Here is a 72,089-nt window from a genome sequence, read left to right on the forward strand (position 1 = left end):
AACTTTTTTTTCCTTCTGGTTCACTTTTCGGCAAAGGCCGTCCAGCTTGTTTGGTGCTGAAAAAATAACTGAGATGCCAGCGCAGTTTCGACCGTTCTTTTGTCGATGCGATACGGAATGCACGTATGGAATTGTGACAGTCTTCTGTTTGTCATCCTGTGAATGGTCGCGCTTCAATTTTTCTTTCCAGAATTCAGCCAGGAGCCCCTCTGCCAGATTCAGGAGGAAGGTCATGGGAAAACCTGCCGATCCTAGCCTCTTTTTTTGGGATGCAAAGCTGACACCAACTTGATGAGGGCATGATTTTTTAGTGCATCCCACATTGCTGTGATAGCCATACTGCGTTTAAATACCTTTAAGTGCACAGACTCGAAAGAGAGAGGACATTCTTTAGAGCAGGGTGCGTATTTTCAGGATAGATGGTGTGGGTCAAAAGACAAAACTAGATCCAGGAGTCTCAACCTGTTAGCTGTGGGAAGTTTCCTTGTCAATGTCAAGCCAGAGATGGTTGCTTGAAAGCAGTCTGAGATGAGGTTCACATAGTTAGTGGTATGATCCCCTGGCTTACACTTGAACAGAATGAGGTAATCGTCAACATACCGGAAGATCGAGGTGGTCCTTAAAGTCCTACGCTTCCTTTCTAGGTTCCTGTCGTGGTATGCCAAAACGAGGTCGCTGAGCACGGGGGCTAAGCAGGAACCAATGCACACTCTTTTTTTCTGAGTGTAAATGTCACTTTCATAGGCGTCCAAGGACGACCGCAGGTAACATTTTAGAAGGTCCAGGAATGTTTCCCTATTAGTGCCACGAACGTTCTGAAAACGAACGGTGCCGTACTCATCGATGCATTCGTTGACTACTTTCAGAATGTCACCATGTGGCCGGGAATAGTATAAATCCTGGACATCTCCTGAAAAACCACTCACTCAGGACGGACATCGGTCACAGAGGTAATTCGAAACTTTGGAGGTCTTTCGCTCGAGGCAAGGGCCGTAGAACTGCAGTAAGGTCAAGAATCTTTGCAGAAAATGCCCCACTGACAATTGCCAAGTTCCGCGTTCTGAAATGATGGCACGGAATGGAATTCCGTTCTTGTGAATCTTCGCTGGGAATAACATTTCCAGGCAAGATCCACTTGCTTTTGTTATAGATGTGGCTAGCCCAGGAAGGGAGGCGTTCTGACACAGCCTGAGGGCTTCTTCCTTGATCTCGGCTGGTCTAAGAGCTGACTTCTGGAAGCTTTCACTGATGGCAGTTGTGGCCTTCTCATCGTAAATTCTTGTCAGAAGCATAACGAAACCACCCTCTTCGTCTGATAAGATCAGCTACACGTCAGCGTCCCGAAGGCATGCAACAATTTTTTTTTTCCGTGCTTATGTTTGGCGAGCGTTTCGTATCACGAGGCAGGGTTTCGGCGGCTTCTAAAACGGACCGGTCCGACACCGAGGCCTTTGTTTAAGTGGCTGTCTTCCTAGCAAGCGCCAAGAGATCCGTCTTGTCTGTCCTGGGATGCACGCGAAACTTGGGGTCGAGCTTCAGGACATCTTTGACGGTGCTTTTAACTAACGGATCCCCCTCAAAAGTCACAGGAACGCCTGAAGGTGACTCAAATTTTTTCTTCCACAGGTTCAAGATGATGCCGTGCCATAAGATTTCTGTGACCAGAGAAGAAGATCGGAGTTCTTGTTGAAAAAAATGTTGATGCCGACGGGGAGGAGCCACACGCGCACAGGAAAGGAGCAAGTGATCCTTTAAGAGACAAACTTGGCTCCAGGCTTCAGCACGAAGGACGCGGCATAAAAAAAATGTCCTATACCTTTCGAATCCGCGTACACAAAGGTAGTTTAACGCAGTATCGCCATTGCAGCAATGCAGTATGCTCGGGCCACAAGTTTGGCTTCCACCGAACGAGGCGGATTTAGGGTTGCTTGACGGCGGAACTAACCTTTGATCCGTCAAGGCAACTGTTTGGTCAAGGACCCTTTTCCCAAGCATCTCACACACTTGAAGAGCCGAGCACCAGGCCGGGGGAAATCTTGTACCCATTAAAAACCGGTGGGTAACCAGTGACACTGGGGATCGAACCCAGCACAACCAGAATGTGAGGCGGATGCTCTACCACAAGGCCACGCTGCCGTCATCAAGGTGGTCGCAGCTTTGCATCCCAAATCAAGAGGCTGGAATCGACAAGTTTTCCCATAACCTTCCTCATAGATATGACAGAGGTGCTCCTGGCAGAATTTTGGAAAGGAAAATTGAAGCGCGATCATTCGCAGGATGACAAAAAGAAGTCTGTCACAATTCCACACGTGCATTCCGTATCGTATCGGCTTAAGAAGGCTGGAAACCGCGCTGGCATCCGAGTTATGTTTTCAGCAGCAAACGAGCTGGGCGGCCTCTGCCGAAAAGTAAACCAGAAAGAAAAGAAAAAGATGTCTTGCGTCAAAAAAACATGAAACCACCTTTTTTACTGCAAGAATTGAGTCGTTTATGAGATCACGTTAAGCTGTGGCCGCACGTACGTCGGTCAGACAGGTCATTGCCTCAATGACCGGTTGCGTGAACACGGAAATTCAATAAGGACTGGAGCAGGTAGCAGTTTTTCATTACACTGCAAGGAATTCAAAAGCTGTAAACCAAAGCTGCACGAAACGCACGTTTTACGTAGGTACAAAGAGAATGCAGCGAGAGAAATCTTGGCGGCATTCGTCATCGGCAAAAGGAGAGACCTGCGTCAGCCCACAATCGATCGCCCTCCTCAAGAAGGAACTGTTATATCTGAAATCTTGAGTTCGCTTTCCCAGATTAGTGTCCAACATTTTTTGGTTTTCTTTTAGTTTTGTATCCTGCTAAATCTCTTGGTGTTTTATCTTTCGTTCCTTCCACGGTATGGCACATGCAAATAAAACAGTTTTCAGTTTGTAGTGTCAGCGCTTGTGTTTGTCTTTCTTCTGTCGTCCATGCGTTTTTTGCGCTGCGTATTTTGTTCTCCTGTGATGAACAAGCAGGCCAAAATTACCACCCTTCATCAAGATATTCTATCTGCCATAGAAACCCGCTCATTATGAACGGTTAGATAAGATCACGTAACAGCACTGAACATTTTAATGTTATACAGTGCTAATGGCTATAAAAAAAGCAATTTTCGCGTAACTTATCATTTATGTGAGATCGTACCCCTAATATATCGAGATGTTCAATGCAGCGGGGTACTTGCCCTAGCAAGTACTTTCTAAAAGGAGTCCATTTCTACGTTTCAACTAATGCACCTATGGGCCTAAATTTACGATTTGTACACGATGGTACCATCGTTAAACAAGGCGAGATTGTGTTTCATTTTTAGTTTGAACTTGGTGCTGAATCTTACCCGTAGTTTACGGCAAACAAAAGGCAAAAGCTTTCTTCGTTGTTTTTTTTTCGAACTTTTTAAAGGTGGAAATAAACTTAAATTCTCTAATATAGACTATGTTGAATACAACCTACGGAAATCTCGTTAGGAGATGCTGTGTGGGCTCAACATACATTGGGTTCATGTTGGTTTCAAGCCGATTCAACAAGAGCTTACCAGGGCGTTAACCGACGCTCAAAAGTAGTTTATCCTTTCTACTTCCTGTTTCTTTTTTAACTAAAGCCGCTGAGACTTCGGGCTTTCTACTCCAGAAAAAATGAGTCTGACCTACTCACGGCTGCATGTATGACGTGGGTACCATCAAATGTGACCATATCAGTTATTTCTCTCTAACGCGAATAAAGAATACCACACGAACATGCAAGTGTTCGTGCTAGGGTCTTCTTCTTGTTGTGCAAGATTAATGCCACTGCTGTTGTTGCGAGCGCTAAATGAAAACAGATAAAAACTGGAGGAGCTGAGCAACTGCGCATCCGGCTCTACAGTTCAAGTTTCCAAAATTTCCAAAGTGCCATAAATTAGCGCCAGCGGGTGAGCAACGGCGCTTGAAATAAATTAACCCAAACTCTGAAAAAGAAACAGGCTTCTTCTATGGCAGGCAGACCATAATCGGGCCACGAGGGCTTCACAGTACGTGTATTTCATATAATGGGTGTTGCTAACGTTATTTCCAGATATGTTCTGGAAACGAATAACATGCTCGTTTATCTTGTGTAATTGTGGGTGCAAACACGTGCGCTGTTTCGCTCCTTCTTCGCGTGTCGGCTGTGGGCTCTGCCTTCACATCATGACTTCACGGAGTGTGCAGGTCAGCCTTGAAAGCCGAGTCTGTGTTGGTCATTACAGGCATGAAGAGATGCGAAGGCGTGACGTCACTACTTCAGAGTTGACCGGCTGTGAGGTGTTCTCTCTCTCGCATTCGACGGGGTAGCCAGCGACAGCCAACACTGCTGCTGCGCAAGCGTGACGCACCCATATCATCTAGATATTACTCAGTTTCATGTTGCAATGCAGGAACTGCGGCGTGACATTTTTTTAAGACTTTTGTTTGCACGAAAAGCATCTTTCAACATGTGCAGATTCGCGCCCTCTTTTGGCACGCAAGCTTTCGGTAACTGTATGCCGATAGATTATACAAAAACTCTAGGATTAATTTCTATTCAGGAATTCGTGGGGCCTTGCTGAAGACCAAACTTTCTTCGCGCAACATAAAAAAAGCGTTCCGTGGTTCATTTTGTTACAAAAGTGTTTTCACACAATGGCACCATCGTTAAACAAGGCGTGTTTGTCTTTCAGTTTTTGTTTCAACCCGGTGCTGAATCTTACCCGTAGTTTTCGGTAAACAAAAAGAACAAAAATTATCGTTGTGTTTTTCCTTAATGCCCGAGTCTTCGGTGTCGTTACGATTACATGCTAAGGCACGTCGCGAAAGGAAACAAACTCTGACTTTTTTTCAGAATTGGATGCATATGAGAGAAAATTATATTACACGCGCACTTACACCGGTTCCTTTGCATTAAAGCTTGGTCAAAATAAAGCGTTTATTATATCGCCCTGTTTAGGAACGAACCACAAGTCCGTACGCAGCCTGAGGCAATAACTATAAGCAACACCCTTCCTACTACATTAATTGCTTCCTTCCTCGATTTTTTTTCCTATTTCTTAGTGCAGTTAGGTGCGATCATGACAACGGTGTACATTGAGCTTGAAAAACACCCAGGGTTGGGGATCAACGAGAATTTTCATGCATTCAGGCTTGCTGCCTCTTCACCCCTTTGAAGACGTTCAGATCGTCATTCACTGAACGAAAACGCGATCATCTCGCGTGTCTAATCTCGTGCCAAACAATGGTATCCACAGCCCCGTCGATAACGACCCTCACTGCACTGCCTGCCTGAAAAAATTAGTCTAAATCTTCCTTAAAACACTGAATAACTACCGTGTTATATATATATATATATATATATATATATATATATATATATATATATATATATATATATATATATATATATATATATATACATGGGTAAACTCTGCTCAAGGGCTGCGTCAGTGCGAAGGTAGGCGAGAAGCACTTAGCCGACCATGCAGAACTAGATCATGGCATACCTTCAGTGAAAAGTAAAAGCAGCTATGTGTAAAATCTGCAGAACGAAATAGTTTGCGAATCATGAATGGCTTCTCCGCAAACGAATGAACAAGAAAAAGAGATGCAGGAGCCGGCATGGCAAGACATAAAGAAATGTGGGTCATAATGTGCATCCATCTGGGCTTGATGCAAGAATGTGGAGGTCATCGATCAGGTGAGCAGTAGTGACGATACTAATGAGGAATAAGCCCATATAAGTGTTAGGAGTAAGAGTGAAAGTACAGTAGCTCAGGGGCTTTTTCGAGAATAGATAGTCCACCGTAACCGAATAATATCGCCTTGGCGCACAGGCACTCAAGATAACCCTTATCAATTCTGTGACATTCGTAAGCTTGCAGAAAGAAGGTAACGGAGTGGTTGTTCGGGCTAGACGCTACTTGCCCTAGCTGTTTGGCTGCGCTAGTCTCTTTCCCGGTAATGATTGACGGGTGATTTATTTCTAAAATCTGTGCGAGATACGTCGATGCGGTCGTCGAAAGTGGATTGTACATGTCTAATTAATGGAGCTTAATAATTAGGGCAGTAATTAAATAAATATTGTTTCATACATGAGGTGCAACGCTTTGAAATGTATGGAAGTAGTTCGCATGGGAAAATAGAGGCATGTTACTCCACGCTTGTTCTGTGCCCAAGTGGCCAATAGCACGAGGAAGCGACAGCGTGTTGTTACCAACAGTGAATTTATTCAAGATTATGACAAATGGGTCATGTGGTAAGTCTACAGGCAAAGCACTTACTATCTTTAACTCACCACAAGGAACGCACTACTTTTTGCTCCCGGATGCAGGCATCGCAAACAAGAGCGCTACCTGTGACAGCGTTGCACATGATGTTTGAAACGGGGTGTAGTGATGCTATTTTATAAATAGGCGGAGCGGGAAAGATGACTCAAGTAGCTTTAAGATGCATATTTTTACGTTCGATATTTCGAAACGCATTTCCGATTAAGAAAATTACAGACAGGGTTGGCCTTCAGTGTGACAGCTTTCTATTTCGCATTATAACCTTGGCCCCTAAAGCGCAAAATAAAACAGTTGATTAGTTAACTTTAGTCAATTATTCGTCTAATTATTGATCCATATCTGATACCACGCATGGGCAGCACTGAAAATGCACATGTTTCGATGCTACCTTTCAGTGCATTTTATGTTTCGGTGTTATGTATCTCTTGCTCCAGAAATCAAAGTATCGGAGTATCGCTATCGAAAATACATTTGTAGCACATTATGTATTTTAACGATGCTCGATACTCAAAAAAAAGAAGTGTGCATCTGATTTTGAGGCTGCTGTGATCCATAGTTGGGGCCCGCGGCGCTCGGTCGTGCGGTAGCGCCGAATAAATAAAAAAAAATTAGGAAAGTCGTCTTTCTTCTTGCGTTCATTGTGCGGCACATGGACGACGTATATGTTGTGCTTCTGCAAACTCATTTACAGAAGGATCGAGGAATTAGACTCACAGTTATGGTAGAAACAACATCACTTCACCCTTATTTCAAGCAGTGGTCATAACCAACAGAAATGGCAGACTTTCGCCTTCATGCGCAGGAGCTTAAGGACATTTTTTGTTTACTTTGTAAGAACGATAGAGGTCGCGCACTCTTTCACACGCGCGTCAATGGGGTCATCAGTGCCGCAAGCGTCAAAGGCTTCAGCTCACACATTCCTTTCTTTTACAGGAGTAACGCTAAAACAATTAGTTCTCAAGAGGCGCTAGTGAAACTTGAGTTCCTTAACTATACCTGGACAATCCTCGAGTCGACGTGGATATTTTCTTCAATATTATTCGTTGATAACAGGCCTCTTCATAAAATACAGCACGGCAGCCTGTTCGTGCGCTCCTGTAGAGAGAGGCTTTTTCTTATTCGCTTAAGCGCGGCCGCATCGTGGGGGTCTTCCGGAGCGGCGGCTTAAAAAAATGTTGTTACTTATCAATGTTAAGCAAACAAAAAGTGAACAACATAAAAGTGCAAGACGTGTTTTGCCTAATAAAAAATTTCAGCCCTTTTATTCTTCGTTGCTTCCCTTCTAGACTTTAAAGGGGCTGTGAAACACATTCTGAGGAGAGCACATAAACTCGCTAAATCACAACATTCTCTTGCTGTGAACACGTGAGCCAAATTATGGACTAGTACACGCAGCAGAGAACCTAAAATCGTGCGCGAAAGTTGACGAGTCCTCTCCGGCGACTTTTTCATGCTCGCGCCCTACTCCGTTGCATGCTGCTGAGTAATTCTGTTCAGAGATTCAAATACTCAAAGAAAACATTTGACAGAGGTCTATCTGGTTGGGAAATTTAATTTAGGTGAAAGATGACTGACTGACGCCAGTCAAGAACATTTTTGGATAAAACACGACGTTTCGGGACCGGCTGGGACCCTTCTTCATGGTGTGACAACGGGCAAGGCGCAGCTTGGCTTTTTAAGCCCTCGTGTGGAAGACTTCCGGGTCAGTGGCCTCAAGCCATGCATGTAAGAAAAGGCAAGCGTCCCCAGGGAGCGATTAATATTCTTCCGTGTCTGTAGGATGTGCCACGACTCGAGTAGAAGCCTCCTGCGCGGGTTAGCTTCGGTTTCCAGTACAATTGTGCCGTCAAAGTAAATTCAATGGTCGCATGCCTCGCAGTGTTCGGCCACAGCTCTGCTTTGACAGTTCATTTGTAGGACGTCCGCTTTGTGTTGACTCATTCTTGCCGCGAAGTTCTACGTTTCCCGTACGTACGAGGCCGGGCATACCGAGCAGGGGATTTTGTATACAACGCCTTGGGCGCTTTCTTTTGGGTGATGGTCTTTCGGGCGATGGAGAAGGCGTCCGATGGTGGTAGTCGGTTTATGCGTTGTTAGCGCCCCTTCTTTACCGAGAATGCGAGCCAGAGTCTCGCTCACGCCTTTCTCGTATGGGATGCACACCAGGTTTCGCTTCTGGTGCGTGCTTGGGGAAAGAAAGAATGGAGATGTTTTTGTTTCGTCTTTTTTGTTTTGGTTAATGATGAATCAACTGGGGTACCCCTTTTTTTTTGAAGATCGAAGACAACTCGGTTCTTGTTGTTTCTTTTTTCTTCATGTGAAGAACATATGGTGTCGGCTCTCTTCATTAAAGATGTAATGACTGATTCCTTCTGGGAAGTGGGATGGTTCGAGTGAAATGGAGGTACCGCCCCGTGTGGGTTGGAGACCCGCAAGCCTTTGCCACGCCTTGTGAGCAGAACGTCGAGAACAGGCAGACTGCCCTGCTGCTCACGTTCAACTGTAAGTTGTGGCTATTGGCTAGATTCACTAAGACGTCGAGCAGCTACCATGGTCGCGGCAGTCAGCAGCGTCACTACGGCGGTTCCGGCCCCCCGGGCAGTTCCCACGCGCGCCGGCGGAGGAGCACCAACCTTCGAGCGTGTAAAAAGTAACGAGAGGAGATGGGATGGTGCGAGGACACTGAAATTCAAATTTTCACAGCACATAAGACACCTCCTACTAAACGAATTAAAGAAGTCATTGCCGACGGATATTAGTGCCACGGCGTTTTTTTAACATCCCAGGAATACCATACCGTTATTAAATGCCCTTTTCATAGCCCCTTTAATGAAGAATGTTCAACTTGAAACGTCTCTTAAACATAATGCAGAGAAAATCACTACTCGGCTTTCCCAACCGCAAGAATGTTGCTCTTTTTAGTACATGGTAGAGGGAAAGACCACAGGCAAATACTGCAGTAATAAACACGAGCATCAGAAACAGTTTCAAGTTTATTCGTATGTTGTGCCCATAAACCTTGTTCGCATAGCGAACATAGCTTCAAAAATATGCCGCCACCGTCTAGAAGACGTTGAAGTAGCGAACGTTAGCTGTTTGGTAGCGCAGTCTATCGTTCATGCTATGTAATGCCATGTGATTAGGCTACTCTTCCATACCTCACGGCGAGCGGGTCGCTACCGCCTTGAAGTCGAATAATTTTGAACAATTTAGGCCAAAAATTTTTCCGGTACTGTTTTCTAACATATTCTAGTTATCGAGCCCCTTATGATTATGATATTAGTTAGATCATGACGTCATCGGTTATTTAATTATATTTAATTAAATTTAAGACTTATCATAACTACACATTAACTTCATTAAATAATGTTTGTATCTAACGTGTTCTACTCATCTAGAGAATTCTATATATCTAATTAGTTTTATGATTACATCTTTACATATTGAGCTATATGCTAGTAAACAGTAACCTGACCAGTTAATTATGACCTCGCGCAATCAGTGACCTGACCAATCAATCACCGATTCTATATACTAATGACGTCACCAATCAATCACCAGTTGGGTTGCAATATCAATTTAATATGGAGGCCACCATCTCGAATTACTCAGACTTAAAAATTTCACGCCGAATTTATGTGGTAGAAGACCCCAAGAAATCTAGAAACGTGATGAACAAGAGCTGGCGCTCTTAAAAAGATTTTGCTGGGCAGCTTATGGAAGTGATCTTTACAACGTCACCATGGCTTCATTACGTCCCTAAAGATTTAAGAAAAGGAGCTACGCTGACAATGGAGCTTTTAAAGCAATTGAACCTCAAAGAAATCCGTGCGGCCGGATTCGTTTAAACCCTTTCAAGCACACTGCCCAGTATCAAATACATTGAAAATTTAAGAAACTACGGGGGAATTTCTTAACCTTGCAAGTTATATTACTACCTTTATTCATATGTGCGATTTCGGTGGTGTGCCGAATTATCGACGATAGAATACCGAGTACCAGAAAAGCAATTTGGTTTGATGTCTTGTATCGGTATCGAAAATACAATTTTTTAGGTCATCGTGTATCGGTATCGATAATAATTAGAAAAGAAAAGAATAATGTTTGCTGACGACCAAATTCAGTACACTATTGTTCGTTCTAAGATGAACAACTTAATCTGAACTTAACCATGCGTAACATAGCCTCCTGGTGTCACTTTTGGGGTATGAGAATAAATGTCAGTAAAACACCATCAATTTCCATAACGTAGAAAAGCACTCCTATTTATTTTACTTATCAGTTACCAGGATCTGCTCTAATGCGTAAAAAAGAAGAAAAATACTTGGGTGTGACCGACAACTTGGATTCATCGGACGAAAATTGTCAGCTGCACGCTCGCATGTAAAGCTCAATGCCTACAAGACCTTAATAAGGCCTATTCTTGAGTACAGCGCCATAGTTTGGTGGCGCAAGACAGGTGCAAATGAAATGATAAGGAAGAGGCCTTTGTCCTGCAGTGGGCATAGTTAATCTGAATAGGATGATGATGGGGTTTCGTGTAAGTTACCAAGCGGCTTCGAAAGAAAAATGGTGCATGCTACGGAAATGAGGCTGAAGCAGCATTGTTTTCGGCCGGCTATAACTAGCTGAAGAGTATTATATTTAGTGCAAATCGAATTAGCTCGACAATATTACTTGTAAAGTTTGAAACCATTGGGTATGCACATAACTTTTCATATTAAAAAGCAGTAGAGCATTATAAGGAACTGCTAGATGGCTAAAGTTCCCAACTGTAGCTAAGACATGAAAGTTTCTTACTCACTATATTTGACGTGAACCATTTTTAGAAAAAGCGCGTGACACCAATATTAGAAATGTAAATCAGAAACTACTTTTTTGCTTTTTGAGAAATGTGCTACACTTGCAGTCATCACTGAAAATTTCGGCGTGGATGTCGCTTTGACCACCACTGGCCTCCGTTTAGTGGAGAGCTGAGCTTGTCGCACGCAACTTTACGAGCTTGGCTCTAAGCAGGATGGATGTCGCATTGCCCTGCGCCCTCTCAAGAGCGAAGTAATCATGCATTACCGGGCGGATCTCGCTGACAATTTCTTCATGGTTCGATCTGCCAGGCTCGGAATAGCGGCAGATCACACTCCGTGAAGACATGTGTAGCGTCCGTGGGCCTACGGCCACCAAGGTGCACCCCTTCATTGTCATCGTAATTACAGTTTCGAGGGACCTACGTGTTCGCATAACTTGTATCGCAGGAACACCTCTGCATGCAGCCATGCTATAGTTGATGGAATCGCCGCGAAGAAATGGGGTATTTCCTTTCAAAATACTGCCGTGACTCACCTATCGGTTGTATTCAGCAGGTCACCAGGTCACCGCGTAACCGTATTGCTGCCCTAGCGCACCTCAACCGGTCGAAGCAGAACCATGAAGTGAGTGTTACATAAGCTTCAGTTGCCGCTGTGATTGTTACTACACCCTTAGCCATCACATGGGTGACGCCACTCTCTCTAGGATAATCCCAGCGATGATTTCGCAGTGAGACAGAGTGCAGTTAACATCATAAAGATTATGCGGTCCGTTTCAGCATTTCACTCTCATTCTTAAGAAGTGGTGTCTTCTTCCTCGAGAAATTATTTGCGTTGAACACAAAGGACAGCACGCTCGCTAGACTACAATGCAATTTGACACTCAATCTCACTGAGACCATCGGGCATCATTTTTTCCTAAAAGCTTATCATTCTCTGGATTACGCAAGCTGCTCAGTTTATTGAAACGAGGGGAATGTGAAGTGACTGTCACATGCCTCTCGTCATCAATATACAAGAATACTCTGTTAGTGTTGAATATTTTCTATTATTTGATTTTGTAACCTTTAACAAGTGTTTCATGCAGTGCTCTTGCAGAAGGGGATGGGAGCCAACCAAACGGCATGAAAGCACATCTCGCATCCCGTCATGTACACCATAAACAAAATTCTAATCGCAATTCCCGGTCGGCTGCCCTTCATCACAAGTGAATGTGTATAAAACAAATTGTTGGGCTAGTTAGTTTTAGATTACTACAACTACAGCGAACAGAGCGGAAGAAGCATAGCTGCGGTGCGTGATCCCTGTCCCCCCCCCCCCCCCCCCCCCCCCCCAATCTGTTGCAGCGCACCTATGGGGGTTGCCAGGAAGGTCAACCTAATCCGAAGTTCAAGACGAATATTTTCACTGGGTCTATACACTTTTAGTCTGTGTTCTGCTTAATGCTTCTCTTAAAAGCAACGGGTCGGTCGGGTGGGTTTTTCTATCCAGCGAAAAGAGAAACTCGTTCGGCATGGATGCAGCCTTGAATAATGCAGCTGCCGCCGTGCTCTGTGCCAGCAGGTATATTTCGTTGGGTAGTTGGTTTGATTGTGAATGTGAGGTCAATCCCTGTTTTCTTCGTTGCCAGTTTTTTGCAAATGACAGTTGGCCAGACGAGAAAAAAAATTACTGGCTTTCGTCAGCCGCCTCGAAAGCGATCACTTTCATAATGACGCTTAACTCCAATCTGAGAATCACGGAAAGAGATGCCAAATGTATAAAAATGCGCAGCAAATGAACGATGTTGTACAATACCAGGACAGCCAGGCATGAACTTGAATTTATGTTAACGTGGAAAAAACTGCAAGATAATAAGAGCCTAGTATTTCCCGGAACATTCAGCAAATTACGCGGAGCGTTCTCAGAATATTCATCTCTGTTCCGATTTTCGCAGCCTTCTTCAGCCCCTGCAACCGCTCGTTCACGTCCATATAATATAGTGGTATACGGACGTGAACCTTTATCGCTATACTGCTATTAGTATAATGTTATTCCAAGCATTAAAGCAATTTTCGTTTTTTTTTCTTCCACATTAACTCACAGAGCATCAGTAATAAAGATCAAGCCCAGGAAATCTGGACAAAGGTTTCTTGTTTTTGCGGTTGCAACCACGTTGATTTTTATGGCTGTCAGTAATTGCTTATGCAAGCGGACCAAATATTTTGATAGGTCAGATTTTGCATGCATGAGCTAGAGTAAGCCATGATAAACATCTTGATAATTATAAGTTCGAAAAGCCTTCATTCAGTTACGCGGTGTTCGCTACTAGCCGCCAAGATTTGACATAGTTGTGCACGTCTAGGAACGCTAGACATGATCATGTCCTATCTGAGCTCCCGCCACATATGGTATATGTGGCTGCAAAAAGCGGCCCTAGGCAGGTTCGGTGACGGAATTAACTGGCGGGTCTTTGACACCGCAGCAGTGAACATGCTCTTTCTGATCCAGTGGAGAGTCGGAACTAATTTTTGTGTACTCCAAAAAAAGACAGTAGGGACAGAAAGGAAAAAAAGCACCCCAGGATGTGAACAGTGCAAATGAATGTAGGATACGATGTCTCTCACTGAACTCATCGGGAAGTTTAAGCATTGGTTAGTTGATTTTAGGGCCTTAGGAATGCAAAGGATAGCGTTACCCTGCGATTTATGCCGTAAGCACTATCAGTTGTGTAAAATATTACTCAGCAACACTTTCCCCCTGCTCCATTCGATTTAATTTCTTCAAAATCTCTTCTCTCGTCTCAACAATCGATGAGCCACGGCCATTGCTATTTTTGCGTGAAAGCTCATTACAGAAAGAGCCGGGATGTTCCAGATTTTTATTCGTTTGTTTCTAAGTAACCTTGTCTCCGACTCTGAGAATTACAAAAAAATATACCACCACTTTTCTTTATTTTTACTTGCGACTCGCTATGCAAAGGAAGAACGATGATTGAATACTCAATATTCATCAGGCTTATTAGAAGCAAATTTTGTTCTTTCTTTACGGTAGCCTTGTGAAATGGGCGAAGAGCTCGTCGACCACCACTTTTTCTGTAGCTTTTGTTGGCCTCGGTTCTCAAGCTGAAGCTCGGAAAAGAAGGGAAGAAAACAGGCTGAGGTTCGCTTAAGAAGAGAGTACATTAAGAAATTAAGGCGTTGTCCTCATAGAAGGCGCGCTCTTCTTTCGTTGACTGCGAAACGGTGTCTCTTTCTACAGGGTGCACAACTCAATTCCTTATTCATTATGCCTAAACTCTCCGAGTTAATATAAGCGCCTGCTTGAAGCACTATAATCTACCGAATCCGGAAACCCTCTCTTCCGCCTACTCAGCGAAAAGGAACTTTGCGGCGACCAAACTTCTCGTTACGTTTTCTGCTACACATTTTCCTCGTTCTTTTTTATTTTTTCGAGAGGCTTGCTGCAGGAGATCGAAATGGAGCGGGCAGAAGTTTAAGCAAAAAAAGAGAGAAAAGTTTCTTTGAATTTGACAGAACTTTCAGAGGGCAAACACAGGTTCGAAATGTTTGTAACTACTGAAGAAGCAAATGAATCGCCTCAGTGTCAGAGTGACTTCGTAAATTTCGTATGAACAGGTGAAAGAAAAAGCAACCTTACAGGAAAAAGTAGTATTATACGAACAAATCCTGCTTTCTTTTCTTTCTTTTTGGCTTCTCTCTTACGGCTTTCACTACACCTCTGCGCTTTCAAAGCCTAACAGGTTTTTTTCAAAAACGTCTTCAGTAAAAAGGAAAAATCCAATACGTCCTGACCTCGCCACCGAAAAGGGGGGAGGGGGGTCACCTAATCCAAAGACTGAAGTAATGGTATAGCGTGCGGCTCTTGCAACACCAGTTTAATGCACGGCTCTTCAAACTTGCGCAGTGAAGGTCTGTTTCCGGCTGATACGGGCGGATGCTAAAGCAATCGTAGGCGAAGCAGTTTGTTGCATCGAAAAAATTGGCGATGTTATAGCTCTGGTTAAACCTGGAGTTACGCGATAGCTACGGCTGGCCAGGTGAATTTTGCTGAGTTGAATTGCAAAGTCAGTCTTTCGCCGCTCCGTTTTGCTGGGCGTTCCTATTTCATCTTCGTCCCACTTGACACGGCGCATGCGCCCAGCTGTTGCAGCTCGGTTCCGCCGGCGCGGCGTGCCGCAAGCAGCAGCAGCTGCTCCGCACCACATGGTTGATCACGTGACCAACCACGTGATCAGCTACAGCGCCGCGCCGCTGGTACAGTGGCCTAGAAGGGGCAATGCAGCGGGCGCCACTCTCCTGGCGACCCTTGCAGCGTCGGCAGTAGTGGCGGCGCTGCGGTCGAACTATCTTCCAAGCTAGCAGGCGAAACTACTGAAGCGAATGGTTCGCGTTTCACGGAGGCGTACGTATGATCTTATCACACGCAAGTACATTTCTTCAAAATTACCTTTTGTAAGAGTTTATTTCATATTCTTTGGTAACAGCGAAGAAATTAAATGCAAAGTGCATACAAACCACCCGCTGAAACGAACTTGGTGTCTCTTTATCCACCACTGAAATGTGGCTGTGGTAATAAACGCGTTAAAGATGAAATTTAAACTCAGCAGTAGCGCGGCGGTTTTAATTACTTTTATCTAATTAGTAGTTACACTACACGCTTCCTGAACTTTGGTGCAACTTTTCACAAGGATATTGGAGAACTCAAAACTTGAGCAAATTATTAACACGCAGAACCAGATGCTGACTAAAAGAAGCTAATTACTCACCTTGGATGGTAAATTCATGCAATAATATAAGTGCAGACTGAATCCATCCATGGAATAAACAAATATGAGTCCTGCAATACGCACACACAAACAATTTGATCGCGAGAGCTTAACGGCACCATATGAATCAGCTGCAGAAATCAACCAACAAAAACACTGAAGCAGAAGGCAAAGAGGGAAACTTCAAACAAATGGCAGAACAACTGCTTTAGTTTAAGAGAACATGCAAAGGAGGGGTGTTTTTAAGGTTATGTTGCAAGAAAGAAACACAGGGACGCAGTTTGTGCATATGCATGTATGTTAACAATCTGTATAAGTAAGCCCTCCACTTAAGTCAACCTGCTGAGCTTGAGGTGCTTGATGGAGTTGCGTTTCTTCAGGAGATTTGATTTGTTGACGCCTTTCACAAAAAAAATGAAGCCTCATGGTGACATAAAAGCCTAAAATTCGCGGCGTTAGGCTATTTATGTTGTCTTCGCATCAAACCTGTACTGGAGCAGCTTTGTGAATCATCTGCAGAACATCCATAATGCTTGCACAGTGCAGTTGCCATGCGTTCAATAAATTCGTAAAGGCGTCTTCTAAGCGCGTGATGAACCTAAACAGTTGGAATGAGGGGTACACCAAGCACCACGGTCGTTTTGCTTTATATATTCCGCTGCAGATAAGCGGCATCCCTCCTGTGCGGGGAGCAAAAGACGGTCGGTGCAAGACGACACCCTGTATACGCAATGCCTTATGACCTCGACTGTACCAGAAGCTTGGAAGAATGCAAACATTATCTTAATTCATAAGAAGGGAGACGCCAAGGACTTGAAAAATTACAGGCCGATCAGCTTACTATCCGTTGCCTACAAAGTATTTACTAAGGTAATCGCTAATAGAGTCAGGGCAACGTTAGACTTTAATCAACCAAATGATCAGGCAGGCTTTCGTAAAGGATATTCTACAATAGATCATATTCACACCATCAATCAGGTGATAGAGAAATGCGCAGAATATAACCAACCTCTATATATAGCTTTCATTGATTACGAGAAAGCATTCGACTCAGAGGAAACCTCAGCAGTCATACAGGCATTGCGCAATCAGGGGGTAGAAGAGCCTTATGTCAAAATACTGGAAGATATATATAGCAACTGCACAGCTACTATAGTCCTCCATAAAGTCAGCAATAAAATTCCAATAAGGAAGGGCGTCAGGCAAGGAGACACGATCTCGCCAATGCTGTTCACCGCATGTTTACAGGAGGTATTTCGAGGCCTGAATTGGGAACAGTTGGGAATAAGAATAAATGGAGAATACCTAAATAATCTGAGATTTGCTGATGACATTGCCTTGCTGAGTCACTCAGGAGGTGAACTGCAAATCATGATCAACGAGTTAGACAGGCAGAGCAGATCGATGGGTCTAAAAATTAACATGCAGAAAACCAAGGTAATGTTCAACAGCCTAGCAAGGGAACAACAGTTCACAATTGGCAGCGAGAGCCTAGAAATTGTGCCGGAATACATCTACTTAGGGCAGGTAGTGACAGCTGATCCGGATCATGAGAGGGAGATAACTAGAAGGATAAGAATGGGGTGGAGCGCATATGGCAAATTCTCGCAGATCATGAGTGGCAGTTTACCAATTTCCCTCAAGAGGAAAGTGTACAACAGCATAATCTTACCGGTACTCACCTATGGGGCAGAAACGTGGAGGCTAACGAAAAGAGTTCAGCTTAAGTTAAGGACAACGCAGCGAGCCATGGAAAGAAAAATGATAGGTGTAACGTTAAGAGATCGGAAGCGGGCAGAGTGGGTGAGGGAACAAACACGGGTTAATGACATCCTAGTCGAAATCAAGAGAAAGAAATGGGCTTGGGCAGGGCATGTAATGCGAAGGCAAGATAACCGCTGGTCTTTAAGGGTAACGGAGTGGGTTCCAAGAGAAAGTAAGCGTAGCAGGGGGCGGCAGAAGGTTAGATGAGCGGATGAGATTAAGAAGTTTGCAGGCAAAGGGTGGATGCAGCTGGCAAAGGATAGGGTTAATTGGAGAGACATGGGAGAGGCCTTTGCCCTGCAGTGGGTGTAGTAGGGCTGATGATGATGATGACACACTTCTTTGCCACATAACCAGCAATGTGGCATATAAGCCTCGAGTCACTCCTCCTCACGGTGTAGGGATGGTCCACAGGTGGTCCTGAAGCAGATGAAGGTGCCGGCTTGTCTGTGTAAGATATGACAATGTCCACCAGTTTCTGTTTTGCAGTTTTTTCTTGGTCTTCAACGGTGAGGAGTGAACTGATAGTATATCCGTCCACATTGGCACCTGTAACACTTCGGGCCAGGTTGTAAAATGGTAAGCAGTTGACTGTGAGCAGAAACTGCTGCGGCGTCGGGTGCGCCTAGCATCCTGATGACATACTTAATATGCCGAAAAAATTCTCAATCTTGTCTTGGCTGAGCCGGGATGTCAGGACTTTTCTGAATACAACCACTTTGCTCAGGTAGCCGAGCAGCTCAAGTGTACTAGTAAGAGTCACCCTTAGCCCCTCTGCATTGGACACACTTAGGAACTGCTGGTTGTCGGCATGAGCCTCCCATAGATTTAGGAAATAAAGCATTTCTTTTATGACTTCCACGTTAGTAGAGGCTGGCCGTAGAGCTTCTGCGGCATATCTGCTAGTCATAACAGCTATCAAAGATTTCATTCGCATAAAATATTTTCCTGTAGCTTGAATTTTGCTACACTGTTTCTCAAACTGAGTGCGGTACAAAAAAATCCCTGCAGTTGACCGTGTCCGAATAGTTGAGAGGCATAACTCGCTCTCATTTTCTCAAAATTGTTGAACAGTGAACAGTGGTTATACTTATCATTGCTTTCAAGGTTACCGAATTGCTGTACAGTTTGAAGGCTTCTTTCACAAACTCCAATGAAACTAGCCCCTCAGGAGTGCTCAGCGAGGTTGTCAGAAGTCGGCTGCGAACGTTTTTCACGAGATGAGGATAATCAGAAAGGAAGTAAAGAAAGCGGCTGCTGTCAACAGGGTGCAGTTTTGCAGACCACTTCCTTCGATGAAGCATGTATGTTGGCTTTTTCGCCATATCACTCTTTTCCACGAAGCTCCATCCCAGGTTAGGTAGTCCACGAATAGGCCAGCCTTCTCTGCCAAAGCTGTAGCCTCCAGCACGATTTTCGCTAATAGGTCACCTCTGACATTCTCATGACTCCCGAATACTCCAAGCACCTGTGTCCAGCTGCCGACAAGTGGCACAAACAAGACGACCAGCCGGTGATTGCAGGGCAGTGATTCTGGGCCCTTAGGCGTGTACTGCGCCAAATCTGCAAAGCATTCAATTCTCACAGGCAAGTGCTCAGAAAGCTTCATTTCGTCAATGACGATACCTCCGTGCCGGTGCATATTGTCAAGTTGGGCTACTTTGGTTTTCAACGCGCTCAGCACCTTTTCATTTAAGCCAAAGCCAGTTCTGTATAGCGAGCAGTGTACTTGCGTATTGGGGTTTCGCTTGGAAGTGCAAGGATGTTTTGCTTGTTCATGTACTGACACAGTTTTTGGCGTCCTATATTGAGCAAAATGCACTCCAGCATCCATTCATTGTCGTATCGCATTCCACAACTATTCCTTTTTGCTGCTTCAAAGCACTGTTTGACGGCAAGCTGCTGTTTTGTAGGTAATGATCCTAACTTTGCTGCTAATGCTTCTTCAGCACTAGCACAAGACTCAATTTTTCATCTCTGAATGTGTTCTTCAAGGCTTCCCAGCCTCGACAAGAACCTCTTGTTTCTGCGCTTGCATACCTTCAGCTTCCGCTCGGCACTTCCACGGGTGTTAGCCGTTGTTTTTCTAGGCTTCTTCAGTCGCGACTGGCGCGTGAGAAGGGCATTCCTTAAATACTAGAAGCTGAGGAAAGGCGTTCTCTCCTTCTTCGCGCTTCCTGGGCACTTAATGTTGAAAATAGACCCACACTTGAAATGTATTTGGCCTTGTAAGTTTTTAGTCACACAAGGAATCGGGACGAGCAGCTGCTCCTTTACACAAGTGCAGTGCGCACGCTTGACCTAGAACGGTTTCCACATCACGAATTGTAACTACTGCCGCCTCTCCTACAAGCTACCTGAGCACAAACGTTCTCGAGTTGAAAACACCATCGCTGTTTACAGTGAAAAACACTGCCTTTTCTACGCTGACGTCCCCTGTGCTGGCATTCAGGGATAAAACACGCACCCTCAGCGTTACGTAGCTCATGAAACGTCCAGTACTTATCAGGCAGTCTCGCTTCTTCCAAGGAGGCAACTGTTACAACGGCGCCTTCGCTTGTCGTGGGCTCGTCCAAGACATCAGGCTGGTCTGCAGTAGACAGTCGTGGCTTTCTCCTGGACACGACATCCTCTGCAGATTTCCTGTTCCTTTCATTTCTTTTTGCAGGCAAGCGCTTGCTTAAATATGAGGCAACGTTCGGTAGAATAGTTGGAACGGCGTCCGGTGTGAGCGTCGGGATCCCGCGCGGAATTCGCACCTCCGTGCCGTGAATACAATGAACATAGTCCCTGATGATGAAATGCTTCTGGAAATGCAACTCACAAACAACACAATCAGGTGTGAGTCTCCTGTCGTCTCTGCGAAAGTTGCGTTCCCACACGCTTCTTCTCTTCGGGTCGGCGGATGCTTTGAATAACGAGAGTTTGGCAGTCTGCTTGATCCGGGAGTATCCTGTGTTGCACCCCGGTGCGAACAATGGTTCAGGCGTTGCTTCTGAGCCATTCGGGCGTTGTAGGAGCCTACATTCACACACAAAAAAAACGAGAAACACCGCCTAACAAGCACAGCGGACGTCCACTCCCACGTGCAGAACGGCGATCACATTCAAGATCGGTCGACTGCAGTGCCGCCGCTCCGTTCGCCACCAGCACAGTCAGGCTCCTCAATGCGCCGCCCCCTCGGCCCGCTGCACTGCCCTTTCTAGGCCACTGTACCGCCGGTAGTTGCTCCACACCACTTGACGACCACGTGACAGCGTGGCGGCGCCGCCACGTTTAAGGCTTGAAATGCTACTGTAATGTAGCTATCGCTAGATAACTGATATATTCAGACGTATTTCCAGGCAAGCGCTGAAAAGTACAAAGGCAAGGTGAGGCCACATTCTCAAAGCCGATTTTGAAGCGAAAAGCTTCACTACGTGGGTCAGAGCCGAGCTTCGCGTCAGCCGAACTGGGAAGTAAAGCCTGGACTCCATGTACGCGAAAACTCATGCGAACGCGAAGGCGACGGCGGCAAGCGACGAGCGACGCCGTCGCGCGAAGCAAAATGCATGTGTCGCTTGCCGTGTTGCTCGGATCTGCACCCACAGAAAATTTCGCTCGTCGCCCGGAAGTCCCCCACGCGACTGGCCAACCAGAGCCCCACAAAGCCGTTTCCGGTTTGTCTGCGGTTTCTCACGGGTACATCTCACGAAACCCGCCCGTCGTCTTGGTCATCGCCACCGTCGATAAAATATTTGGTTTTGTAGCTGAGAGGCAGACCCGCATGATGTAAATAATTAAAACAATCTACTTGTTGGGTGCGGAGGGCTAACAGCATTTGGAGCGGGCTACGCAAGCGGGCGTACTGCAGGGAGAGATGCGTGTCGAGCCGCGGGTACCGGCGCTCGATCCACCGTGCCGCTGCGCTCCAACTGTGCAGAAACACTCGCGGCGCGCATTCTCACTGATAAATTATAGTTTGCTCACTTACAATCAAACTGCGGTGACAGTTTATGGGAGTGTTTTTACTAAGCCGGAGTGCACAGGCGCCGAACGAAAGCACACCTCCCCCGTGAACCCGTGATGTGACTTTGTCTCCGCAAGCACGCCTTTGGCTATCTCCACTGCCGCTACACCGCTGCCGTAGAGGAAATATTCCTTTGGCCCTGACTATGAGGCACACTCCCAAAATTTTAAGATAGAGAACAGGTTACGGGCGTGTTTCTAAGCTTCAGTCCGCAAAGCACGGAATCCGCTGCGCACGTCGCGGGTTCGCGTCGCCTGCCGCCTTCGCTTGCATGGAGGTTGCCCACAAGCGACGGAGCGAACGCCAGCCGTCGCCGCCGCCTTCGCGTTCGCATGAGTTTTCGCGTACATGGTTTCCCCCCCAAATCGGGCGGCCGGTCGCTGGGCCCTGCTCTAGGTCTCCTTCGAGCGGTGGGGACGAAGCCCCGCCCCCCAAAAAACGTGCCAGTCACAGCGCGAGCTCGCATCACGTGTCCCACGGCTTGCTTGCTGCGAGCGAGAGATGGCGCCGGCATCGGCGGCGGCGGCGATGCGCCGGTGCGTGGGTGGCGTGGGGGCGCGGGCACGTTTCCGTCGTGAGATGCACACGTCTTGCGCCCAGAAAAGCGCCCGCTGCCAAGGGACAGAGAGCGGATGACGGTTTTGTTTCGTTTGACAATATACAAGGTGTTCCAGCTGAGTTTTGTGTTTGCACTGGGCGCGGGATATGCGATAAGGGAATTTTCATCCGGTGCGCTCAGGTAGCACCGAAGTAATGCCGTGTATTTTAAATTTCCCGCGTTTTCTTTTAGATTTTCTAGGAAGCTGTTCAGGTGGTACCTTGTTAAAAACACTTTAGCCGGCAGCTTTTTAAGGTGACCGAGAAGATTTGAAACGATCTTTTACCCGAAGCCAGTATTTAAATAGCTAGCTAGTTAATTTGAACTAATTAACCAGCTATCCGCTACGAAAAAAAATATACTGCCGAATATGCCACACGACCCTCAGTAGCACTGAGTTTGTTTTAAACACCCAGGACAGACCGCCCTTTTTAAAAACGTGGTTATATCTGGATACCTGGTAGTTGCATACATATATGTAGATATAAGTGTAGGGAAGAGAATAATCAAAAAGTATATCAAAGGCAAAACTTTAGAAGGAAGGTGGAACCTACCGGCCAATCAGACCACTTTTTTTCGTTTTGCTGCGATGAAAGCTGCGATGAAAGCTGCGATGAAAGCTGCGACGAAACCGAGTTCAACCGTTGCTAGCTTGTAAGGCTGCATTGTTTCTAGTAGCCGATAGTAGTGAAATATTATTTGAATTGTCTTGCTACCCTATTTCTTGATTGGTTGTATGAAGATCAACTTCGCAAGTTCCCGGGAGCTATTCCTCTATTGATCACAAAGTTCATTATATCCCTCGATATTTTCGATTTCGCTGACTGGCCAGAATAATTTGAGTGCAGTGCGCATTTTTGTACCACTTTAATAATAACTTGCTTTATTTGTATCCACCAGTTTTAGGGCCGTACGCGTGGTGTTTTGCAGCAAACTGTGGAGTTGCTCATGGTTATTGAAACTAACTCCAAACTTTTGCCAGAGCTCGCAGGACCGCGGCGTTGATTCTACGGTAAGGGGCAAACAAACCAAAGCGCCAAGCAGACGACGACTTTCACCAGACGGTTCCTCGGAGCCCGCCGCCCACCGCTCATCTGCGGAATTTTTTTTTTTTTTTCGCGCGGAAGAAGAAATAAAAAACACACTGACGTAGAGTCACGTGAGAGAAGCGAGCGCCTGCCACAACTGGTTTGCTGGTGTCCGGCGCCTCTTTCGATTAGAACACCGCGCCGCTCCGTTGCTGCCGCGGTTTTCGCTTCCGTTGCCGCCGCACCGTAGAGGAGGCTGGCTCTGAGAATGTGGCCTGAAACGTTCTCCTGGAAGCTGCTCATAGCACACCAGCCCGCAAGCCGATACGGTAGTGGGCCAACTATCGAAGACTATACCAGAAACACGGAGCCCCCTAGGAACCACCGGAACCAGTGGATAAGAGACCGCATGCAATCGTTGCTCTCGCCAATCTCAAATAATTCTTCTCTAGCCAAGTTTATAACACGCGCAATTCGCCATCGCTGCATCCTTCCCCAGGACACGGGTTGAGTGTTCGTCCACTTACAGAATGGGAAGATTTGTGTCCAGAGCGGCATGGGACATTGCCGATGGAGGCAAGGATGCGACAAAACTGGGGAAGAGGTCAGCTTCGGTGGTGGACTGGTGGAATAATAAGGACGTATTACGCCAACTTAAGAAGTTTATAACTTCTTGTTTTAAGCGAACAACATCAACTCTTTGAACGTCCGGCGCTTTCTGATGGCGGACCTTCAAGGCGACAAAACAACGCGCACTGTTAAGCTGAGCAGTTATACAAGTCAGAATTTTCAAGATTTGACCACTGAAAATTTTCTTGCGGGCACCTTAAGACCAAAAATAAAGTTTCGTGCACCAATCATTTCCCGCGGACGTTAGCCACACCGAAGCCGAAAACGGAAAGTTGGGAGAGTTGGTTGCAATATTATATAGTGAAATACGCATAGCGTAACTGACATGGGTAAGAAAAGAAATCTGACAAAGCGCCAAACTACAAGTTTAAATTTTTGGTTAAAAAATCACTTGTTTCGGTACCGCATGGCAACTCGACCCCCCTATGTTCATCGGCCACGTCGACGAAAACATAGCCGACTGAATCTAAACGTATGATCTCGTCAGCCACTATAATAACTGTGACGACACAGTCATCCTTCCGAGCGAAACCTTCTACCTGGCGGATGTATATAATTATAATTGATTTTGGGGGAAAGAAAATGCCGCAGTATCTGTCTCATATACCGCTGGACACCTGAATCGCGCCGTAAGGGAAGGGATAAAGGAGGAAGTGAAAGAAGAGAGGAAGAAAGAGGTGCCGTAGTGGAGGGCTTCCGAATAATTTCGACCACCTGGGGATCTTTAACGTTGCCTTTGAGTGGTTTCGAAACCACGAAGCTCTTCTTCAGGTTTGGTCGTCGTTCAAAACGCCCTTCACGGAAGCATTCGACCGGCTAGCCTGTAGCAAGATTCACGCGGAACGACACCGTGGTCGCTATCAGCAAACCAATCACTTGTTACATTCAGGATGCTATGGACATTTGCAACCCCCTCAACCTGCCGATGTCCGAAGCAGACAAAATTACCGTCTAATCAAGTCCGCAAGAACAACAAAGGAAATTATACCTCAGAAATTCCCTTTAACACTCACTTCACAGAAGGGGAGAGGATTTGGGGAGGTGAGGGAGAGAAAAATGGTCATAAAAGAAGCAGCGAGAGAGAGAAGGTATTTAGGGAAAAGAAGAAAGAAAAGGAAAAGAGCAAAACTAGGAGGGAAATTTTATAAAGCGCCCCACTATATTTTGAGCATAGAAATAACATACCTCTGCACAGATACCCTTAGAAACGCCCCCCCCCCCCCCTAAAAAGAAACAACTTCAACAACATATATAAGCGAGTTGGACACTCAAGAAACCAAAGATTTATTATTGTAAGATTAAGATAAGTCATTAAATTTAAGGAATTGATAAAAGCGGCAAGCCAGTAAAGAACATTTCTTATTAGTAACACCACCTTATACCGAAGTTCGCTCAACGCAGCAAATCGTAACCCAATTTAATAAACCATCTCAAGACACGCACACCACACCTGGAGATAACAAAGCCTCATCAGGCGCAATTCATTAACTCGCCATTTCGTCTACATGAAGGGCCCTCGGCGCAGCACTCATCCTTCGCAGCCCAATAACAAGCACCTTCCTTCAACAATGATTTCCTCCCACCTCCAACATGTCAGCCTCCCTCTGAAGCCAAAATATTTCACTTTTCGCGTTTGTGCTACTATTCACTTAGCGCTCATAGTAATCGAAACTCCATGCACCTAAACGCACACACCTGTATAATAAAATCCAGTACCTGAACTGCAAAAAAAAAAAATCGCAAACCAAGTAAGAAAGCACTACTGTAACTCGGTTATCTCTTCTATGCTGATGATAAATAGCACCCACAAGACAAACCTAGAGTGAAGGGGCGGGCAGATTTAATTATCAACTTAGATTCCATCCGCTAATTTTATCCTAGTCCACAGCAACACGGGGAGCATGGAACAACCGGCCAAGAGCAGACATCCTGAGGCCAGACGGCTGCACATTCTCTATGTATAAATAATTTAATTTGAATAAATAGCCCAGCAAGAATACAGTGATCATTAAATAAAACATTTTTTTCTTACAAATTCCCTTTGAGTCCTATCCCACTCAGCGGTCTATCTTCCGTCATCTACAATTCATTTTTAACTTCTGTCCAATTTGCTGCTTGCGAATATCTTTTTGTTTACCTATCCCCTTTTATTTCTTTGATTGCTTTAAGCCTATTATACTTACATGGCCCGGACCGGACGCTTTATTTTTAATTATTTTTAATGAGTCTCAATAGTAACACAAACAAAACAAGCAAGCAAACATTATGAAGGGCATCCAGGAAGACTCCTTCTAGATGCTGCAAGGCAATAGTACTCAAAACATTGCCCAAGTAACCAGTCTGTGCCTGAACGCTGTGTCTCGTCCCCTCCTCTCCTTTTCGGCCTTGTGCCGCTGCAGTGGCTCAGTAAGAAATAAGCCTCAGCTGCGACGAGCTGCGTAGGCAACACGCTCACCCGCCGCCAAACCGCGACCTTGTATGTTGTATTACAGTCCCTCTGTGGTTTGTCGGATGTTGGCCTCGACCAGCCGTCATTACCAACTCAGCTCAAGGACTCCATTCACTAAGAGGTTGCCTGGCAGTTATTCCTGATGCCGACTATCTCATAGCCCTCACATCCGGTTGCTCCATCACTCCGCCGCGTCATCCCAAGAGAAGAGCGCTGAGGCGCTGCCACCTAGTTGTAATAAAAATGGAACATAACAAATCCCTCAAGACCTGCTCTGAAATTTCGCATCATCGAGCATCGTGATTTTTTTACCTCTTAGCATTGTATAAATATAGCTTAGGTTTTACATTATAACCGTATACACCAGTCGTTGAACAATAACCCCCACGAGTCCTTCATGCTGTAATTCAATAAAAGAGAGGCTATAGCTTCCTTCAGGCTGGCCTTAAGGGCTGTTGTAAGCATAAGACACGGTCAGTTCTACGCGGGTCTCTTTTGTGGAAATGGCAGCGCAAAATGCACTTGGAGCTTTCTTCTACAGTGCTGGAGAGCTGCTTCGGACTGTGTGAATGCAGGGGCAGAAACTCCGCACTCAAGCGTGCTGTGATACCTTCACAGGCGGCTAGCTGCTGCTCGCAAGCTCCGACTATCTGCTGGCTGTAAATTAAGCGTCTTTGTTGTCGCGTCTTTCATGGTAGGAATTTTGCTACAGTAAAGCGGCCTTCCTTTCTCAAGTGTTGTGCTAAATGCTACAAGACGGAAGCGGAAGAAGGAACTTCAGCTTTTTCCATCATGTATTTTTCCATTTTTCTGAGGTGACAGAGTTCAGAAGCCATGTTCGCTGCGTGCCGCTGTGGCCTTTTCAGTCGGTTTGTTCAGACTAGGCGGCGACTTCGCCTGCGTGTGTGCTGTGCTGGCGGAGGGGAATGGAGAGAACGAGGAGATCCACTTTCATTACATGGAGTGAGTGAGTTTAAAGCACGCTGCCAGAAATCCGGATTTGTCCAAAAAGCATTGCGCGCACAACCTACACAGGCACCAAAGAGCAAGAGCTGCAAGAAAATCACGTGTGTGGGCAGGTTGTATGATACCCCGCATATCTTTACAAGCACCGAGAACAGGTACTCACTCATAGCCGTTTCCAAGCTCCGCTAGCCCTTTGTGGGAGCCAGGTCTCAGTAGGTGGGGCAAAACTCTGGCTGCACCCTTGGGTACTAAAATGGTAAAGAGCGTATCTCTGGCTTTGCTTGAGTAAACTTCAGAAATGCCGATGTCACCATTACTGGCCGATTGCACATCTAAAATGCGTGCGTCGACACCGATTTTTTGCACGGATCCCAGAGGCTATGCTAGGAACAGTAAATGGACGTAGTTGTCTTGAGTGTCCCTATAAAGGACGAACCGCAAGTAGCGCGGGGAGAGTAAAAAAGGCATGAACAAGAACGTGGCTGGGCTGAATGGTCGAAATTGCTCGGACAAGACGTTATTTTTGTGCCCTTCTCTGCATTTATTGAAACTAAAATTCGGTCAGTATGAAGTCGACAACTACCAACGCCTTTCATACCCAGCAATTCTGTACAAAAGCATTTTTGACTGAGAAACCGTTTATGAACGTAATTTTTTTATATAATGTGAAATTTCACTATAACAATCAATATATCCGCCGATCACCCGACGGTCTTGGTTTTCTTTTTCTATTCACGTTTTTGCTGTGGTCCAAAGCTTTCCCCGTTGGTTTTCTATGGCAGTGTTAACTATTCGATGCGATCTATGGAAACACTTTAAAAGAAAGATTTTGCTACATATAAAAATAATGGACCATTGCCTTCAATATTTCTATAACAGTGTCTTACAATTTCACACTTTTCAAACTTTTTGCCCGAGAAAGCTGTACTTATTAGCGAGGCTGCTCGCAGCAAGTAGTAGTAAGTGGTTTATTAAAAATAATAATAAAAAGGAAGGAAAAAATTTTGCTAGCCCCGGCATCTGCCACAACTACGGAAGCACCTGAGTTTGGACAGCGGAAATTATGGATAGCAGGCAGAATGAAGAAATGAAATGAAAAAGGGGACAGTTAGAAAGAATAGGGGGAGAGGTGCAATACAAAAATTGGCTGCAACAAACTTTCAGGCCCATTAACCGTCTCCACGATTATCGGGACTCAAAGCTGCGCTCATTGTAGTGCTACACACAAAGGCGAAAATTACCTGAGCTGAAGTGACAAGCATGGTCAGAAAGGTCCCCCTGAGATCTTGATCTGTGAAGGAGCGCCCAATATCGCATAGCTGACCTGCCGCACCGAATGTATGCAAAGTCTCCAGATGCATGTAAACGAGGTTATTATGGCCATCGTGCGTAAAGTAGCAGAAAAAGACGGGATAGAATTTAACATTATTTTTAAAAACGTGAGATGAATCGCTACCTTCCTGGGACGCCTCTAGGGCATGACGAAATTTTGTCTTCGCAAGATAACCACAAAGATACCAGGCCGACCTTGCCTACGGCTGCCTGGCGTGCTTCCTCAATAATCCAGAATCGGATTGGAAGTTCCAAAAATTCGAAAACCGGCACTATGAAGACTACAGGGTCGGAGAAAAAGCATCATCCAGTCAAGAAGTAATTTGAAGGAGCCATCAATAAATCTGAATTTTCTTGAGCCGGTCGCTTTAAATATTTGTTGTTTTTGTCCGAAGAAGCTGCGGTCGCCATATTGGGACTGCAGGGCTCCCGGCACAGCTCAATTTTACTCTGATGCTTTCGACCTATTCAACTGGAAGTACGAAAACCAGATGGCGCTGATGCAAGACCACGTGCTAGGCTTAAACGACGTGAAACATCTGCCATCTGCCAAAAACATCTGTGAGTGCATTAAAGCTCTACGATATCTACGAGTTCACATGCAATGTTTTAAATCGCAAGGCGTTGGAAATACGTAAAACCTTATGGTACATTCCGTCTTCTTTCTATCTTTCCAAAGTAGCTACATGATCCTCATCTATCGTCGCGCGCACGCGGGGAGCCGCAAGAACAAAATACACCATGATATACATTGTCAGCCGACAACTACCTGTAGACCAGCTCGAAGCCAAATTTACGCATCTAGACGCCGTGTGAGTGTCCACTACAACTGCGAAGACTAGAATTGGAGAGCTGTGAAGCTAGCGCTTTTACAGTAAAAAAGCATACACAAAGCGACTAATGTTCGCCTACGTCTGACGCGGCTTTGCATTGGTAAGCATCAAGAACTGACCGCCGAATTGCGACTGAGACTCAGAGAAGCGAAAACCGCAGCGCAAAATTAGACTTAAGAGGCAAATGCTTATTTTCGCCCAGAAATGCAAATCCCCCCTGTGCAACAAACTTGAGTCCTTCGCCAAGGAATGCAGATGTAATACTGTTGAAATCGAAATGGAACGCCAGACTTGCTGCGAGAGACTCGCTACGTTGCCTCATACAGCCAGTAAAATAGAGGAAATCAACTGAAAAGTTTGGACGAGCTACCTTTCATGCTTCAGGCGAAGAACAGAAATGCTCCAACCAGTATTGATTCTCACAGTTAAAGAACAGAACTGAGTAATCAAGACACAGGATATTTAAGAAACGTTTCGAGCGAGCCAAAGAACATGTATATCTAAAGAATGTTTCCGAAAGCTCGCTTCCAGTCTGACTAGGACAAGAGATGCTGCCAATTGGAGTTTTTGGCCACCTTTTGCAGCGTTGTATAGTGTGTTTTGTCAGGAATCACAAGCACTTGGAGACTGCACTGAAGCAAATAGCCACCTGCACATATAACAAATCTATGTAGGCGCTGAGCGAACTGTCACTGCCAAAGGGCAACAAATTGCTTATTCTCGACACAGCGGGGATTGTGGAGCCAAATAAGCAAGTGGCTCGTGCCCATGCAGCTGTAATAAGTGACAACAGTTACAGATTAACAAACAGTTCTGGGGATTTTTGGGGGGCTGGAAGAAATTGCTGCGTCCGTGAGTTCGATGAAAACTATGGACGCGCATCTGATTGCGAACATGGCCAAGTGCGTAAAAGGTATGAGTCATAGATACGAGAGGAGAAGTTTCTTTTCAAACAAACGATAGCGGAGAGATGATTTCGGTCCCTCGGCAATACTTTGAGTAGCCCACATACATAGGCACCATGCTGAAATACGTTACCTGCATGTTGAAGGCATAGACGAGATTATTCCCGATTGGGTTTGCAGCTACAGCCAGCATCATGTCGACACGTCCGATCCGCGTTTTCGTGAGATGTGTGATGCAGAATACTTCACAATTGCTTTTCACGCATCATCACACGCTGCCGGAACAAAATTTAAAAATGAATATTCGAAGTACAGACCCAATATGAATCGGGATCACACTTGGCTACTTGTCAACTTTTGACGCAATGTTGTAACAATGGTGGCCGACGCAGAAAAGGAATCTTAACCAACAAGTACAGCCCCAGGCGGCACACATTCATGTGGATTCCTGTGGCGCAGCGGCAGCCGTGAAATGGGTAATCAGCCCTCTGAGGTTGCAATTTTAAGAAATCTTCAGCGTCTAACCACATCCTTCTCGCAGTGAAGCTTTGATGCGTTCAAATGGTGGAGCTCCTGAAAAGGTGCACTTATCTCGGTGATGATGCAACTTAGCGCTGCTAACGAGAAGGAACCTGCACAAAATTACGCGATGGATAACGATATTTTTTAGTCTGCTTGGACACGCCTCCATAAATAGCGTTTCAAGACTGACAAGATGACAAGCGTTTTCCCTGAAACATGCCTGAATGAAATGCCTCTGAGTCTACCAGTAAACGGCTTGAATTTGACCACCCAGAAGTTCAGTTGCTTAGATTAGCCCGGATTCTGTCCTTGGGCTCTATGAGGCCCAACTTACGTCGAGCGACACAATATTCCTTCCTTCCTTCCTTCCTTCCTTCCTTCCTTCCTTCCTTCCTTCCTTCCTTCCTTCCTTCCTTCCTTCCTTCCTTCCTTCCTTCCTTCCTTCCTTCCTTCCTTCCTTCCTTCCTTCCTTCCTTCCTTCCTTCCTTCCTTCCTTCCTTCCTTCCTTCCTTTCTTTCTTTCTTTCTTTCTTTCTTTATTTCTTTATTTCTTTCTTTCTTCCTTTCTTTCTTTCTTTCTTTATTTCTTTCTTCCTTTAGTGGAAAAGCGGCCTTCATAGGACGCTTGCCGCTATGTAACGCCAGGTTCGGCGACAGCTCTGCACGTATTTTATTGCGCGAGCTCTAAAACCTCCAATATCAGATTTCACATATATTTGTTCGAAACCTCTCACCGTGACCTTCGTGACGGGAAAAACAACCTGAGTTTCAGGAGCCCCCCCGGTGGCAGCACCTGCCATCGAAGGGCAGTGCCTCATCGTTTAATCGCTGCGCCACAGCGCCAAGGCTTCTGTGAGGACTCCCAGCGATCTATTAATTTAAAGTAGAGAATATCCAAATCCGTATATATAGGCATTAAGAAATAATGATATCACGTCACCACCTTAAGAAGAGCTGAAGTTAGATTTCGCCGATCTTTGAAGCATGCTTGATGAAACCGATTGAAGTGATAGCGCAGTTAATTCGCATTTGCCCTGACCGTGGTAAATCACCCACATTTTTTTTTATTTCAATATATTTTGCGATAGAGATTATGAGGGCGACTTCATATTTGCGCAGTTCTGGAGCGCTGTTTTTATTTTTCCACACATACTCGTTTTTCGACTAAATCACCTTTCCAGTCCGCCGCTCTAGGCTCGCGGCCTCATCGATGACCTCCTCATTGGGAGGCGCGTCTTGCAGCAGTCGCCGCAGATGGACCGAGTTACATTCCTCCGTTATCGACATACTCTGCCTCCGCCTTCCGCGTTCCAGAGAGGGCACGCCGCTGCCAGGCGCTCTGCAGGCAGTACCAGAACAGACATCTTATTGGTGGTGGTGGTATGATCGGCCGCTCTGAAGATCAGTTGATCTCAACGGCGTCCATGACGGTTAGCGCAACGCCTAGGCCACATCTGTCTCCAGAGGCAGAAGGCAGGCGGCGATGGATCGTTGTCTGCACCAAGCGTGCTGTCAAACGACACTCATGTACAGAACACTCATCAGAACGAAGGAAGTGAGAACTTGTAGTATACGTTGTAGTTATGAGGAATATACAAGAACCTAAGAGTTCAACCGCAGGGCTCGTCCTACAATATTTTCTGCGTACTGTGTTGGTATGCAGCGTAGAGGGCTCGCCTCAGGTAGTCCCATAAATGCATTTGCCTGACGGACCGCATACAACATAACGGCATGCCACTACATCTGCAGCAAGGCTGCAGTGGGCGTAAATCGCGCAACTCCAGTGCTGCTGCATGGTCCCTTGGCGTGAGGCCCGCGGGCCAGTACTGCGATTCGGCCGATGATGTGGAAACGCAGTACGCAACACGCTTTCCGGTTAACAACTTCGAAAAAAAAAAGGCGCTATAGGCTTTGTAGTGTTTACTACATAGAGAAAAACAAGTCGCAATCGGCCGCTGCATTGTTCTGCTGCTCATCACGAATTCGCTGCTTTGACTCTCGATCGGATCGAATGCGCTTCGATGCATGTGAAGTAAAAAATTGTGCCGGGATTAGGTTTGGCACAACGATTAAGAAGTATTTCTTTCGGAAATTAGTAACTACCACTTTCGGTACCGCGTGACTCTATTTTTGCACCTGCGGTAGTTATGACACCTGTAAATGCTTTCAGTCTTCCGTTTCTCTTCTTTGTTTCAGCTGAGAGCAGAATGACATAATCAAACTGCAAATCCGAAGAGTGTATGGCCGGCACAGAGTTAGGTTATTCAGATTCACCTTTTTCAGTATAACAGTCATTAGCGGCATTGCCACACTTTCTCAGCAGATCTAACTCCCAATTCGCTATTATAACTGCCAAGATAATGCGTGTAACTTCGCTGCGCTTCATTGCGCTTCACACAAGTGCGCGACTCCATCGGTTTCATTAGAATCTCTGCGCAATAACACATCGGACTTCATATCGCCGCGGCACGAAGCGCAGTCGAAAACTGTCGCGAAATCGGCTGCGCCTGCCGGCGCAAGCACCCCTATCCTATTCAGCACTCCCCCCCGCCTCGGAGGCAATACTTTTCAAGTGACGGCCGCGGCGCTGTACTACGTACTGCACGCGGTTTTTCGAAAATACACCGCCATTACCAAAATAAACTTGGACGAGGTCTTTCAGGGTTGTACTTGTCTGTCATACCTTAAACTGGAGCTTTTATATTAGAAAGGTTATTTAATTGCTTTGCACAATACGCGTGTAATCTAGTTCAAGCTTAGAAAAGCAAACAAACAATATCGTTGATTTTACTAGCCATGACGATACTGGCACGACAGCACCGAATTCTGGATGGTGCTCAGGATGTGAATAGGTGTGCTTAATAGATAGGGCTACAGCTATCATGAATGCGTTTAAAGTTGAACAAGACAACAGTCAACTCCGAGCAGCTGGTGCGCGAGAACTTTAAGCGATTCTTGTGGTGGTGCCCATAAGATTGAGATTGCTGTTTTCTAATTTTGCTGCAGTCGCCAGGTTGCCAATAAAACGCGAAAATAACGTTTCCCTCGACCGTCTGCAATTTTTTTTTGTTGCTTGTTTCTGTTGCCAATAATGGGTGAAGAGGAAGCACACATTTCAAATTGCAATTTTGAATAGTTTTAAAAAGTAATCGATATGTTATTCGAATGTAATAGCAATTAATATTGTCCTTTGTTCAGAATATTGTTAGAAAACAGCTCTAACTAACAGACCCAGATCGGATGAGGATTAAGTAGCAGCGTACCCTATCCTTCAAAACGGAATCTTTCAGCAACATGATGAAAATAATAACCGGGCTGGAATGGGAATAAAATCGAGAAGTGCTTCGAAAATACGCCCTCACCTGGCGACCAGTACACAATGAGTAGGTGATGCGGTTTTATTTCCCAGTGGAGAAATAAATGTCTAGAAGAAGGGAATTGAAACGGTATGCCGCCCTTTCAAACCACCATTTCGGTAGGTTTGTGTTTATTGCGAGACTAACTGGAACCAGATAATTTCCCGTTGCACCCGCTGGGAGGATAGTCCTCGGCTATGTCGCAGTGCGCGCGTTGTATCTATGCTTCTTCTTGCGGCATCGATGGGTCTCGACCTTGATGCCTGCTGTCTCCATAAGTGCCGACTCTTCCACACGCTTAGACAAAGCCGACGCGAAGCTCGAAGATCTCGGCGTGCTGCATCCGCCCTGAAGATGACAACGTCGCACAGGGGGCGGAGTGTTCGTTGCCCCTGTGACAGTCGTCAGCCCCTTGCCCGAGAGCTGAATGTGACCCGCGGTGAAGTCAGTAGCCGCGTCTTCGGCATTGATACCGGTACTTGGAGGGCTAGCGGGATGGCCTAGATACACGCTTGAGACATTGTCGTCTTGTTTGGGTGATGGTCGCTCCTTGGACATGTTTGTGACGTCCTAGAGATAGAAAGCACGATAAAGAAGTGAACCGCAACGGCTCCATCCGCTTCGTTTGTTTGTTTTCTTCCCGGTACTTCTTGGTTTCTCTGTTTTCTGCTTCGTATTCTGGCGTAGCATTTCGGTGTGCGGGGTTGGTCGTACGTTATAGAGCTTGAAGCATGCAAGAGAAAAAGTTCTGCGCACAGAAGGAAATTGGGGAAAAAAAGTCAGGGTGGTAAAAACCTTAAAGATGAACAAGAAAATTCAGGGGGGGGGGGGGGGGCACTTTGTTGACCTGAAATGTGGTGAGGCGAAAACCTTTAGCGCGGTGTTGGTGGTTGTGTGACTGATGTGTGGTAAAGATGTTAAGTACACAATTGTTTGTGAATTTTAAATGCTGGAGACACTAGAGGGCGTTCGAGAGGCATCCGTCTGATTCAACGCCTTTCCGCAAACACTCTCCAGCGTCCTAGACGAGGAGAACTACATATGCGCTGGCAGGAAGTAGCGTAGTCGGGGATTCTACTTCCGGCCACCGAGCGTGACGGACGTGTCATGACGGGCTCCGTAAGAGCGGCTTCAGCGGCCATGTCTGGCCGCGGTAACAGGTTTACTGATGAGGAAAATGCTTACCAGGTTGTTCTGCCAGGATTGCCTACAGGGCGTTCCGTTGTAAATACAGTTTTTTTGCACGCCGATATCAGGGCCCGCCCGTACCGGGTCGAGGATTTCCGGGATGCCCTAGCTCAGCAAGCGCTGCTCCCCGATGTTATCGCCCTGGGGGCGTATCGGATGAGCCACGTCTGGGTAATCACTCTCAAGGATTCCGAAGCCGTAACGAAGATGTTAAGCGTCGGTGAAATGCTTGCGAAAGAAAGCCGCTGCCTGGTTATTGACCCGACCAATCAGGATGTGCGACTGAAGCTGCACTGGCTGCTGCACAACGTACCGGACGAAGACGTACGTGCTGCCTTTGCGCCGTACGGGGAAGTCGCGGAAATCGCTCGAGAGCGTTGGCGAGTGCGGGGTGTGCTAGAAAAGGGCTCGACAACGAGGCTCGTCACACTGAAATTGAAAGCCGGAGTTAAGCTTGACGACTTGCCCCACTAGCTGAACGTTAGCGGTGAGTTGGCGCTGGTCGTCGTACAGGCCGGCCCCCGTTATGCCAACGCTGTCGCAATACGGGCCACATCCGAAAAGAGTGTCGAGTCCCACGTTGCGGAGCCTGCCGACGGTTCGGCCACGAAGACGGCCAATGTGCCCGCACTTATGCGAGCATTGCTGGCCCCGGGACCAGTGAAGACACGGCTGAGCTGCTAATGGACGAGGCGGACGCGGAGGACGCGGCCCGTGAAACTGGGCAGCCAGCGACACGGGATGGACCTACGTTGACGCGCCTGACGAAGCAAGGAGCGACGACGTCCACCGCAGTTGCGGCGGACGTACCAGTGCAGCGTGACCTTCCAACGGAACCCGTGAGCATGCAGAAGGAAGCGACGGGAGCTGTTGCTGAAAATCCTGATAACGTAGGACCGGACAACATCGAGGCCATGAATTCCAGCCAGGAGGCTGCCGGCCTCATAGCTGGGAAGCGCTCCCACGAGGGAAGCGTCGGTGAAAAGCCACAGGTAGGCGCTGGCGCTGACGAGCCACAGTAGAAATCCCCGGGAATTCGGCGCTCGTCTTTGAAACCACGGCCCAACTTTGCGGCCGAGACACAGCAGGCGGGGAAGCCGCCTCCCTAGCGCAGCAATGTTTGTGTAAGTGTGTTTCTGTTTTCCGTGGTTGTGGTTGGAAGCACCAAGCAGAGGTAGTGCCAAGGTCTGGAACGGCCGGCGGAGGACTGCCTAGCGGTTTTACCGGTGCCTGCAAACAGACTAATGTATTGGCGACGCCGCACAGAGCACACTGTGAGTGTAGAAGTGTTTCGTCTGTTATGGTGGGCACTGTACATCATATGTCAGCTATTCCTCACGCATGGCGATGAAACTTGACACAGCTTTGCGCATAGCAACATTGAATGTGAGGGGTCTTGGTGCTCGTAGGCGCCAATGCCAACTTAATCGTCTTCTTGCTGACAATGCGCTGGACATTGTAGGTGTACAGGAGACGAAGATTGAAAGTGAGGAGTTTACTGGGCGTATGGTGACCACCTTTAGTGCGTTCTTTAATGTCTGTGTTTGCCATTCTGTTGGCACCTCGGGTGGGTGCGCCCTTTTTCTGCGCAATAATTTGGCATCAGTGTGGAGTCGATTTTTTCTTGTCCAAGTGGACGCCTTCTTGTAGTTGACTTTTCTTTTTCGAAGTTATACTGGCGCATTATATGCGTGTATTCACCGAACGCTCACTCGGAACTCAAGAATTTTTTAACAGATTGGAATCTTACATTGTTTGTGATAAAGCGCTGTTGCTTTTGGGCAATTTCAACTGTGTGTGTGCCGCTGCCGATCGAGTGAAGCGTCCGCCTGTGCGTGATAGGAGTGCACAATTATTAAACGCTTCGGTTAATGGCAACAGCTTAGAGGATATTGGCAGCATATTTACCTGCGGTAATAGACCGCTATACACACACTTTCAACGTAACAGCCATGCCAGATTGGATAGAATTTATGCATCTGTTGAACTTGTGCCCCTTTGCACATGTTACAAAGTTGAACCTTTGGCGTTTAGTGATCACTGTCTTGTGATAGTAAGTTTCGGTATGAAAGAAAGGTGTTCGCGCTTCAACTGGAATCTCTGGAAATTCAGTGCCAAACAGTTGGAGGATGAGGGATTTTTAAAAGCCATCGTAAATGAAATGCAGAGGCTGCTCGAGGAGCAGCCCAGTCTTTTTGCCGTTCAGCGGGAAGACTTCAAAGAGTGGCTAAAAAGTAAAGCCATAGAAAAGAGTTGCTCCAACCGACACAAAGAAAAACAAGAAGAAAAAGCAGCGCGCGAGCAACTGCAGTTTTTATTAAGCATGGAAAGCTCCGAGCCCGGGAGATATGCAATAAATATAAGGGATGTGAAAATCCAGCTTAAAAGACTTGACAGTGAAAGGTATAATGCAGTACTTATACGCGCAAGGGCACAAAAACTGTGGGCCGGTGAAACGCCGACAAAGCGATCATTAACAGATGAAAAGCGGTACGCTATACAGAAAGAAATCGGGCAGAAAAGAAATGGTGCTGAAATTTCATGTGATGCCAATGTAATCCAGCAGTCATTTCAAAAGTGCTTCAACGACCTTCTAGGCCAAGTAAGAGAGATTGGTGATGCTTTCTCTTCAGACTTTTTGTCGTTCATGCCAAGACTTGAGGATGATGTAAAGGAGAGCCTTGAGGTACCCATAACTGAGAATGAAACAGAATCTGCAATTGACGACTTACAGACCGGTAAAGCTCCAGGACCTGATGGGCTGGGCGCCGAGTTTTACAAAAAATTTAAGCCCGTAGTCGCTCAGTTACTGCTAAGAGTGCTGGATGAGGCGCATGAACGTGAGCAAGTACCGCTGTCATTCACCACATCGCACATTGTGTTGATACTAAAATCAGATGACCCAAAGAAGCGTTTGTTTGTGGGGTCCTATCGCCCGATAAGTCTCACCAACTCTGACTACAAAATATTCAAGGTCCTTGCTATGAGATTCCAGAGCGTAATAACAAAATTGGTTGGACCGCACCAGACTTGTGGAATTAAAGGACGCAGCATTTCCACGAATGTACACGTCGCACGTACTGTATTGTAATGCTGTGATGCGTTGGGGGACCGCATTGCTATGATGCAGCTGGATTTGGCAAAAGCATTTGATCGAGTGTCACATGATGTACTTTTTCACATACTAGAGCACGAGAACGTTGGCCGCATTATCTTAGAAGGCGTCAGAATCGCATATACAAACTGTACCACACGCATTATTCTAAATGGTGACCTCACAGATAGGCTGGCAGTGCTTTCATCAGTAAGGCAGGGATGCCCGCTGTCGCCCCTTTTGTTTGCGGCATACCTAGAGCCACTATGTTTAGCTACTGCCAAAAGTGTATCTCAGGCTTTCGATTGCAGTCGGCACATGCCAAAATCGTCGCTTACGCGGACGATATCGCAGTCTTCTGTTCCAATCGAGACAGTATTACTGAAGTGATCAGTATCGTTGATAAATTTTGTAAGCAAACGGGGTGTATGGTAAACTGGGACAAGAGCTCTGGACGAGGTCTGATCACTTCTCCCGGCTGCGATGGTCTTGCCTGCCAACGCAATATCTTAACTGTTATCGAGACCCAAGTGTAAGTTGGAACGAGCAATGTTCAAGGGCGAGGGAGAAAGCAGATGCATGGCAAGGGAGGCAGTTATCAATGTTTTCACGCGCTTCCATCTGCAACCTTTTCCTTGTTTCGAAAATATGGCACATGATGAATGTTCTGTGTGCGAGTCGGGCCAGCATTCAAAAGATGCATCGCGTGTTTGCTGTGTTTATTTGGGCGTCAAGCTGGGAGAGAACTAGCCGTACCAATTTGTTTCTTTCGGTTAAACGAGGAGGGCTCGGCCTCGTGCACCTATTCTTGCGCCAAGTTGTGTCGCGTTTTATCGTTCTCCGAGATCAAAGGGATCCTTTTCTGCGGACTGTTATCCAAGTAAGGTTGCAGCGACTCCTCCCAGAAATCGTCGTCTCATGCTCTGAAGGTATGTGCGGTGCTGTCAATGGATACATGCGAGAAGTTGTACTTTCTTTTCGACTACTGTACGCGCGTTTTTCACTTGAGTACTTGTGTAATGTTTCCAAAAAAGAGTTGTATAAGAATCTTGTGGAAACAATGCTGCCGATTTCCATTTATCGTTTACCGCACAGTGGAGGCGCAGGACAAGACGTCTTGAAACGAATTAAAAGAATGCCGGTTAAACCAACCGTAAAAACATTCTTCTTTAATTTACATTGTAATACACTTCCTGTTAATACGTGGCTGCATGAAAAGGGGATTTTCGTCCCATGGACGACAAACTGCCTGCTTTGCAAAAAGCCTGGAACGGTGGAGCACGTGTTTCGTGAATGTTGGGACCCAATTTTTCAATGGGATGTCCTCCAACGAACCGTGAAAAAAGGTTTTCCCCTGCATCCATACGGCATCAGATTTTGCCGATCACAAACGAAGGAAAAGTGGCATATGATTTAATCATGCTCTTGGGCCTCGACAGCCTTTGGAGGACACGAATGCAAGTGCGATATGCCGATGTTATGTCCGTTCGGTGCGAGAAAACTTTATTGAAAGTGTTGTGAGCCTGAGAGAAGTGTAGCGTGCGCAAGCTGAACCACCCGAATGGACCTCTGTTCTGGACGACTTAGGTGTCTTGAGACGATTTTAACCTCTCCCGGGTCAGCCAAGTAGGCTGCTGCTGTTTTTATTATTTATACTTTTGTTTTAGCATGTAAGAATCGGCAATAAAGAAAAAAAAGAAGTAGCGTAGTCGTTAGCACGCTCGCCTGTGGAACGGAAGGATGGCGGTTCGAATCCTATTGTGTCCACAGATATTTTTTCTTATTGATTTGAAGAGTGTCACGGACGGACGGACGGACGGACGGACGGACACCGCGAGTGTGAGCCAATAAAGGTTTTTTCCTCTAAAAAAAAAGTTGTTGCCTGGAGCGTACTTACCCAGATGTGAAGCTCCGTCTTCCATCCGGTCTACCACGACGTGAGGAAACATTGCTCTGTCGCCTGTGGCTTGGTGTAGCTTTCCCGAACCATTACTCTATCTTTCCGTTTTTTGGCAGCCTCAGAAAGACCTAATGCGCGACTTCACACATCAGAAGGAAACGATGTAGCGTAGAGTCGTCTGATCACAGCTGTGCGTGACACATTTAGTTGGGTGGAAACGGCAGTGCAACTACAAGGCGTGTGTGGAGACGCCGCTACCGACGGCCCTGTATTGTACTGCCGGTGCCGGCGTCTCCAGGCTGTGTCTATTTCTGCTACAAAAAACTGGCGTGGTGTCTTACAATGTCGGCTGTTCAAGAGATGCAGCATTTTATGCGGCATCAAGAGAGAAGTGACGCCAGAAGCTCACATATATTGATGAAGCATTGTTCAGTGTTGCAAAATGTTAATTCAGAGCATTTTGCTACCGTGCTTTCCGTGCAATTGGAGAGGACTTTATTCCGTCGTCACCCCAGGTGTTGTAAGTTAATCCGAAGCTATCCAATACGACGCCCCTCAATGCCGACTTCTCACTTTAGGACTTTAAACTACGCCATTTAGATCATTTTTTACGCCATACACCATAGCCAAACCACAGCAGCATCAGTTTGTGCAGACCCTCGGCGGCACAAATAGGGCCTTTGACTCACCCAGCCCATATCGGTCTTGAAACAGGGATAAAATCTGATCAAAGCCAACACTTTTGCCATACGTCGTGGAATGGAGTAAAAAAAATAGAGAGAAAGCTTAGAAATAGCGGAATATGGCCAACTCAGCACCTTGTGGTTGGTTGTGAGGTGGAGGAAATCAGCAGCACACTCAATGTTTTCCTCATGGTGGGCTCCCGAAGTACGCACTGAGGCAACAGGCGAATGAAGATGTGTAAGGAGGGAGCAAAAGAAAGATCGGCGTAGTGAAACAGGTCCGAATAATTTCGACTTTCTGTAGTTCGCTTCAATTTAATGGTTTTGCTCTAGGCCCTCATCAAAATGCAGGCGACCCGTAATGAACACATTTTGCTAGCATCACAAAGAATTACGTGGTACGCAACGAGTAACGCGCGTTTTTTTTGACGCACTCGGAACGCAGTCTTAGTAGGCATATTACATAGCATAACAGCGCCATTTGTGTTTTTTTATGCGGCAACTGACTTCACTGAGAAGAATGAGAATATGCTTGGACTTGTGCGTTCAGTGCTTAAATTTTAATTTCATTTCAAAACAAAGAGACGCCGACCAGTAAAACGAAAAAATTGTATTGACGTTTCGGCGCCCAGAACGGGGGCCTTGTTCACAATGGAAGCACACCAAGAGGGTTCGTCTTTTTAAAAGCTATAGTAATCGCCGTAAAGATCGCGCGTAAATCGGGTTAAGATTGCCCTCGTTACGATTAAGCGTGTGAGCCGTTGTCTGTATCACCAGGGACTCGAGATGAAGCCGTGATGTTGTCAGTTTCTCTTTTTCGATGATTCTTGCTTTTTCCCAATCTATTCTGTGATTTGCCGTCACCGCGTGCTCTGCCAAGGCGTTATTGCGGGTATCTTCTTTCTGCACATCACGAGCATGTTGCTGTAGGCGCTTCTTGTAACTTCCGGTTTCGCCGATGTAAACACCGTTGCAATCTGCACAAGGGATGGCGTAGACAACTCCTGGGAACTTCTCTTTTGGCAACTGATCTTTGACGTTCATCAGTTGTTGTCGCATTTTCTTGACAGGGACATGGGCAACTTGCACGTCATACTCTCGTAATACACGGGCGAGGCACTCACTTGTTTTCGGCACATAAGGAATAGCCGCACGTTTTTTGGGCGGAAGAGGGGCGTCCGGATGACGAGGCCGTGACAGCCGTCGTTCTGTGGACCTGATGAAATGGCTTGGGTAACCACAGCTAGTGAGATCTTTTCGTACCCTTGACGCGTCCGCAGCGGCGTCAGTGTTGTTTGTGCATATCTTCTTGGCCCGCTGCATTAAACTGCTCACAACGGCTCTTTTTTGGGCGGCAGGATGGACGGAACTGAAATGTAGGTAGCGGCCTGTATGTGTAGCCTTTCTATACACGCTAAACGACAACTTCTGGCCTTTCCTTGAGACGAGGACGTCCAGAAAAGGCAGACTGCCGTCCACCTCTTCTTCCAACGTAAACTGAATGGCGTCTTCCTGGCTGTTCAGGTGTGTCAGAAACTGGCTCACCGCGTCCTTGTGCAGAATGCAAAAGCAGTCGTCGATGTAACGGAAGAAGACCTTGGGGGCAGGGTGAAAGGAGGTTAACGCGCGTCGCTCCAATGACTCCATGGTGAGGTTAGCGGCCGTCACCGAAACAGAAGCACCCATGGGGGTCCCATGGACTTGCTTGTAGTAGTTTCCCCTAAAAACAAAGTAGGTATTGCTCAGGCAGAAAGCAAGCAGCCGGCGCAGGTCCCGTGCTTCTATTGGCGATCTTTCCGGTAGAGAGGCATCGCTATCGAGCGCAGCGGTGCATACGTCGACAGCAAGGTCAGTCGGTACACTCGTGAACAGGGACTTCACGTCGAAAGACACCATCAATTCACTGTCTTCGATTAGGGTGTTGCGGGTCTTCTCAACAAAGTCGTATGAGTTGCGAACGTGGCAAGTCCACTGCGGTAGTCCACTACCAATCGATACGAGCCATCTGGCTTTTCCACCAATAGTGCTGGTGCTCCCCAGGGTGACTTTGAGTGTTCGACAATGCCGCGATCAATCAGGTCCTGCACCTGCCGCTCCATCTCCTCACCAGCATTCAGTTGCACGCAAATCAGAAGATGGAACGTCAACGCCAGAAAGGTGAGCGTGCTCATGACAATAAGTTAGGCAGGCTCCTATCCGAGCACCAGAGAGGGCAGACGATGATTTCAAAACCCGCTGTGCATAACCTTTCATCGTATAAGCCCAACCGAGCTGAAGAGGCTGTTCTGAATTTGGGGTTGAATTTCAGCCTAGGAGCTGCACAGAATAGGAAGAAGTTGGTATGCGCTGTGGAAAATGCGATCAGCCAAGTTGAGAACACTCGCCGCGAAGAGGCCCGCACACGGGTGGTGGGCGTTCTCAACGCCATTCATCGCGGGCCTTCCCGTTCTGCTTTGTCTCGCGAGGAACAATCCGCTATGAAGAGCCTCCGTGACAACAAAGATATTGTAATTTTGCCAGCAGACAAAGGCAACGCGACAGTCCTTTTGGACAAGTCTGACTATGACCGCAAGATACTGTCTCTCCTGGAAGACGGTGACACGTACGTCCGCCTCAAGAAGGACCCTACACTCAAGTTGGAGAGGGAACTACAGAAGCTTCTCGCCGACGTATTTCAGTTCGTCCCGCCGAGCCAAAAACCGCTCTACTACAAGTTACTATGCCACAATGGTTCCGCGCCAGCGTTTTATGGCTTGCCAAAGATACATAAACCAGGAGTTTCAATGCGACCTATCGTGGATTTTACCCGCTCCCCTCTGCACAGCCTCTCCAAATTCTTGCACCGTGTTCTTTCCCCGCTTGTTGGCCATGGGACTTGCCACGTTCGCAACTCATACGACTTTGTTGAGAAGACCCGCAACACCCTGATCGAAGACAGTGAATTGATGGTGTCTTTCGACGTGAAGTCCCTGTTCACGAGTGTACCGACTGACCTTGCTGTCGACGTATGCACCGCTGCGCTCGATAGCGATGCCTCTCTACCGGAAAGATCGCCAATAGAAGCACGGGACCTGCGCCGGCTGCTTGCTTTCTGCCTGAGCAATACCTACTTTGTTTTTAGGGGAAACTACTACAAGCAAGTCCATGGGACCCCCATGGGTGCTTCTGTTTCGGTGACGGCCGCTAACCTCACCATGGAGTCATTGGAGCGACGCGCGTTAACCTCCTTTCACCCTGCCCCCAAGGTCTTCTTCCGTTACATCGACGACTGCTTTTGCATTCTGCACAAGGACGCGGTGAGCCAGTTTCTGACACACCTGAACAGCCAGGAAGACGCCATTCAGTTTACGTTGGAAGAAGAGGTGGACGGCAGTCTGCCTTTTCTGGACGTCCTCGTCTCAAGGAAAGGCCAGAAGTTGTCGTTTAGCGTGTATAGAAAGGCTACACATACAGGCTGCTACCTACATTTCAGTTCCGTCCATCCTGCCGCCCAAAAAAAGAGCCGTTGTGAGCAGTTTAATGCAGCGGGCCAAGAAGATATGCACAAACACCACTGACGCCGCTGCGGACGCGTCAAGGGTACGAAAAGATCTCACTAGCTGTGGTTACCCAAGCCATTTCATCAGGTCCACAGAACGACGGCTGTCACGGCCTCGTCATCCGGACGCCCCTCTTCCGCCCAAAAAACGTGCGGCTATTCCTTATGTGCCGAAAACAAGTGAGTGCCTCGCCCGTGTATTACGAGAGTATGACGTGCAAGTTGCCCATGTCCCTGTCAAGAAAATGCGACAACAACTGATGAACGTCAAAGATCAGTTGCCAAAAGAGAAGTTCCCAGGAGTTGTCTACGCCATCCCTTGTGCAGATTGCAACGGTGTTTACATCGGCGAAACCGGAAGTTACAAGAAGCGCCTACAGCAACATGCTCGTGATGTGCAGAAAGAAGATACCCGCAATAACGCCTTGGCAGAGCACGCGGTGACGGCAAATCACAGAATAGATTGGGAAAAAGCAAGAATCATCGAAAAAGAGAAACTGACAACATCACGGCTTCATCTCGAGTCCCTGGTGATACAGACAACGGCTCACACGCTTAATCGTAACGAGGGCAATCTTAACCCGATTTACGCGCGATCTTTACGGCGATTACTATAGCTTTTAAAAAGACGAACCCTCTTGGTGTGTTTCCATTGTGAACAAGGCCCCCGTTCTGGGCGCCGAAACGTCAATACAATTTTTTCGTTTTACTGGTCGGCGTCTCTTTGTTTTGAAATGTATCCCCCCGGCCAGACGGGATTCCGTCACACTCTCGACTTAATTTTAATTTCAGTGCTTTAATCTTGAAGGAAGTCTAAAGAGAGAACATATATTTCCGTTTTTCGGTACTACATACAATATGGTAGAAGAAATGCCAAATTATGTAAATAAAGAAGAACCCTTGACTTTGCGCCAGAAAATATCAACGCTGCACACACACATAGAAGTACTCAAAACAATGTATTTAAATCGTCTAAGACACTTCATACGAAACTGTGTACAAACCATAATGCACAGCTTCTGCTTAGAGTGTGCTTCATATGGCTGTGATTTCTTTCTTTCAGGCGAATTTAGCATCCTTGATGCCACAGATGTGGTGTTTTTTATCCTTACTTGCGAAACCAGTAAATAATATTTTATAGAGCAATGAACACGACAAAACTTCCTGTGCCATTTTAGTGCAGAAGGATTTTACCACTGGTTGCAATATCATTTAACTGAATTTCTTGTGTCACGGGCATCTTCGAAACACAAAAAGTGATTTTATGAGCCATGGGAAGCTTACTGATGAATCCTATCATTTCTATGCAACACTTCTCAACCATTCTGACAGTTCGTAGACAATTTCATAATTGCTTGTAAGAAGTTAACCATTGATCTTTTCTGTTGGGAATGTAACGAATTGGCTTTCTGGAAGCCTGAATGCACTCTCTGGGCGGAAGAATATGTTTTTAGTTGAAATATTGAGCGGTGCCTGAAAAAATTCAGCATGAAATACTTTCAGCGCCCATATTCGGCAAACGCATCCTAATATCGCTCGGAAACCACAGCGAACCTGATATTGAATAAAAATCCCAACATGAAGCCGAACTTATCAGAAAACATCGAAGCCGCCGCGGTGACTGAGTGTTTATGGCGCTCGGCGGCTGGCCCGAAAGCCGCGGGCTCGATCCCGGCCGGTCGAATTTCAATGGAGCCAAAAAAGGTTAATGCAAGATTTCGCGCCTCTGGCTCAATAAAATTATTTCTTTTTTTTCATGCGGACTTCAGGCATCCAAGCGCACATATGTGCCAAATTTCAGGCACATGTTTACGTTACAGGTGGTGTAATACATCTGTCAACTCGCTTGAATGCTTGCTGGCTAGGTTAATCAGACTTACCTGTTTGCATGAAATGTGCTTTAACAAGGTGAAAATTTGGGCTGGTTGGTGCATGATCTTTTGACGGGTGCAGCGCAGCACGAGACAAAGAGAGAGGCGGGACACGACGCTGAATAACAACCAGATTTTTAATGCACGTTCGTCGAATATATTCATCTCGCTCGTATAAGAAGGAAAAGAAAGAAGCAGGAAAAACGCATAAGATGCACACGTGGTGAAATATTAAAACATCGCACGCAGATAATCAATTTCTCTGTCACGAAGCGCTATTGAAGGTATGCAGACGCATATGTCGCTCTTTGGTCGGATGTTGAAGGCTTCTTCAATCTCCCTGGTCCGTGGATCAAAATACGATGGGATGATCATTGTGTTGATAAGCTGCGGAGCGCATTCATGCTCTCTGCAATGTTTTGCTAATTCACTGCTCACGGCTCCCTTTAGGGATCTTTGGTGCTCTAGAAGCTGTTTATTCAAACAGCGCCCTGTTTGACGAATTTTTGTGCGTCCGCATGACAGAGGTATTTCATAAATCCCGCTTTTCACACATTTAAAATGTTTTTCAGGTGTTTTTTCTTGCATTGATTTTTTTTCTTTTCTCGCTGTTCACTTTGGCGCACAGGCTCTTTAACTTGTTGGGTGCTGACATGAGCACATTTACACCAGCTCTTGCTCTTACCCTTTTGAGACTGTGGGAAATGCCATTAATGCAAGGAATGACCGCGTACGGCGTCCTTTATTCTGATGTGGTTGTGACATATTTTCTGCCTCTAGGTGCTTGCAGAATCCCTTCTGCGACACTGGATAGCAGTCTCGTCGGGCAACCTGCTGCTTTCAGCGGACGGTTCTGGGTGTCAAAACTGCCTTGAACCTCATGATCACAGAATCTCGTCAATGCGCCTCTCATTGCTGTTTTTTTCTACCTCCGCTTGATGATCTTGGAGTGCGCAGATGTGTAGGGGAGCAGTCCCTTCTAGCTTCGTGGTCCGTACCGCCAGCATATGTGAGCGTCTAGAAAGGCTAGCGTCAAGGCAAGAAATCGCATAATGTTGTTTTCTGGGAGTTAACTTGATATTTCTAGTCCTAGTTCTTCTAGTCCTTAGCAAAAGTTGCAATGAGAGCCGCATTGACGAGATCCTCTCACATGAAGTTCGAGGACATTTTGACGCCCAGAACAGTCGGCGGAAAGCAGCAGTTTACTCGACGAGACTGCTATCCAGTGTCGCAAAAGGGATTCTGCAAGCACTTAGAGGCAGAAAATATGTCACAACCACATCAGAAGAAAGGAAGCCGTACGTGGTCATTCCTTACATTTATGGCATTTCCCACAGTCTCAAAAAGGTAGGCGCAAGAGCTGGTGTAAAAGTGCTCATGTCCGCACCCAACAAATTAAGAAGCCTGTGCGCCAAAGTCAACAGTGAGCAAAGAGAAATCAATGCAAGAAAAGCAAAGGAAAAAAATATGTGAAATGTGTGAAAAGCGGGGTTTAGGAAACACCTCTGTCATGCGGACGCACCTACATTGGTCAAACAAGGCACTCTTTGAATGAATGGCTTCGAGAGCACAAAATAATCCTAAAGGGCGCCAAGAGCAGTGAATTAGCAACACATTGCAGAGAGAATGAATGCGCTCCGGAGCTTATCAACACAATGGTCATTCCGTCGTATTTTAATCAACGGACCAGGGAGATTGAAGAAGCCTTCAACATTGGGCAAAAGAGCGAAGTATATGCGTCAGCATACTTTCGATAGCGTTTCGTGACAGAGAAATTGATTATCTGCTTGCGTTGTCCTATTATTTTGCCATGTGTACATCTTATGCATTTGTCATGCTTCTGTCCTTTCCTTATTGCACGAGCGAGATGTCTATATAACAGATCGAACCTGGATTAAAAATCTGGTTGTTAGTCAGCGTTGATTCCCGCCTCTCTCTTCTTTGTTTCGTGCTGCGCTGCTCCCGCCACAAGAACATGAAATGTGCTAGAATTTTACACACAAAGGAAATGTTAATTCAAAAAGTCGCCCGATCCCGCCCATATAACAGGAAATAGCAGCGCGATACAGATGTAATTTCAGTTTATTAGATGTGTTCTTTGAATTTAAATGAATACAAACAGGAGACGCATATGTACGCACCATTTAACACACATTTTCTCTAGATCTGAGAAATCTGAAAAAATGGAGCAATAAAAACATAATACAGGCTGAAAGTTGATGCACTTTAAGCAAACATTCTAAAAGGTACAAAAGCATATATGCACACGCAAAAGCAAACGCATGTAAAGAGCAACCTGGGTGCCAAAAGAAAAGATATTGGCGTACGATACAGATACGCAGTTTCAGGTTACGGATATTCTGCAGGGTAAAAGCTCCTTCTCGCTTTGCCTCTCGCACGAGCCTCGGAGTAATCTTGAGCGTGTTATCAAAACAGGAAAAAAATTCTAGGAGGCGAAAAAATACGAGCATAAACAACATACCTTGACGACGTTGCCAGCAGGAACCCATGATGAAATAAAATGCTGCAACTATATATATGAGTTCAATGCAGCCTTCTATCCTGCACCTTCTCATGGCCCAGCGAACGCTCAAACATATGCGTTACATCCTCGTTACACCCCCTTTTTATTTTCTTGTGACTAACTGTGGATATAAGACTGCTTTTAGCCGGATGGAAAGGGGGGACGTCTTGAGGTAAGAGCCCTGGCTCTCCGCACCCATGGCACAGCAGACCACGCGTGCGGCACAATACGGCGTGGGAGGCGAGATCAAGGTTATCAAGGCACAAGTAATAAGTTGGGGGTGGGTTGGGAGTCAGCGACGCGAACACAACACAAACTATACCACTGCGACAGGACGGCAATGTAGGTAGAGCAGGCTAATCCATGGGCACTCGCAGCAAGAGTCTGGTGGGGTTCCGAAGATCTCTCCCGCCTATGACCGCAGTGGACGGCCCCGCTGCTACCAACAACACGCCACAGTCGTCGGAGGTGCTGAGGGATGAAGAGTGCGCGCTAGGAGTCGCCCATTGCCTTGAAATCCGCTGCCGCGAACTACGCCTGTGAGAGCGCCATTATGGTGTAGGGCCGTGAAGCTGGGCAAGCTGTGCGATGCGCCGAGCGCCGCTGCACCAGTTCCAGAAGGAATTATGTGGGCACGCCGAGGTTCGCGGTAAAGCTGCCATGAATCCGCAGCTACGAAGTTCACGACAGCCCAGTGATGAGAGCAAGAGCTGCTGCGCGCTGGGGCTTGCGCGCCATCGGCTAGGGGCTGCGCGAATACGTGTGCGCAAGACGGCTTCCGTCCAACAAGGAAGCCGGGCGAGCGACGGGAGGCCCATAACTGCGCCTCTGCTAGACTGTGGCGCAACGAGGACTGCTGATAGTTGGAGATGCCTGCAGGGACTGCCGCACCGTGCTGAAGTTGGAAACAGTATTGAAGACGGGCACGTTGGTGACCGCCGCTCCCGGCGATGCGATGAAAAGGGAGACCGCCGTCGCCTGCCTGCCTGCCTGCCTGCAGCATGGAGCCGACGGCCCACGAGAGAGATGCGGGGTGAACTGCGCTTCCTTCGGCTGTTCGAACACAACTGTCTGATCTCTCATAACGGCGAGTGCAAGCGCAAAACCTTCTCTCCTCGTAGCTTTTGGCACGAGGGAGAGAGAAAAGGGGGCGAGGAGTCGATTTGTATTTTTTGTTCAAAACCATTGGTCCCAAAAACGTTCTCCCAGTTACCTTTCTGGAACCAAAATGGTATGATTCGTTTCTGTTTCTGCTTAACACCCTCGAAAAACCGTTTCTAGGACATTAGTGGGCGCACTTCCCCTTTGCTTGTGTTTCTATGCTCTGCCTCTACGGCTTAGAAATGTTCGATAAATGGTGTACTCGGACAGGGACATTCCATCCTTTCTGGGCGCTCCTGGGGAGGTACGTTGTTGGCTGGGTAGAGGCCCGTGTACTGTGCGTTCTCAATGCACGTTGAAGAACCCCCGGTGGTCGAAATCTCCGGAGCCTTTCACTTCGGCGTTCCTCATAGCCTGAGTCACTTTGGGACGTTAAACACTCATAAACCATAATCCATCAACCACCGCCGCAGCATCTCGTGTTGTGTGTTCTTAATGGTAGCATTTTGCGCTACGTTCTCTAACTACATCGGCCCCCATCTTTCACAAGTTTGTTCATCGCTTCCAAATGCTCAAGGTAAATAAAGATTCACTATATAGCCAATGGAAGCTTATGCATGCGCACACAAAGTGACGAGGCGGCCAAACCTGTCACTTTAAAGTGCATAGATCAGCCAGCGAGTGCTAATCCCGCTAAATCATTTTTTTTTTCATGCTGTCACCGCGCGTGTGCACTGCACGTGCCCAATGCATAGTTGACAGGCGAGCGGGGCTGCCACAGTTCGTATGTGAGGAGGTAGACCTTTCTACAAACGTGAGGTTCCAGCTTCACCTGCAATGAACCACACTCAACATATCGCCTGTTTAAAAAGACGTGTGTGTACACTTCCCTAGTTCACTCACTTGTCAATAAAGAAGAAGCTAACTGCATCTTAGGTTCGAGCCCATTTACAAGTATATCCTCTCGACTGGAATTCTTGGCGTCCTTTGTTAAAAGTTTCTTAAAAGCACATATATTTTTTCACATCAATTAGGCTGTAAAAAGATGAAGAACTGTCGCTACGCTTTCCAAGCTGCGTGTTTATCATTGTGAAATCCCGCTACGTTCACCATATGTTTGTTTCACAAATGATGTATGTATTCACCAAGCATCCGAAAGCATTAGCCATGCCATCACAAATGCAGCGTTCCATTTTCTATATCTTATTAATTGCCTTTAATAAATCACATACTCCTCTTTCATCTTTCGCAATGCGGCGAGACGAGAAGGAGGCAGGCTTTTTCCACATTGGCCGCCAAAGCTCTGATTTAGGATTAAAAATTAAGCCGCTTCCAAGACATGAGGCCATCGCTTAGGAGAAAACAGCTTTCAACGTTATGAAGTGGAAAACAAAATGCAGCATGAAGATTCCACTCTCTCCAATGAATAAAAACCGTGTTCCACGCTGTTATCATCGCGCGCTATTTATTTTTCGTTATTCCTCGAGTTGAGATTGTATAACCGGCAGTCGTGTAAGCGACAGGAATGGATTTTAAATCGTTTCATCTTTCAGTCAAAACACAGCTTTAATGGAGTGTTTCATCGATTATCAGCTTTCATATGGCAAAGTATCACAATCAGGCGAAGCCACCTCGAATTTTGCTGTAGACAGAAATGAAAGCCCAACAGCGCAGGCGAGCAGGAAGCGGATAGAAAAAATAGCGCCAAGGTATGTCGAATGCTTTTAAGCACGTGGCCAATGTGCAGCTGGAATATGCTTTCGATTTTGGGGAATGGTGGGGAAGCCGTCGGCTTTATTACTAATACTGAGCTCAAAGGAGTGTGGTCACTAATTATAAGGCTTTATCTCTTGTATTTTTTCTATTTGTACTGGGCTTTCTTACCAGAAAAAAATTGCTTCTCCAAAGCCCAGTCTAACGAGAAAGGTTGTGCGCGGCATGCCTGAAGTGGCCTTTGCACATGTGTGACTAAGCTGGCTAGGGTGGTAGGAGTGTTTTTTACCTTTTGTTTCTTTGCTTTTTCCCTGAGCCTAACAGCAAGCTGGAGGGCGTTGGTGCGGAAAACAAAAAAACAAAACGAGATCACACACTTATGGATTACCGTCCAGCGAACAGTGAAGAGCAAGCGAAATATTATATGAGCAGGTGAGACAAATGCGGGCTGAGGCCCGGCACCATCAGGATTCACTCTGGATGGAACTCGATGTTTAGCTCTCCGTGATTTGAATGCGAGTGGGATGTGGGAGGGAGCGAAAACGTTGAAGAATTAATGAATAGTTTTGATTTACACTGGCCATTCGCTCCTCTGGTGAATTCAGTGGTACGAAGTAGCCCAGGGAATAAGTTGTAGAGTTCGTGAGAAACTGACGAAGATAATATTGCTGTGATATGATCAGTGTATCTTCAAGGTTTAAATTTTTCAGTTGTTTACGCAGTTAGACAGTGCATCAGGAAGCGAGCATTCGAGAGAACCCTAAGAACAATGTGTGTTCTGAAAGCGGACCAAACTCAAGTTCATTTCCAAACTGCCTCCACTAACCTCTAATAATCTGAGCACAGCGTTCCTTCCTTGATGTTGTGTCCTGACGCTAATGACCTCTTAGCATAATAAAGGTAATGGCGATGATAACGATTGCAGCGAAGTTTCTTGTTTTGCCAGTGCAAACTGAACTCTTCAAAAGCCACCATGCTGTGTGCTGAGTTGTGTTTGGTTGTGGTTTTTCGCGCACTTGCGCGAGTAACTCCTTGGAACTGATTTCAATTCCGTTACACCTGAAATTCATCCAGCTCGATTTCGGTGCATGTATGTCACTGTGTTATTGTCGTGTAAAATACGAACGGAATTTATTGCGTTTTTCTTATTTTTGTGAATTTTGCTTCTGGAAGAGTAGCTGACTTAATTATCAAACTTCCTCATACAGGACCCCCTTAGCGGAGAATTAAACCTTCAGCTTTTCCGTTAACAATGACTCCCTTCATCATTAACCTGATTTGAACTAATGAAGGAAGTTGTCATTGCAATTTCCATGCGCTACCTGTGGTCGCCCAAGTGCCAGGAGCGAAAAAAGATGGCATGTAGTGATTTTGTGTCTACTACCGCCACCTGGGTGCTGTCAAAATGCAAGATGTGCACACTCTTCCGCGCATTGACGATGCCATTTACCGCCTTCTTTCAGGTTTCTGAATTTCGTCAAGTAACTTCTCCATGACCCTAGAGGGAAAGAATAGACGGCGTTCGTAGCCCCGGACGGAGTTTACGAATTCAACGTAATGCCATTTGGACTCACAGACAGCATTTCGCGGAAACCGGAGTGGTAACTTTAAATGTTTTATTTGGACCGTGCAGTTAATTTCTAGAGGACATTTAGCGAGAAAAGTAATTTTTCCGCCTTCATTGATTGCTTCAAAAGAGCTGACCTTTCGCCCATTAAACTTCCCGTGAAACCTCGTTTCGGTGGACGCCAAATGTTTCTGAGTGGTCACTGGTGTACAAGGAAGGCACCGGACAAAACCACACATGACTAAAACGGCCATGTATTTTAAAGAGTCTAAATCAGTGATACAGCTTAGAAACTTCATGGCATTACCTTCTCACTTCTCCACTTCGTTGGCAAGTTAACAGACGTCGCTATACACTTGCACGTCCTTTGAAAAAAGGAATACCATTCGAGTGGATAGGTAAGTGTGGCTCCATATTCAGCAAAAAGAAATTGCTTTGGACGATGGGACCCTACTACGTCGTTTCTGCCCGTCAGCTCCCACTGAACGCCGCACTGCCTCCAGCAGTGTCGAAGGAGGAGTTGTGCTCGTACTGCACCATGACTGCGATTAACACGCCATCACATTTGCTAGCCGCTCTTTAAGCAAGACCGAACGCAATTAAAACTGTCACAAAAAGTCGTGTGTAGCATTCTTTAATTAATACTTAAATGTCGGCACAGTGGAGCAATTGCCGCCAGCATAATCTCGAGGCTGACCCCTACGTTAGCTCACGAGAACCTCAACCTGCGTCGAATTCATTTTAGCGGCACGGACTCTTTCTTACCTAAATTGGAAACGCTCTTACAACTCTTACAATCACGGCTAATCATTATTTGGACCGGCTTGGTAATCCCCACGACCCCTGTCAATGGCTTTCACAATGGGCTATGCGCTTTCAAAAGTTGAACCTAACTATAGCATACAACATACGTCACCGATACGTCGACTCTGATTGCCTGCCGAGGGTCCCGCTGAAATCTAGTGATTGCGATGGCAGCAACTTCCACAAATATTTCGCCGCTATTTCCACATTCTTTTTTATTTTTATGCTCCAGATGACGAACAACGCAAAGACCTGAGCTTGGCGCAGTACTGAGACGCAGCACGTGACCCGACACCTCCGACCCGTTTCTCACATTTTCCTCACTTTGTGTAATGCACGACCACGTCCCCTATGGAACCTTAGGTTTTGCATGGGCCTTTCAGCATACTTCCTAAATTTTTTTTATTGGCCAAAAATATGTGCCAGACGACTGCGCGACACGTGGTGAGTTTCGTTCTCTGTCAGCGTTGATTCTACACTTCTCCAGCGGTTCGATCTTATTCCGTGCCACGTCCAGCTCAGCATTTAAGCAAGTGGGTATTGACCTTCTGGGCCGGTTTCCACCGTCTTCAAAACGTAACCCATGAGCTATTGTTTGCGTCGACCACCTCAAACAATGCACCCAAAGAGCCGCAGAACCGTCTGCCGCAATCGATTTCTCTTTAGTCTTTTTTGTCACGTTTCCGTACCTCCTCGCGTCATCATCAGTGACGGTAGGTGCCATTTTACGGCAGATGCTGCAAAATAGCTTTTTCGTCTCTGCACTTGACGCTCTCGTCACTCAACACGGTGCCACCCTTAATGATGGCGGCACCAAAAGGACACCGATCGATATGGTTGCCATATAATAGATTGATGCTCATCATAAGAACTAGGACTCTCTTGTAGTTAATGTTACTGGAAATGTAGTGACCTCTGCTGGCTCTGGGTTTAATATGCATGCGATGAACGTCACTATCGGGAGTGTATTTTAAGGGAAAAGAAATAGGTTCCGCCATACTCGTGCTGCATTTCATTCATGTCAAAGTTCTACGCTAGAACATGATGTTTGTTCATTTTTCAGCGGATTAGTATGTGGCAATCAACTACTGCAAATGAGCTTTGCTTCGAACAAGATCGCGTTGCATGGTCACATATCCGATCAAAAGAGCAACACTTAAATATTGCGCAGCGTGTGTAAAATTGCGTTTTACTTTCCATGACCCTTTAGTTTGCACGCCGTTCATTTTCGCTTATCCAATGCAGTCATCGATAGAGGAGGTTTTCTCATGAGCACACGAAATTTCTCAACCCGGCCTGAAAGATTTAATTTAAGAATGAAAATTCGGATATCTAGCATCCTGTAGCGGCGAATGGGCTTTCAGGAACGCAGTACTAGAGTACTCCGGTACTCCGGACTAATGCAGACCCCCTGGGGTTGTTCACCGTGTGCTAACATCGCAAAGCACGCGGGTGCCTCTCGTGTTTTGCCTTCATAGAAACTCTACCGCCGAGGCCGGGCTTGAACTAATCTGCCGTAGCAGTAATGCGCAGTGCAGAATTCACGATTATTCATTAAACAAGCTTCCTTCTTTAGGAAAACCTCCGCTGATTCTGCCTGCCAGCATTAAAGCTCACCTGCGTACATACTTGGCAGAAGCCGGATAAAGAAAAATAGCTAAGAAAACCAAGCACCACATCTTTCAGAATAGATACGTCAGACAGGCCTCTAGCGACTGCCTTCGGTCGCACAAAACGCTGGTTTCGCATTCCGGCGTGATCTGAGCTCCTGCACATATCTATTCTCTTGAATTCAGCCTTGTTTCCCTGCAACGGCGCACAAATCCTTTTTTAACTGTGGTCTGTAATATCGCACGTGCTCGCATTTTCGGGGCTATTGTCCTTCTTGGCGTCTTTAGGATGCTCAGAATAACTAATCCGAAGCACTAACCATGTTTTTATGCCGCGCACGTATGAACATAAGGTTGTAAAGCCCACAACATAAACCGTAATTTATGAACATGCTTCTTTCGAATATACTAGCACGCAATGTAGCACGAGAGCACTGCTCTTGTGCAAGAGAAACCAAATACTATACACGGCGTCCCAGCTAACTTTAGCCAGGATTTTAAGATATGCCGCGGTACTCTAAGCTGACGCGATCAAATTCATGTTACTGGCTATTGAATGTAGCAACTCACAATGTTTTTGTAATGGACTTAACTGCATAAATAGTCGAGATTAATAAACTTGGCAAGCAACGAAGATAGGCAAAAAAGTCCGATGAGAAAGTTGTAGAACGGTCCGTAAACCTTGCAGCTGAACAGTTTCTAACTTTCCATCTATTACCTATTAGCTTTTCTTCGCACACTGCCAATGCCCACAAATACAAGAAATAGCACGTGATATGTCCGCTTGCGCGCCACGATTGAAGTGCTCTCAAACGTTCCGCCCAACAAACAAACCACTCATATAGCCGGGTGTGCTGCTGCTTAAAACGTGACAGGGCAGCGACGCACGCGCTGGTTGCAAGGTAGCTTGCTGGTTGCTGGTGGTGCGATTACGAGAGCGCAAGCAGTAAGGACTGCGTCTTCTTGTCGCTATCAAGCGCCGCGAGGGAAGCGTAAATCGCACAGCCAGCTGCTGCGTCCCTGTCCTGTCGCCTTTTAAGGGGCAACACACCGGGATAAATGATCTGTTAGTTCCTATACGGAACGTTTGAGAGCACTGCAATCGCGGCACGCAAGAGGGAAAGTCACGTGGTATTTTTTGCATTTCGCGGGCAATTGCAGTGAGCGAAAAAAGAGTTGATACGTAATAGATGGAGAGTTAAAACTGTCCAAACGGAAGTTTTGCGGACCGTTCAACAACTTTCTCATTGACCGTTTCGCCTATCTCCGTTGCTTGGGAAGGTAATTAATATCGACTAGTTACGCAAATAAGCACAATGCAAAAATAGTTGACTTGCTTCATGCAATAGCCAGCATCATGCATTTGGTCGCGTAGTCTTAGAGGGCATCGGCGTATTTTAAACTCTGGCTAAAGTTAGCTGGGACATCCTCTATATGCCTTCCGCAAGCAGAAAATATGTAAATGCTGGCTTTCTTTGTAGCCTCTGTGTGCTAGCAGAGATACGCGTCTTCGAAATGATGCGTTTGTTGCATTTTTCATGTCCTTTCTATATCTTGCACTTTATTCTGTGTGTTAATGCTTGCTGCTTCCTTATACCTTTTCCAACGCATCTTTATCAGCATTGCAGCTTCTGAAAAAGCAAACTGCTCCCACGGACTATCTCTTATACTTGAACCAAAAACTGTTGAAGAAGCCAGAACTGGAAGTAATAATGTAAAGAGCAGTGAGCTCCGGAATTGCATTTTCTTTTTTATACCGCAAATGCCTCTGTCAGGTTCATCATTTTCGCGTCAGCTCTTCTTAGCTATTTTGTCAGTTTTGCGGTGTTGACGTCGCCGTCCGAAATGCCACCGCCGGGAGCCCAATGGTTAAAAAAAAATGGCTGTGGTTTAGCTCTGGTTAAACCTGGTGTGACGCGATGGCTACAGCCGGCCGAGTGGAACTTGCTCAGTTGAAGTGCAAAGTCATTCTTTTGCCTCTGCGTTCCTTTCTGTTTTTCGTCCCTGGACGTGGATTCACTCTTTCTTTCTCTGCACAGCGGCCAAGTGCCAGGCGACGAATTCTGGATCCGAAGAATTCATCTTCTGCTAACAATACCGCCGCACAGCAGCGGTATGCGGCCAGTATTTAAGAATTTTTTCTGACCGGAAAAAAATTAGAGTTCATGGCAGTGATTTTGGTTCCCAAAACAGCAGATAAAGTTTAGCATTTTCTGCACCACTTTTCATGCATAAAATTTTGACAAGTGCTAGTTGTTGTTATTAGCAACATCTTCTGCAAAGTAAAGCTTATTTCATTGCTAGTTTGGTTTTCAAACTGCCAAAGTTTCCTTTAGGCATACCTTATGGTAAAATGACTGTTGTTAACCTAACTGCTTGAAGATATTTGCCTAGACAATGCCTACTTTTTGGATTCATACAGGGAGTGTATGTGAATTTAAACAGTCCTACTAGGGCTGCATGTATTAGGAAAAAAAATGTCTTATTTTGTGGCCTTCTTTTTCCAAACAATGCACCAAAATTATAATCCTCCTCATGGCCTTATATGAAAACTATTGTTACTACTGTAAGGAAAACAGCAACTCTGTGAATAAATTAATATCGAGTACAGGTCTGTGCCTTTCATATGGGCCCGCTTGGCCGGCAGAAAGTAAAAAAAGACGCTCCAAATGTGAGAGCTGCGATGCACACCGATGTTTTCACACAGATTTCACAGTTCCACCGGCATACCATCGTAATCCGCAAATCTTAGTCGCAAATTGCATTTTATGGAGCACAATGCCGCAGAATGCTGGCGACGATTCTGTAGTACGGGCAGAAAAGAGCCCAACGGCCGTGGAGCCGAGGTCGTTTCTCATACGCAAAACAAAAGTTTCAGAATAGTCTCGTCGCACTCACGGTGGTTGTCTAACAAAGTACACACGAACTACAATCGACATCGGTGATGGCTACGCCGCAGCACAACGTCTTGTGCTAGCGATCTCTGCAACCGCTGCAACTAATCCGACTCGCTGCGTAGCACGAAGTTAATTTCGTCACGTCGCACTCACGGCAGTTCTCGAAATAAGTACACACGCGTGCACGCGAACCAAGATCTACTGTACAGCTCTAAGTTCATTTCAGCAATCGGAAAACAAGGCATGCGTGGTAAGCTTTTCAAACGTAATGATACTTGCCGGCGATATAAATGACTGACGTAAAAAAAACTCGTTCCGACTGCAATCACTTTCACTACACTGACACCTGTCACTGCGCTGTGAAGCTTGCTGTATGCACAGTAAACTCACCCTGGGGAGCTGCCTCTCGCTGCTGTTCGTGAAGATCCTCGTGCGAATAAAGAAGACTTGTAACTATCACAAACGGTTCCAAACAAACATTTCGCGACACCCGTATTGTTACGTCTTGCGTAGACAGCGTAGGTTTGAAGGCTGCTCGGTCAACCCTGTGTACACAGCGACAAAACCACTTGGGATAAAGTGCCGCTTGCCGCTGTTGCACACAGTGAAGCTCGAAGTCGCTGTCAGCACTCGTAATAGTTACATGAGGCCAATATTATGTGTTTCTCGGCAGAGCTACCACCTACTAGGCCTGGCTTCTCACGCCGCTTCGTTGGCGGCCATCTGGCTGAGGAGGCGGGGCCTGGCACTGCTGCTCTGGTACGTCACGGGACAGCAGCCAATAGCGTGATGCGACTATTCGCTCGAGCGTCAAAAAGTTGAAGTTGACCAACTTCGTGCGCAGAGGGGCATGCGTTCGTGCGCACCATTGTTCAGCCCTTACGCGGCCCTTGCGCACAGTCGCAACGGCGCGTGCGCATGCGGAATAAAAGCGGCTTTTAATGTAGCAACAGCAGAATTGTTCTAGAGGTGAGGGCATCCACTCTAAAATTCCTCTATTCCTTTCCGATCACAACCCACCTAACGCTGGGTCATTCGCGTTACACACTCGCAAACCACCCTGGGATTTTTTTTTTCCTTGAAACACAATTCAGGGCATAAATGAGCGGTAACTTCTACGTTCATCTGCGACCCTGAATGCCTCAGATTATTTCATGACAGCACAGTTTACAGAGAGTAATTTCGTGTAGCGTGTAGCAGTCATTTTGTAATTGTTACGTATCGTAAGAGGCACTATGCGTGTTTGTGACCCTGTGCGCGCCTGGGACACTAATACGCGCTGAGATATGCTCTATGCTTTCGGTTCCCTGACCCAGTTCTCGCAGAATTCATGTTGACATTCTGGCGTATATATATAGCGACAGAACATTAAAAGGGTTGCTCTTGGTTAGCAGGCCACAAGCGCCTCTCTGTCTGGCAGTAATGACTTCTAGAAAGCAATAAATTTAGAGTTGGAAAACGAGGCGTACATTATTACACGAAATACTGATCTTCATCGCACTAGAAAAGCTTGCGGAGCCTATAAAATGAATAATGTCGCGCAGAATGAGCAATGTAACTAGAAGATATTTTAATTCCTTTTTATTTCGTTCGTGCACTATATATCTTTTCCTAAGAGAAGATTGTAATAATGAGGCTGGTCCGCACAGGATATTAATATGCATTATTGCAGGAACATTTACAGTGCACAACGATCAGAATAAATTCAACAAAAGTCAGAAGAGGCACTACTAACAAGCGGTATAGTTGGCACGGTCCGCTTACATTTTTCTGCTGGGCAATGTCTTACAACTGATATTAGGGCTGTTCCAGATTTTACCTTTGGTTAGTTTAGGAAGCTGTTCAGTGGGCCATTCAACCGAGTCGCATACGCCGAAAGCCTAATTAAAGATGATGTCAGTCGCGTGAAATTATGCGCGGCTAGAGTGACAAAACGTAAGGATTTATTGAAAGTTGCACGGAGTGTTGGGATGTACCGGGTACGAACACGGTCACTTCCATTTAATTAGGTTCAGTCCTCCTCCGTTCCGAACTAACGGTGACGTCAGAACATTGCTAACTGTTCGCGCTGGAGCCTTTGAGCACTCTAGATAGATTTTTTGTTTGAGATGTTTAGCGCTTGCAGCCAAATTTTTAGGTTTGAAGTTCGGAGAATACAACTGCATGTCCCTACTTAGGGAAATTTAAACGCTGACGTCAGATTGTGGCTTCAGCAAGTTTTAAACAACAGTGGATTCCTAAATAGCCGTGCGGCACACGATTATGAATCAATTCTTATCGGCATTTATGTAACGTCTTTGCCAAAAGTAAACAGGAAACAGGATTTGTTTGTGAGCTGTGTACTGGGGCCTCTATGGCGCCCCTAAAGACCAAAAGGTCTCGAATGGTCAGGACAGCGGCTCTCCCTATCTTACTCAGATTTACAACTTAAGGGACGGGACGGCATAAGTGCTCCACTAAAATAAGCAGCAATAAGTCCCGTTGCCTAGTTATTTTTTGCAATGACGGTACGTGTAGTAGGCTCTGCTTACACGGAAATGCACAGAAACCGAAAATTTGTTTCAGTAATTAAAAACCTTTTTTAAGAAATGAACCGTAAGATATTCTTATCTGTGAATTTAGAGTTGCCCAAGTATTTCTTGACTGTCATCGAACTTTTCTCTAACTTTTTCCTAACTCTTGCAGTATCGTAACTGTTTCAGAAAAGAGCTCTGTGCAAGGAATTTTACCACTGCACAATTTAAAGCCACTAAACCACCTACTGCTGTTACGGAGGATCCTAATTCTTACTGTGATGTGAATCTTGATTTTTGTAGTTTTTTTCCCGTAATGGCAGCGTTATTCTGAAAATAATTTAGCGTACGTTACCTTTGTGCTGCGCCTTCCTCTCCCAAGAAAAATGCCCTCAGCTGAATAAACCCTCACTTTAGAAGCTCTCAAAGTGATATACTGCTTAGGTGTCCACTATAAGTAAGGAAAAAAGCCTACATCAGCAGTAATCAATTCAGTTATCAGATTACACGGGAATACCGATACGTTGTGATGCTGGCATTCTGTGCTGTTCTTTCAGTAGCACGCTCGTTGGTTTAATTGGAAGAGCTCGATAAACAGACCCAGTAGTTACGGGGTCTGTGTGAAGATTCTTCGAGCGGTGCCGAAGTTGTGGCACCCAAATTAATATCCAAGTGATGGCTACGACCAGATGCCTGCTGTATCGAGCAGAAAAACGACATAGCTATTGTCCTCAATCGCCACAAGTCTTGCCACCAGCAAGGAAAACATGACCGCATTGCTTGTGGTGCACAAACGTGCACATTTTTTCAGGCTCAAAAGAACTTTCTTTCATAAACCCTCAAGAGTCTCTTTTATGAGGGGGTTCAGTCAGATTAAGAAAAGTTTCGCCGTAGTTCTAGCCATACAACAGACTCTTTAACCGCTCCACTGCTTCCTATTTTGCCCAAGTGGCCGAATTCTGTTTTTTCCTTCATATATGCCTTTCATCGATTTTTTTACGTCTCCTTAAGGCCATCCTAAACTTGCCATTCACGTGACACGAAAAAATCCAGGAGCAGAAGAATAAGCGCGCCAATCATTCTGTCTTAGGTCGTGCCCCGCTCATTGTGCATGCAATCTGCATGCGTCCAATTTCCTGCAACTGCCATACCTGGCTTTTTTTTTCTTTTCAACATATTTAGGCTAAAGGAGGAGGAATCTGAACAGTCGCTTCTGGAAAGCCCGAGATAAAAAAACGTGGGATGGAAGCCCGGGACGGCGGATCGGCCCGCCCTCTTTTTCCTCATTGTTCTCTCCTGCGGGGTGCGCAAGCCGGCAGGATAGGGGCCAACCCGAGCGAGTCGGGCTGCTACCCCGAGCAAAGCTGCGGAACATTTGCAAACTACGTTTCAGCCCCGAAGGCCCGCCAGTCCCGCTCGACCGGAAACATCCCCGGGGCTAAGTTTGGGCCCTCCTCTTCCTTCGCGGGCTGATGTCCGCTTTCCCTTTGATGCATTCATCCTCCAAGCGGACCAGCCGTAGTATTGAGCTTCAGGGCGTTAAGGTTCTCTTAAGTGTTCCGCCTGACTAACGCATGCGTTCAGCCTCCAGGTGAAAACCACAAGTGGCACTGAGTACGGAAGAATAATTGCGCGAAAGAATTTACTTGACATTCCGTTATAAATATCCAGCATCGCTGCTACTCTTTGGCGAGCGACATAACGATAGTGAAGGCGCAAACGCTGAAAATCGAACACACTATTTCAGAATAAAAGAGAGCGGAAAGTTGACGCTTCAAGAAAGCGACAGTGCTTTGGAAAACAAGCACGGAACACATTTTCTATTGAGCTTGAAATTGATGTTTTGAATGTGAACTTCGAAGGCATGTAATGAGGTCAGGCACACGCTTGTTGAGGCATCACGGTTGGTTAACAAGTTAAAAAAATTGGAGGGGACGCTTAAGCTACGCCTAAAGGGTATGACGCGATAGCTTAATGGGTTAATGCCGCTATATGCAGAATTGGTCATTCTCTACTTAACACTCATAGGACGTTGGGAGTTCTCATACCACCCACTCCTGGCGATGTGGTGCAGCGGTTAAATAATGCGCCACTACCCAGCAGGGGCAGGTGCTGCCACCGGTGGTGCTTTTGGCACCCAGGATTCTTCTCGCATGCAACCTCTCGCGACCAACCAATAATTTAACTACCAACCTGCAACCGTTCACAGTTCGCTCACAATCAGGTTGGAAGGTTGTGATACGCCACAAGGTGGCGTGAATTAGGTGGCTCACCCAACTCCTAGGTTACTTCTCTGCAAATTTTTCGTAGATCGTTCACTCAGAGTCAACGACGGTGACAACACCAACGGTAGCGCCAAATATACTGTGACACGACCTCCTTAACGCTATCGCGTTAAAATCTAGCTTAAGCGACAAAAAAGCTTGCGGACCAATTTGCGTTGATGAGTGCGTCTAGATGGTCACCAAAAGCAGTAAGAAAGCTGGTTTGTATACTGAGACTATATCACCATTCGCAAATACACTTACCATAGTTCGTGAACGCACTTTGCCATAGCGGCCCTGACGCTGCGATGACGAAAAGGATCTGACTGAGAGTTACAAATTAGCAGGGGACACTTCAGCTCCACATTTAGGGTATGACGCGGTAGCGTAATTTGTTAATTTCCATATATGCCAAGGGTCAATCTCACTTTTATATTCATAGATCACTGGCAGTCCTCTCACCACTCGTGGCACAGTGCTTCAGCGATTAAGCGGTTGCCACTGCAGTACGATGGCAGGTGTACCTAGCAGTGAGCCTTGTGCGGCCCAGGTTGCTCTTCCTGAGGGGTCAGTCATTAATTTAACTGCCACCTGCCACGGTGGACGCTTTCTCGCTCTACGGTGAGCAGGTTTTCGTGACTCCGCAAGGTCACGTGACTTAGCGGGCATACTTGCCTCATATGTTGCTCTCTGGTGACCAGCTGCCAGAGCCATGCCTATGATTTTTCGCTTACAACGCCGACGCCGACAGAGCGGACGCCAGATTTTTTGCTGAACGGGGCCTTTGCTCTGTCGCGTTAGCATGTCACAGAATATTAAGAAGTGAAAGTTCCGCGTCGAGCAGTAAGAAATGCCCTTATTTTGCTTCAAGTTATGTCAAAGGACACTTTTACGGGATTTTACGAGACCAGCTGCAGCAGCCACTTCCTATAGCTGGTGCTGGTGAAAGCGAATGCGGAAAATGTTTTTGTAGCGAGAGCTACACTGGGCTACCAGTCAAGCCTTTCGCGATGAATGGGAGAGGCCAGTTGTGCGCATGCGCCGTTACCGTGGCAATCGCAGAGGAGCAAGGTGCGGCGTGCACTTCGCCATCGCAGCGGGCGTGGGCCGCTCTACCATCGGAGCCGAGCGTCACGTCACGCGGATTATCAGTTGTGCGCATGCACCGATACCATGGTAACCAGAGAAACCTCACAGCTGCGCGGCGTTCTTCGTCGCCGCCTCTCCGCACGTCGCTCTATCACCCGAGCCGAGCTTCTCATGCGAAGCATTGCGTATAAAGGCGGAGATGTAGTGGGCGTCTGTATCACATTTGACATGCATGCAGAGAATGAGAGTCTAGCCGCTGCTAAACAACGATATAGACAGGAGAAGATTAACTCTTCCGATCCTGAGATTGTCGCCTGGCAGTTGGCGTGAACCAAATAAGAGCGCTGCACTCTGTGTGAACGTGAAACGAGGTATCACCGCCGTCAGACATATCCCTTCGGTCCCGGTGAATAATGGTCAAGTCTGTTGTGTTCGGCTTCTTGAGAGCGACATTATCATCTAAGGAGTCTACGTGGCACCGGGAACATCTGTCAAGCAGACGATTGATGTGGTTTCCAAGTGTATACCAGCCTACGGTACGGTTTCGCAGTTGTGTGTGACTTTGGGTGATTTCAACCGGAAACAGGGCTTTTTTTTGTCAGTGTATGAAAGAAAAGTTTGACTTCAGCTTCGGACCCTCGCGTCCAGACTACACAATGAGAAACTACTACAGACCTTGTATACCAAAGAGACTCTACCAAATCAAAATACTGTAAGACAAATTTGAGACCGCAGTAGGCTACTTCACAGATCAACGGGCAGCCTTCGTCTCTGTCAAGCAAAATACATATAAGATGTGTATATACCCAATGTCTCTCATTGCTAAACGTACAGTGACTCCGACAAGCTCAAACAGGGAAACGTACCTTTGGCTACGTAGACCTTGGCATAGCCGAGCTAAGCCACTGCCAACTTTTTTCTTTAGTTTATCTTATGCGACCTCGTAGCCCGCCTTCAAAAGAATCCACGGGCAGGTTACCTTGTATTATACGCACACTAACCATGCTCGTTCAACTTGTTAGAAGCTAGTGTCTGGCGCTGTTCCTTTGTGTATAAACACCACTAGTAACACCAACCAATCCCTGGTACGAGCCCACCAGCTCCGTTTTCTGAAAAAAATTATTTGTGATTAACAAAATGGCTTTGCTATTCACTTAGCTCCTCAACCGACCCTTATCTTCATCGGAAGGTGGATCGTAGATCTGGCTGAAGATTGGGAGCAGCTCTTACTAGACGTTTTTCGCATACCGTAGACGTACTACCGGAGACATACCGGTTTAAGGGAACCCTCCTGCACTAGCGCAGTCGCAGTGTTGGGGTGAGGGGGAGCCACTGCGCGTGCGCAAGAGGGGTCCGGCAAGACGTCTCCGCTAGTAAGTCTCCGGTATGCTAAAAACGTCTACTGTTGTTTGTCTTCCAATTAGTACGTTGTTTTCTAGGGAGGCGAGGGCTATGAGAACTTTCGAAGGAAGAGCAAGCGGTCAGGAATTATTGCCTCATTTAGTGCATAAACGGAGTAAGTAATGTTTTTTCATTGATACCTGATACTCTATTCAAACAAGAATTGCTTTCCAGATACTGCGCGATACCGTAAGAAGCTAGTTCTGCTGAGTACCGGTCGTAGTCCGTCGTCGCCCTGAGTCAGTCGGAAAAAATCCCAGATGCTTCCGATGGAAGTAATGAAATGGGGGAAGGTCCGAATGAAGCTAGAATTGGCGAACGCGTTACTCTACGGGGGGTGTCTTACAGTATTGAAGTAATTCAGTAAAAGGATTTAGCTGGCATTGAGGGTCATGTCCAGGACCTCTGCGTGCCAGGCGGGCACGCAACGCATAGTCCACGAAGGGTATCTGGTGAAGCGTGTTAGAGGCGCACCTAACGCGCGTTGTGGGGTGTATGACTTAGTAACGTGTGTTGGAGATTCGTGTATGAGTATGTAGCCGCGTAGTATGTCGTTAAGTGTAGCCTACATAGTGGTTGGTAACCGCTAACGTGGTCGGTAATTGGGGTTGTAATGAATGGCTGTGTCGTTAAAGTGATTGTGGATTGGTAATCGGTAATCGTGATCGGTGAGCGTTGATTAGTGAATGCTGATTGGTTATTTATTGATTTCCTATGGGATCACTGCCCACAGGGCATTACTGAGAGGAGTGATACATAGAAAAAGTTACATAGGTTATAAGGGGAATACCGCATACAGAAAAATAAAAAAACACACAATTAAAACAAAATGAAACGTAATAAATAGTAGAAATATGTCAGTGGAAGCACAGAAAACACGAGAATAAATACTGAAAATTGATCGATAATTGGTTAGGTAGCTGGAAATTAAATGCTGTTTATGATTTGTCGCTGATGCTTGTGATTTAAGAAAGTCTGTAACTCGCAATTTGTCGCAGGTAATTATGAATTTGAAAATGCCGACATCGCGCGACGGCCTCCGGGGGGAGCAGGACATGGCGACATGCGTGGAAAGTTTCCATAGCAAAGAAATAAAAAGGAAACAACACGAGGAGAAGGCGCTATAGCGTCTACTCTTGAGGCGAAGCTTAAGCTTCCGCCTTATTTTTTCTCTTTATTCGAGGGACTTGAACGGAGCCGGCCACGGTACTGATATAAATTCCATACGAAAAAGTAAGCTACAGTAAGGAGAGCCCCGACCAGCAGTGAGGGGCTAGCGGTTGACTGAAAACTGACAGATTTCATACTATTGCAGTAGAAACAAAATACGGCGATTTTAAATGCTCGCTTAAGCACGTTCAGCACATTAAGCAACCAACCATTCGGACAAAATCGTCGTTTTAATTCATCGTTTTATTGGCCAGGCCTCTTGCAGTGACGCGCATCTGCTAACCTGAACGCTTCGAGAGAAAAACGGAAATTTGTGGAGACATCACTGCTGCGCTGAAACAACCCTTGCTCGTAGAATCAACTTGCACACAGCCATGGTGTAAAGGCACGAGCATCACGCTAGGTTTTGTGAACGCCTGCGCAGTAATTACTCCAGCTGCTGTTCTGAAAACATTGTTTCACCTATTCTGGTGGCATGTTTTCTTCGCTACAGCGATGAGGAAGACACTACCACAATGAATCACCACGGGATATTCACCTATGAAAGCTAAATAATTTAACAACGATTTTTTTTTTCTTTCATGCTGTTTCGGTGTCGGTTTCAACAACCGAGTCAGGGCTGTGACTTCAGAGAGTGCTTTCGGGTCACGTGAGGCATGGAAAAACGTCCGTATAATCGCTGCTTTATCGTTTTAATTTACATCAGGGCTGAAACCAGCCTTCCTCAAAAAGCCGGAATGACAGCGAAGGTGGAAGCAGCGACTATATTGCAGCTTTTTTTATGTCATACGTGACCTGTAAGCACACACTGACGTTACAGTCCTCATTCGGCTGTTGAAAGCGAAATCGAAACAGCTTGATAAACATATGCGATTATAAATTATTTAGCGGTCATAGGAGAATATCAGGTGGCAATCCATGTATAATATTGCCTTACGCATCGTTACAAACAAGAAAACACGCAGCCAATCGTTACCTGTCTATACTGCTTTAACTTTTGAGCGAAACCTAACATTTCTCCTGCCCTCAGGAAACTGAAAAAGTGCCTTTTCTATGTTGAGCACACATGACAGCGTGAACTTTATGATTAGACGCAATTTCCTCAGCGGTTAACGGGCAGCACAAAGCTACAGCAACCTCTTCTGCGCAAGAGTTCCCGAAGGGAAAAAGCAGAAGAAATGATGAAAAACGCCAGGAACTTTTCACCTCTCAGCGCTTGTTTCGTCAGGTAAAACTTTTGGAGGACACGTTTTCGAGCAGTTTATGTCTGTTCTACGGAGTTAAAAACGTGAAAAGTTAACGTCGCCTTTGCTAGCCAGGAGAAAATGGTCTGTTTACGACGCCGCGTGTGCTCACAATCTCAATTTCCATTAGGATCAGGGAGCGCCAACTAGAATTGCTTTCTCTGCATTTTACAGATGTGGCGTTTCCCGGTTACGTTTTGTTAGTGAACTCGACCCTTTTCCTGTCATAACTTCCACATCTCCCGCAATATGAGGAGCTGATTAAACGACTGATAAAGCAGCTTGTAAAGTTAGGTGGTATTGCTATCTTATTATGATCTACTAATTGTCATGGCAGTCTCCAAAATATGAAAATATATTTATCGGGGGGATCTCTATTCTTATAGATAGGCATGCTTGAAGATAGCAGTGGAGCAAGATTAATGTTTGTGGAAACTGTGCACCAGCGGATCTTTTGCGCAGCTCGAACCTAGCAGACATTTTTGTGTCTACGAGTTTTCTCAAATGTCAAAAAGTGCTGCTCGCAACACCATCACGCTCAAGCTATATTCGTCCTCTTCTTTCTTTAAACACCAAAACAGAAACACTTTCATTTTCAATTTATGCTCCGTGACTGCAAAAAAAAGAAGAAAAAAAAGATCCACAGAACTTTGTTTCTGGCAATAAAAGCATTCAACTTCGTGTACTCTGGCTCGTCAAAGACCAAGTGCATGCCGAGCACGCACCCTCGGGAACCCAAAGAATCTTCCCTGCCCTCGAAAGCACGCAAACAAGCCACGCCTCGCGACAACACTGAGATTGGAGTCATTCCCTTTCTGCACCAAGAGGCTGGATGATGTACAGGGTAACAAAACAAGTAACTCGAACTCGTAATGCCCTCGAAATTCAGTCGTTCATCACCAACCGTATGCGTGCATTGAGACACGAAGCCAATAACGGAACGAGTCGGCCGTTTTCAAGGCGACGGGTGCAGCCTCCGAAAAAGCGCTGATGTGCACGCCCTCCAAATTATTGGAAAAAGAGGAGTTCCGAGCCACTGCCTGTCTGATTTCCCTTATTTGCGTTAGTTCCACAACACGAGCATAGTCTTTCAAGCCCGCCGCCTTTCGGCTTTCTTGAGATTGTTACGCTTCTGATAGTCGGAATACGTGCAGTCTTCCGTCGTAGTATCATCATCATCATCATCATCATCATCATCATCATCATCATCATCATCATCATCATCATCATCATCATCATCATCATCATCATCATCATCAGCCTCACTACGCCCAATGCAGGGCAAAGGCCTCTTTCATGTCTCTTCAATTTACCCTGTCCTTTCCCAGCTGCGCGCACCCTATGCCTGCAAACTTCCTAATCTCATCCGCCCACCTAACCTCCTGCCGCCCCCTGCTACGCTTGCCTTCTCTTGGAATCCACTCCGTTACCATTAAGGACCAGCGGTTATCTTTCCTTCGCATTGCATGCTTTGCCCAAGCCCGTTTATTCTTCTTGATTTCGGCTAGGATGTCGTTAACCCGCTTTTATTCCTTTTCCCGCTCAGCCCGCTTCCGGTCCCTTAACGTTACACCTAACGTTTTTCTTTCCATAGATCGCTGCGGTGTGCATAAGTTGAGCTTAACACTTTTGGTTAGCCTCCACGTTTCTACCCCTTAGGTGAGTACTGACAAGACGCAAGTGCTGTATACTTTGCTCTTGAGGGATATTGGTAAACTGCCATTAATGATCCGAGAGAACCTGCCATATGCGCTTCACCCCAATCTTATTCTTCTAGTTACTTCCCTCTTATGATCTGGATCAGCCGTCAATATCTGCCCTAAGTAGACCTATACCAGTTCGAGCACCTCGCTACAAACGGTGAACAGCTGTTCCCTTTCTATATTATTGAACATTAGTTTCGTTTCCTTTTGTGATGGAACAGCGCAAAACAATAGGACAAGAGACGCGCACTGGCAAATGAGTCATCACAAATGAGTAACCAACATGCCCAAGCTGCTCTCCTAGTTTGGTTCCAGCATGTTAATTTTGAGACCCGCCGTTCTGCTCTGCCTGTCTAACTCTTTGACATGCTTTGCAATTCATCTCCTGAGTGGCTCGGTAAGGCAATGTCATCAGTGAATCGCAAATTATTTAGGTATTTTCCACTAGCTCTTATCCTCCACTGTTGCTGTAGACATAATGCACTATTTTCACCTAAGGCTCTTCTACACACTGGTTCCGCAATGCCTGCATGACTGCCGAGGTTTCCAGTTAGTCAATAAGCGTAGAATAAACATAGAATAGCCTGTATTATACCTACGCCGAGATCGGGCATCATTCACTGAGGATAATCGAATTGCGAATGCAGAAAAGCACAACGACAATGAAAAAATGCATAAAACAGAGGGGCAACGAGTACGATATAATTGTTGCCAAAATAGATGCCTCGGCCTGTTGGCAGTTCATGATTCACGTGAGCAGCGTTGAAGAGAATTGGACGAAAGGAATGGAGGACAACACAAGAGCTTTGTGTAATTCAGCAATTGTTCGTTCGGCCATTTAATGCTCTAGTCACGTCTTTTATGAGTCTTTCTTTTCTTTCACAGCGAAAGCTGTAATAGCTTTGTACAAGCCCTTTAGTAGACGCAATTCAGTGGGCACAACGGCAGCCGTGCGACGCGTTATGCGTAACGCTTTAGGTGGACACCACGGCCACGTACCTGAAAGCGCGACCGAGGTGCCCATTAATCCAGGTAACCAGTTATGCTCCTTACCTTTCCTCAAAGCCAACGGAGTCTGAACCTTCTGATGATTATGAGAAAAAGAAAGGCGCATAACTGCCTCAATTTGTAGGTGGACACTACCGCCAGTTCACCGGACGATTGAGGTGGCCATTGACCTAGTGAGCGATTTATGAGCTTTTCCTTTCTTCAAGAGCAACGAAGGGGCTGCGAATAATACAACACTGGGGCTACTAGAAGAATAAGAATGAGATGGAACACGTTTGGCAGGGTCTCTCAGATCATCAAAGGCAGATTACCAGCATCCTTAAAGTGGAATGCATAGGACAGTTGTATCTTATTGGTACTCACGTAGGAGGCAGAAACGTGGAGGCTAACTAAATGGTTCAAGAAAAATGCAGCGAGCTGTGGAAAAAATAATGATTGGTGTGACGTTATAAGCAGGGTCACTCTAGGCCGACAACACCCCGATGCCGACGTTAGTGACTGCGACATTGCAACTAGCGTGGAAAGCACAAGGACAGAGGCAAAAGGAACAGACGAGACAGCACGCTTTTGCCTCTGTCCTTGTGCTTTCCACGCTAGTTGCAATGTCGCAGTCACTAACGAATACACACCAACTAGCCCAACTGTCTTCCATGATCATAACGATGCCGACGTAACGGCGACGCCGACGATAGGCGGTTGCGTAGGCCAAACTGATCGTTCCCCGACTAGCCAGTCACACTGCACTGACGACGACGCCCAAAACGACCAAACGTCCTCCTAGTGTGACAACGTCGCCGACCAAAGATGCCGACAAGACCCGTTTACCGACGTGTCTCGGGCATATCGGTGTCCGAGCGAAAACATTCGCCAACCAAAAGCGAGTACCGAACTCAACCCGCCGCGGTGGCTCAGTGGTTAGGGCGCTCGACTACTGATCCG

At 46.3% G+C, this 72,089-nt stretch overlaps 1 pseudogene; it reads left to right on the forward strand.

Moving 5' to 3' along the window:
* Positions 1 to 35,375: 35,375 nt before the first annotated feature.
* On the forward strand, positions 35,376 to 36,478 carry LOC144124577 (uncharacterized; annotated as a pseudogene).
* The last annotated feature ends 35,611 nt before the right edge of the window (positions 36,479 to 72,089 follow it).

Source organism: Amblyomma americanum, chromosome 1, assembly GCF_052857255.1.
Source record: "Amblyomma americanum isolate KBUSLIRL-KWMA chromosome 1, ASM5285725v1, whole genome shotgun sequence".
Classification (NCBI taxonomy): Eukaryota; Metazoa; Arthropoda; class Arachnida; order Ixodida; family Ixodidae; genus Amblyomma; species Amblyomma americanum.